The sequence below is a fragment of the Coptis chinensis genome, chromosome 8 (genome assembly GCF_015680905.1).
Source record: "Coptis chinensis isolate HL-2020 chromosome 8, ASM1568090v1, whole genome shotgun sequence".
Classification (NCBI taxonomy): Eukaryota; Viridiplantae; Streptophyta; class Magnoliopsida; order Ranunculales; family Ranunculaceae; genus Coptis; species Coptis chinensis.
Genome location: NC_141463.1, coordinates 74,269,147 through 74,341,235, shown reverse-complemented (window position 1 = coordinate 74,341,235; position 72,089 = coordinate 74,269,147). Strand labels below are relative to the sequence as shown.

The 72,089-nt window shown below is 38.1% G+C and overlaps 4 protein-coding genes and 1 pseudogene across 4 annotated transcripts in view; 1 reads left to right on the top strand and 4 right to left on the bottom strand.

Annotated features, from left to right (window-relative positions):
- LOC147482975 (secoisolariciresinol dehydrogenase-like) overlaps positions 1 to 10,006 on the bottom strand; it is an 11,142-nt gene extending 1,136 nt beyond the window's left edge. The window contains exons 1-2 of the mRNA XM_086577010.1: positions 9,886 to 10,006; positions 9,737 to 9,775 (exon numbers count right to left, since the gene is read on the bottom strand). Of these exons, the coding sequence (XP_086433136.1) occupies positions 9,737 to 9,775; positions 9,886 to 9,923 (77 nt within the window). The 5' untranslated portion in view covers positions 9,924 to 10,006. The remainder of the gene's footprint in view (positions 1 to 9,736; positions 9,776 to 9,885) is intronic.
- Positions 10,007 to 26,211: 16,205 nt separating this feature from the next.
- On the top strand, positions 26,212 to 27,047 carry LOC147482974 (putative germin-like protein 9-2). The gene has a single exon (XM_086581080.1). It carries the CDS (start codon positions 26,277 to 26,279, stop codon positions 26,895 to 26,897), a length of 621 nt encoding a protein of 206 aa, XP_086437206.1. The 5' UTR covers positions 26,212 to 26,276; the 3' UTR covers positions 26,898 to 27,047.
- A 3,636-nt stretch (positions 27,048 to 30,683) lies between these two features.
- Positions 30,684 to 32,121, bottom strand: LOC147482973 (germin-like protein 9-3). Its single transcript, XM_086577779.1, has one exon. It carries the CDS (start codon positions 31,484 to 31,486, stop codon positions 30,857 to 30,859), a length of 630 nt encoding a protein of 209 aa, XP_086433905.1. The 5' UTR covers positions 31,487 to 32,121; the 3' UTR covers positions 30,684 to 30,856.
- Positions 30,684 to 36,799, bottom strand: LOC147482972 (GATA zinc finger protein). Its single transcript, XM_086577778.1, has 4 exons — positions 35,935 to 36,799; positions 33,588 to 33,756; positions 32,303 to 33,426; positions 30,684 to 31,440 (listed from the first exon to the last, which is right to left on the bottom strand). Exons 1-3 carry the CDS (start codon positions 36,676 to 36,678, stop codon positions 32,978 to 32,980), a joined length of 1,362 nt encoding a protein of 453 aa, XP_086433904.1. The 5' UTR covers positions 36,679 to 36,799; the 3' UTR covers positions 30,684 to 31,440; positions 32,303 to 32,977.
- Positions 36,800 to 44,585: 7,786 nt separating this feature from the next.
- LOC147482971 (phospholipase A1-IIdelta pseudogene) lies at positions 44,586 to 47,212 on the bottom strand (annotated as a pseudogene).
- Positions 47,213 to 72,089: the final 24,877 nt, after the last annotated feature.

The window sequence follows — 72,089 nt, the reverse complement described above, 5'->3', positions numbered from 1 at the left end:
AGAGGGCGGTTAGGAAGTATATATAGAAGGAGGAAAAGAAAAAGAAGAGAGGAAAAAAGAGAAAGAGAGGAGAGGAGTTTATAGGTTGTAATTTTGGATAACACATTTGGCGCCGTCTGTGGGGACCGAGAGAAAAGCATACGATCAAGTGAGTGCTAAGAAGAAGGTGTAAAGATGGCAACCATAGCGAAGAAAACAAGAGGGAGATCCAAAAAAGTGAGGACTGAGGGGGCTGATGATGAAACCATGAGTGTGGAAATGGAGGAGATGGAGGAGTTGGAAGAGGAAGTTCCCGAGGTTGCGGGGAAGCAACGCTATTCTGAGGAAGAGATAGGAAGGTTGAGAAATGAGAATGAGAGTCCGAGGAGAGAAAGGAATCCACGGGGGGGGAGGAGGAGATAAGGGAGCTAGAAAAATGAAGTGAAGTAGAAGGCCAACATGAGGAAGTGCGGCCATAAACCATCAGCGATCTGGGGAAGGCATTACCATGGAGATGGTCAAGCGATGATCGAAAGACAGAGAAATGAATCGGTGGCGGAGAGGGAAAGTCAAGTGGTGGTGAAGAAGGTGGTGGCTAGACTCAATCGAATCCACCGGCCGATGCAAATTGAACGCCGAGGTGCCAAGCGATTCGCGCGCAACCAAGATTCGAGAGATACGACGGAAAGGGGATCCTCGCGGACCACTTGCACCATTTCAGGCAACAGATGCCGTTGTGGCAAGAGATTAAATATGATGGGCTCCGTTGCATGATGTTTCCCGCCAATTTGAAGGGTGGAGCGTCAGACTGGTATTATAGGTTGGCATTGCGGAGTATAACCAAGTTCGAGGAGTTGGAGCAAGCATTTGTAGACCATTTTATCCATCAGAAACGAAGGGTAGTGGATATTGCGGATCTATTTAACGTCAAACAGAAGTCCGGCGAGACACTCAGGGAATTCTTGTGTAGATTCAAGGAGGAGACCCTAAGGGTAGAAAGTCTGGACGAGCACACCGCAGTCATTGCTTTCTAGCATGGACTGAAGCAGGGAACCAGAGTCCACGAGTCTGTATCCAAAATTGAGGTTACAATGTTGCATGTGTTGTATCCGAAAGTGGAGAAGTACATCCGCTATGAGGATATGTTGCAGAGAAATGCTAAGGAGCCGAGGAAGTCAGAGAAGTCAATACAAAGTGTAGAACAGGAAGACCGGAAAGGCAAAGGGAAGGCTGCGATAAGAGAAGGGGGAGCCTATAGATAGGCGGCCCGCAAATCGGAGAGAGGCAGAGATCAAGTTAGGAGGGAGATCCGCGAACGAAAACCATATATCAGCGACGTAGAGTCCACCGTTGAACAAACCACTGGACGAAATCTTGCCACTGATTAAAGGGATGCAGCATTATGAAGGTCCGCGAAGCATACCCAGGGAAATAGAAGATAAACCATTTTGTGCTTACCATCAGATCAGAAATCATACTACAAATGAGTGTTTCGCGCTGCGATGGTTGATAGAAAGAATGTTAGAGAAAGGATTGTTAAGGGAATTTATCAAGGAGATACACCCAGTGGACAGAGCACCAGTCGTGGCCAGAATATTAGGAACAATCAATGTCATATATAGTGGGGAGACAATGGGGAGGAATGCACACAGGGATAAGGTGCGGAGGACTGCCAGCTTACAGCAGATAAATGAGGTTTCGTGTGCTCCGCGACCAGTGCCAGGGAACGCCCTAGGCGATGGAAGGATAGAGTTCACCCCGAAGGATCTGGAAGCAGTAACCGCGCCTCACACGGATGCTTTGGTGATTACGGTAGCAGTGGGTAATTATATGGTGAAGAGGGTTTTGATAGATTGTGGGAGTTCAGTAGATTTGCTATTTAAAGGCGCAATGGAGGAAATGTGCATCGAACAGAGGCAGATAAAGCCCCCAAGAACCAATTTGTTCGGATTTAATGGAAGCAGAACCGAGCCCATGGGGGAATTATTATTACCAGTAACGGCGGGACCGGTGACGGTATTCACTCGTTTCATGATAGTGGACGCCGCTTCACAGTATAATGCAATTTTGGGGAGAAGATGGATCCACGAAATGAAAGCGATTCCATCCACATACTACCAGGTGATCCGCTTTCCGACTAATGGGGGAACGTATGAAATAAGAGGGGACCAGGTCGCCGCTCAAAATATTCACCAGGTGGTGGTTAAAGAATTGACCCCGCGACCGGAGAAAGGAAGCGAGGGGGGAAAGCGAGTCCCCAAAGATAGCAATTACTGACTGCGATGGCTAAGGGAGATGGGTCTGTGGGACAAAAGACCTTAGACGAGACTGCGACCGTGAATCTGGGTGAGGGGGAAGAGGAGAAACTGGTGTCTGTTGGGGCCGAGTGGCCAGAGAGTTGGAAGGCAAAGTTAGTTGAGTTGTTAACAGAGAACAGCAATGTTTTCCCGTGGTCGATTGAGGACTTGATTGGATTGGATCCCAATTTTGCGTGTCACAGGCTGCACATGAGAGAAGGGGCCAAACCCGTCCGACAAAAAATGAGAGGAATAAGACCGCAGTATGCAGAAGGGATAAGAGAGGAAGTGCAAAGATTGAAAGCCGCAAGAATCATCCGAGAGTGTCAGTTCACCGAATGGCTCTCAAACATCGTCGCGGTACCCAAGAAAAATGGGAAGGTACGAATGTGTGTTGATTTTACTGATGTCAACCAGCAGTGCCCGAAAGACTGTTATCCTATGCCGCGGATAGACGAACTGGTGGACCACACGGCCGAGTTCAAATTTTTCTCATTCATGGACGCCTCCATGGGGTACAACCAAGTGGTAATGTATGGCCCAGACCAGGTGAAGACCGCGTTCATTGTCGAGGGAGGAATGTATTGTTACACCAGAATGCCTTTCGGACTAAAAAATGCAGGGGCAACTTTTCAAAGGATAGGGGAGAAGATGTTTGAATGCAAAATCCGGAGGAGTATGGAAATATACATAGATGATATGGTAGAGAAGAGCATGACTGAGGAGGAGCATCTGGGGGGATTGAAAGAAACCTTCGCGATATTGCGAAAATATAGGCTGAGGTTGAACCCTGAGAAGTGCACATTTGGGGTGACTTCTGGAAAATTTTTGGGATATATTGTCACATACCGCGGAATAGAAGCTAATCCGGACCAGATCAGAGCGTTAGTGGAAATGCAATCGCCCCAAAATGTGAAGGAGGTTCAAATGCTTGCGGGAAGAATTGCGGCCCTCAACCGGTTCATTTCCAAGTCGTCAGACAAGTGTAGACCGTTGTACCGACTCTTGAGAAAAACATCTGACTTTCAGTGGACCGAGGCATGTGAACAAGCTTTCCAAGAGTTGAAGATTTATTTGGGAAAGGCTCCTATTTTGTCGCGACCGGGCAAGGGGAAAAGCTGTATTTGTACTTGGGGGTGTCAGAATATGCTATTAGTTCTGTGTTAATAAGGGTGGTGGACAAGGCAAAAAGGCCGGTGTATTTCCAGAGCAAAACAATGTTAGATGCAGAGACCAGATACAGCAAAGTTGAGAAATTTGCATTAGCCTTGGTGTTTTCTGCGTTAAAATTGAAGAAGCCTTGCCGCCGATGCTCATTCTGTGGTTGTGGTGACTAACTTGCCTCTCAAACAGGCATTAAAGGCGGACAAATCAGGGAGAATGCTGAAATGGGTCGTGCTGTTGAGTGCATATGACATTGAATTCCAAATCCGGACAGCGGAAAAAGCACAAGCTATGGCAGAATTTTTGGCAGAGTTCCCCGCCGAAGACCCAACTTGGGGGGACAATATGATCATGGAGCCGGAGGGAGAGACGAAGCAGGATGTGTTAGACCCATGGGACATGAGAAATGGATGGAGGGTATTCACAGATGGGTCCGCAACAGATACAAGAAATGGGATTGGAGTGGTGGTAGTCACCCCGGAGAATAATCGACTTGAATTATCGATGAAGTTGGGCTTCGCGGCTTCAAACAATGAATCAGAGTATGAAGTGGTGATAGCTGGGCTAGATTTGGCCACGGATCTCGGAGTGAAGGAGCTGACAGTATATTCCGATTCCAACTTGGTAATTTGTCAGATGAATGGAGAATTCACTGCCCGATGCCCCAGGATGGCAAAGTACCTGGAGGTATTACAGAGGAAAGCGAGTGAGTTTGGCAAAATCCGGTTCGCTCATTTAGGGCCGCGGTGAAACGGACATCTTGCCGACGATTGGCATATGTAGCCGCGGTGCTTCCTGGGTCCGAGGGCAGATCAATTGAGGTCAGGGTGTTAAGCAAACCAAGTACCTCCGGGATTGCCGAGGTAGGAATGACCATGAAGGAAGAGCCAGGGTGGATAGAGCCCATAAAAGATTTTTTATTGGGGAGAGAAATCGAGGATAGACGAGAGCGAAGGAGAATGGAGCAGGTATCGCAAAGATACATTTTAATGGAAGGAGACCTGTACAGACGGAATGTCAGCGGACCGTTGTTGAGATGTTTAGCTTCGCGTCAGGCGAAAGAGATCTTAGCAGAAGTTCATGAGGGGGACTGTGGGAGCCATTCGGCAGGAAGAACGACGGCGCATCGGGTGTTGTCCCAGGGGTATTTTTGGCCACACCTGAAGAGAGAAGCGACCGAATATGCTAAGAGGTGCGAGAAATGCCAGAGATTTGCACCACTGATACACGCACCCGCTGAAACTTTGCACAAGGTATATAGTCCTTGGCCGTTCGCGATGTGGGAACTGGATATTGTAGGACCGCAACCAATGGCCAGTGGAAAACGAAGGTATATGCTAGCAGCGACTGATTATTTTACCAAGTGGGTAGAGGGTGTGGCACTCCAACAGATCAAGGAGGAACAAGTGAAGAAATTCCTATGGGAAAATATAATATGCCGGTTCGGGTTGCCACACACCATAATTGCCGATAATGGGACACAGTTTACGGGGGGGAAGGTGTGAGAATTCCTTCAGGCGTTCAAGGTAAAACAAGGATTCGCGGCTCCTTATAACCCAGAAGGGAATGGGCAAGCAGAATCCTCCAACAAGACAATCATGGATAATCTGAAAAAAAAAAAAAAAACCGGAGGAAAAAAAAAGGGTTCATGGGCGGACGAAGTTAAATCATGTCTTTGTGGGCATATCGAACTTACACCGCTTAACGCCCACTCGGGAGTCGCCATTTTCCATGGCATATGGGGTAGAAGCAGTGATTCCAGTAGAGATGGTGGCAGCCACAACCCAGACAAGAGTGGTGGAGGAGGGGATCAATGATATGGTACTGACCGCGGATCTGAATCTCAGGGAGGAGAGGAGAGACACAGCCCGCATCCGATTGGAGGAATATCATAGAAGATTGCAAAGACAATATGCCAAGAGAGTGAGGCCTCGACAGTTTCAGGTGGGGGATCGCATTTTGAGGAGAGTGACACCGTCGACTAGAAAGGAGGTGGACGAAAAGTTAGGGCCTAATTGGGAGGGACCCTATACCGTGGCAGAAAAGGGGAGTGCAGGAACATATCGGCTGCAGACACTTCAGGGAAAGGATATCGCGAGGCCTTGGAACATCAGAATGTTAAAAAGTTTCTTTGAGTGACAACATGTAATGTGTGGGAATCAACGGCCAAGGTAGCGGCCTCTAGTAATGTAGCGACATTTTATTATAATGTTTAGAGTATAAAATTTATCAATGAATAGAGTATCATGTTGCCTATTTGTTTGCTGCGTTGTTAATTGCAAAGGTGTAGAGAAATTGCCCATGGATGAGGAGGTCCCACTTTAACTGGGGGGGCAAACTGAGTTGCCTTAAATGCGGTTCATGGTCGGACAGAGATAGCGGGGCGGAGCCGCCCTTCGGGGGACTTGAGGTCCAAATCTGACTTGGGGGCAAATTGAGTTGCCCTTAATCGGGAGCCCATCTGAGATAGCGGGGGGGGGTGGAGCCCTTCGCGGACAAAGAGGTCCAAATCTGACTTGGGGAAAATTGAGTTGCCCTTAATCAGGAGCCCATCTGAGATAGCCGGGGGGGGGTGGAGCCCTTCGCGGACAAAGAGGTCCAAATCTGACTTGGGGGCAAATTGAGCTGCCCTTAATCAGGAGCCCATCAGAGAGTGGGGGGGGGGGAGCCCTTTGCGGACAACAAGATTCGTATCCAACATGGGGGCAAACTGAGTTGCCCCCGAGGATCTTTATATAACGAGAGGTTAAGTTAGGGCAATTGAAGCGAGTGGTGAAAACAGTCGTATAGTATGGTTCAAACACAGTGCCATGAAATAAAAGGAAGAAAATACCGCGAGCGGGATAGTTAAAATGAAAGCATAAGTGTGAGCCCGTTGGGATCACCCAGAAATACGGGACATAAAGTACATACAAAATGAGTGAGAACAAAATATGAATAGGATGAGTGAACACAAAGAAACAATCTCTAATTTAATGTTCAGCAGCAGTGTCTGGTAAAGTGGGATTCCCAGCTATGCCTTTATGAGGAGAACCTTCAGATATTACCACCACAGCGTCCTCGGCCGCGGATCCAGTGTTGAGATCACCCCCAGGGGGCGGCGAAGAGGCCATTGAAGGACCAACCTCTGGAACAGGGGTTGAAGAGGGCGAGGGGAGGAGTCTCCCAGCAGCAGTGAGATCATCGAGCTGGTGCTGCAATTCTCTGGCTATCTTCTTTTCAGCCAAAACACGGAAACGATCGGACGTAACCTTCAGCGATTGCTCCGGTTTAAGCAGGCGCCGCCTCTGGCTGTCTTCGCCTCCATCTTGGACCGCAGCCTCGCGAGGCGATTGATTGAAGGCCTCCTCCTCCTCCTGGCTCGAAGCTTATGGGATTTAAGAGCGGCGAGGCGAGCATTATCGCGATCTTTCTCCAGACGCTCATATCGTATTTTCCAGCCCTCGGGCCCATGTATTTCCTGCTTCACAGCCTCCAGAGTTTCCAGGGTACTGGTGAGACCATGGATGACGTAGCCTACATCCAAGCTCAGCTGTACACAAAGGAGACGTTAAGTATCTTATCCACCAAACAAAATATATATATCAAGATAATAGGGGACTAAGGCATACCTTCTCCCAGCCTGTATAGATGGCAACGCGGTGGGCAGGGAAGGTCCCAGAGTCGCCATAGGCTTGGTCACGAGGTAGATGGGGGCTGAAGAACAGAGTGGTAGCGACTGCAGCGTTATCCAGAGCTGAGTCGCGGGTGGTGACTGCCCGATCCCTAGCTTTGAATTCAGGGCGCCAAACCTCAGGAGCGACAGGGGCAACTTCCTTGCACGGACGCAGTGGAAAGTCGAGGGCGCGGGCAATCTTGGTACGGGGAGCAGCAGGGGCAGATGAGGTTCCCGCCGTTCTGCTTCTCTTGGCTGGCGGGCTCTTGGCGGCGGAATCAGATTCGCCCTCTTCTTCGTCACTGTCCCACAATTTCAACTTGGTGGCGTCCATAGCTGGGGCGGTGGGGGAAGTAGGACCAGCAGCTTAAAAATCGTCCTCCCAATCAGCGATGGAGGAGTAAGGGGCCGGGGCACGGGGGTGCTAGTTGGAAAGGTTCTGGAGGGGCGTTGAGGTTGATGAGCGGCCGCAGCCCGTTTTGCAGCAGCCTTGGAATGAGAAATCTTCTTGGTATATCCCCTCTTCTTGAATTTGGGGGGGGAAGCTTTGGGCAACCTTTCTTTGGGAGGAGGTAGACGGTAGAATGGGCCTTGGTACTTGCCGAAGTCTTTGAGAGACGGGTCCAGAAGAAGAGGAGTGCCTTTCTCCGGATCGATACTTAGAACTTCACACTGATCACTTCCCAGGTCGCGAAGACTCTGGAAGATGGCGGAATTGACACCGAAATATAGCTGGGAGTGTGAGTCTGGTCTCCAACCTGTGCCCATGCAAAGAACATTGGGGTGAGCGATGGGAATACATAAAAAGAAAACATAGGCGGGCGGTCCATACTTACCGCTCGAGAGAAAATGTAAATGTCTCAGAGATACTTCAGGGGGAAGGTCAGCGGACAGGAAGCTCCCAGACACATACAGCGGATAGTGGTGCCACACTTTGTCGGAAGAGGTGATGTTGAGAACAAAGGACTTCTTTCGCGGACGACTACAGAAGGATTGGTAGCCTATACTACCGAATTTGGTACTCTTCTTTAGGTAATAGTGGGAGATCATGTCGCGGAGTTGGATGGTTGGGGAGTGGGTTTTGTTATAGAAATTGGCGGCGTACATAACACGCCAGAAGTTTCCAATACCTTGACACGGTGGGATATTGAAATGGTTGCAAACCTCTACGTCTAATAGGGACAGAGGAAACCGAAGACCGGCCACGATTTGCCCTACGGTAGCGACAAGAGCGCCTGGCCGAGGTTTGACCAAGTGTGGGAAGTGGGTAATCCCGGGCACATGCTCCAAAATCACATCGTCTGGGATACCATAAGCCGCCTTAACCGCAGCCAAGTTGGGTCGGCGATAGTGTGAAGGGGGCGGAGGGAGTTTGAACGATCTCCCAGACGTGAAAGGGATAGCGATTGGGGAGTCTGAATCTGAGGCCGCGGACTCAGATCTCACAACAACAGGGCTACTGGATCTGGAGGAAGGAGAACTAGATCTAACGGATTTGGCGGCGGAGGTGATTGCCGACTCAGAAGCCGACATGATGCAAATTACACTAGTCGTAGAAGGGAAAAGATGAAAGGACTAAGCTACGCAAGTGGAAGAATCCACAAAGCACTAGAGAACAACCAAACCAATGGTATAATAAAAGTTCAAGAGATAAAGGAAAGAAGAAACGAACCTGATTTACGAGGCAGCAGCGAGCAAAGAGAGTAGTAAGAATCGAATCAGGAGCAAAGGCAGTGGAGATTCACCGAGAGGAAGAAGAAAGATAGGAAAGCCAGCGATCCCAAAATGAAAAATAGAGAGAGATGAAGGTGAAAGGTTTAAGTGAGAAGAAACAAAAGGGAGTGAGAGAGAAAAGGAAGGGTTTGAGAGAGAAAAGGAATTGTTTGAACGAGTTTCGAAGCGGCAGGGGTAAAGCAGTAATTTCTAGAATACAAAAACCGAAGAATCAGAAAGAGGGGCCAACAAGGGGTGACACGTGGAGGGGCTAAGAACGAGGCGACAGGTTCCGCACGCTATCATAATTGCTAGAGGCGTGCGAGGCACGCGAGGGGTATAGAGTTATCAAATCAAAGTCAGGAGAACACGTGGCCCTAAAGAAAGGACCCAACACTGGCTAACCGGACCCCTTCATCTGGCTTGGTGATGGGCTCTAGGACAGGTACCAGAGATCCGTGGCTTCAGTTGGCAGAAAGTATCTCGGACCCCGAACTATGGGTCCGAGGACCGAGAGGGGGCATCTGTATCAGCCTAATATATGACTACTAAGACGACTGGTGTGTCCTGGGTTGGGGCAACATAACGGTATAGTCCGCGAATAATGTGAAGGCCGCGGACTCTGGAAGTACGAGAAGATCAGTGGAGGTACTATGATTTGAGGGAGATGTTAGATAGGGGAAAGAAAGAGTCTGGAGCATCAGAGCGAACCACACATCTCTCGAGGAGACAGTGTGGGTTCGGTTCCGGGGCGTGGGGCACGCGTAAGGAGATCATGGAAACGTAAGAACGGTCGAGAAGAGATGGGAGCGATTAAAAGAAAGAGGGCGGTTAGGAAGTATATATAGAAGGAGGAAAAGAAAAAGAAGAGAGGAAAAAAGAGAAAGAGAGGAGAGGAGTTTATAGGTTGTAATTTTGGATAACACACCTAGAACCACCAGTTATTAGTGCTACCTTACCTTCTAACCTGCAAAACAAGAATTCCTGGCTTTATTAGTTCTTTTAATTTAATCTTGATTTTGCGAAAAAACTGAAAGGCTCTATAAGTTAAAATCCATACACATTTATACACCTCACCTTTTCGCTAAGGGTACCTGCTTAGAAATACATGCCATCTTCACCTCAATATAGCAAGTGAAGGGGGTCTGGGCTTTGGAGCTAGCAGCGGCTCAAATGGTCTTGCATTTGTCGAGATTAGATATTGGAATATATAACAAAAGGCAAAGGGTAACAGGTGCTATGAAAATGAAAAACATATACATTATTTCTTACATAGAGTGACTCTAGATGAATTTAACTCGTGTTGTCCGTTTTTGTGATTGAGATATTAAACTTTTAAAACAGGTATGTCCCAGGAGAGCTTTTTCACAACTAACACGTGCAGTTCATTCCAAAATTTTAAACAGGAACGCACCAAATATGTGCCATCATTTTAGGGACGCAGTTCACAGGAACGCTTAGCTTTTGTTCCAAACCTGTTCAGGAACAGATTTAACACATTCCAGAATCCATATAAGAAAAAATGGTGTATCGTCCTTTTAGAATAAACACAAATTATTAGAAGTATACACGAAGTCTCAATTGCTGCAATTATTTGTATTTACTATTATTGTTTGCACCTAGTCAAGTACAGTACAGTTGAGCCTCTTCTGTATTTTGTGTCTCCCTCTTAGATCAGCAAGTGTATAACATTTGTTGAGAGGATAATGTAGAAGGCATATCTACTATTTATACACTAAAGCAGTCTCTCCTATGTGATACTCTAATATGAGAGTTAGTTTTTTCTCTCTCCTAGCACTCTAATATGGAAGATAGTCTTTTTTAATAGCCTACAATCCCACATACATGAACCTTTTTAGAGAATTTGATTGTACTTCTAATTATTATATTTGGAGAGTTTGAGTGTATTTCCAATTCTTATATATTTGATCAAATAAAAAAAAATTGTTAAAAAATAGATAGTTTGTTAGAGGTTTTCTCTCTCACACTCTAATATGAGAGTTAGTTTTCTCTCTCTCCTATGTGGCACTCTCATATGAAAGATAGTCTTTTCTAATAGCCTACAATCCCACGTACATGAAACTTTTTTGGAGAATTTAAGTGTATTTCTAATTCTTATATTTGAAGAGTTTGAGTGTATTTCCAATTCTTATATATTTGATCAAATAAAAAAAATTGCTAAAAAATAGGTGATTTGTTAGATGTTTTCTCTCTCCTATGTGGCACTCTAATATAAGAGTTAGTTTTTTTTTTCTCTCCTATATGGCACTCTAATATGAACGATAGTCTTTTCTAATAACCTACAATCTCACGTATATGGAACCTCTTTGGAGAGTTTGAGTGTATTTCTAATTCTTATATTTGGAGAGTTTGAGTGTATTTCCAATTCTTATATATTTGATCAAATAAAAAAAATTGCTACAAAAAGTTGATTTGTAAAAAGTAATTTCCTATTACGAATCAAACACTTTTAGTGTTCCAATTCTTATATATATATTTGATCAAATAAAAAAAATGCTAAAAAATAAGTGATTTGCATTGTATAAACTAATTCTCTATTACAAACCATACAATTTTAGTGTCTATGATAAATCACTGACTTATTTCGAATATATATATCCTTAATACGGCCTCAAAACATAGTTAAAAACAATTATACAAAAAATAACATCACAAAATATATAATAGAAAATGAAAAAATAAAAATAACGGCAAAGCAATAATGACAAATATTTTAAAAAATATATAATACTGAATGAAACTAACGTCAAAAAACAATTAATGGGGAATTGAAAACTGGATGCAAATGCATCAAACTAACCTCAAATAATATTTAACGGGAAATCGGAAACTGGATGCAAATGCAAGCATTAAACTAATCTTAAAAAGTAATTAATATGAAATTGGAACATGGATACAACTGTATTAAACTAACCTCAAAGAATAATTAACGGGAAATCAAAACTTGGATGCAAATACATCAAATTAACATAAAAAAAAATAATTGACAGAAAATCGGAAACTAGATGCAAATGCATTGAGCTAACCCTCAAAGATTAAATTAACGGAAAATCGGAAACTGGATGCAACTGCATTGAACTAGCCTCAAAGAAAAATTAATTATAAATTGGAAACATGATGCAAATACGTGGAACTAATCTTAAAAAATAATTAACGAAAAATCGGAAATCGGATGCAACTGCACTAAACTAATATCAAAAAATAAACTGGATGCAAATGCATTAAACTAACCTCAAGAAATAATTAACGGGAAATCGGAAACTGGATGCAAATTCATTGAACTAACCTCAAACAATAATTAACGGAAAATCAAAAACTATATGCAAATGCAGCTTTATCAAATAATAAACGAGAAATCGGAAACTGGATGCAAATGTATTAAACTAATCTCATAGAATAATTAACGGGAAATCAGAAACTAGATGCAAATACATTGAATTGACCTCAAATAACAATTAACAGGAAATTGGAAATTGGATGCAAATGTATTGAACTAATCGAAAAGAATAATTAATGAAAAATCAGAAACTAGATGCAACTATATTGAACTGATCTCAAAAAATAAATAACGGGAATTGGAAATTGGATGCAACTGCATTGAACTAACCTCAAAATATAAATAATGGAAAATCAGAAACTGGATGCAAATATATTTAACTAATCTCAAAACAAAGTTGGGTTATATGTTGTGGGAATGTCTCGATATCTTATCTATTTCCGTATGATTGGGAACTCCTTGCTATTCAAGTAGCTTTAATATATATGAACTTCACCTTATTAGGCAATCTCACAAAACTTCAATCAAACTTCTATTATTAAACAACAAAATGAAGTTGAAGGATTTTATCAAATGTGAGTTTTTTTTTTTTAATGGAGAGTGGGGTTTTCACATTATAAAAAATTTGGTTGAGTGATCAATATAATATTAATATATAATAGTTCTACATATTTGCAAATATTTTTCAGAATAATTAATATAACAACACCCGTTCATAGATAATCTTTGAAGATTCCACATAGTGAGTCATGCATAATTTAAAGAATAATTAATGGGAAATCGGAAACTGAATAATCTTCGATGATCCCACATAATAAATCAAACATAATTTACTTTTTATGTCATGTTTGCAAGGACACTACAAATGGATCAGTAGAAGTTGGTATTACACACCACATTGGATAATTAAAAGGAAATCGGAAACTAGATTCAAGTACATAACTGAGCTTAAAGAGTAATTAAAGGGAAATCAAAAATTTTATGCAAATGCAAAAAAAGTAATTAATTGGAAATCGGAAACTGGGTGCAATTGCATTAAACTAACGTCAGATAATAACTAACGTGAAATTAGAAATTGGATGCAAATCCTTGAAAAATATTTAACGGGAAATTGGAAACGGTATGCAAATACATCAAACAAACCTCAGATAATAATTAATGGGAAACCGGAAACAGGATACAAATGCATTTAACTAAACTCAAAAAATAATTAACAGAAAATTAAAAACTGAATGCAACTGCATTGAACTAACCTCATAGAATAATTGGTGGGAAATCGAAAAATAAATGCAAATACATTTAATTAATTTCAAAGAATAATTAACAGGAAATTAGAAACCGGATATAATTGCATCGAACTAGCCTTAAAGCATAGCATAAATAATCAGAAACTAGATGCAGATGTATTGAACTAACCTTAAAGAGTTATTAATAGGAAATCGGAAACTAGATCCAAATGCAATGAACTAATCTCAAAGATTAATTAACGAAACATTGAGAAATGGATGAAACTGCACTGAACTAACCTAAATGAATAATTAACTGGAAATTATAAATTTGATGTAACTGCATTGAACAAACCTCAAAAAATAATTAACGGGAAATTTAAAACTTGATGTAAATGCATTTAACTAACCTCAAAGAGCAATTAACATAAAATTAGAAATTGGATGCAACTGCATTGGACTAACTTCAAAGAATAATTAACAGAAAACCAAAAACTGGATGCAACTGCATTAAACTAAAATAAGAGATTAACTAACGGGAAATCAGAAATTAGATGCAAATGCATTGAAATAACCTAAAAAAATAGTTAACTGGAAATTGGAAGACGGATGTAACTGCATCGCACTGACCTCAAAACATAAATGTCAACTTTTTTAACCTTCTCACATGAGTAATTACGAGTAATTAGGAACCCAAAACGAAAGTGAGTTTATAAAAATAGACTCTTACATGTATGCAAACTGTATAGAAATTGTAAACTATCGAACTAACCTAGAAAAACAATTAACGAGAAATCAGAAACTGGATGCAGATGTATTGAACTAACCTCAAAGAGTAATTAACGGGAGATTGGAACCTGGATGCAAATGCAATGAGCCAATCTCAAATACTAATTAACAAAACATCATACAACTGTACTGAATTAATCTTAATGAATAACTAACGGAAAATCATAAAATGGATGCAATTGCACTAAACTAACCTCAAATAATAATTAACGGGAAATCAGAAATTTGATGCAACTGCATTGAACTAACCTCAAAGAATAACTAATGAGAATTTAGAAACTGGATGCAACGTACTACATTAAACTAACCTCAAATAATAATTAATGGAAAATCAGAAACTTGATGCAAATGCATTGAACTAATAACCCTAAAACATATTTGTATTATATGTAGGGAGAATAAATGTCTCAACAAATATAGTTTTACATTTTAAGTAGTGTTTATCATAATTCTTTTATTGTGATTGGGAATGTCTTACTATTCAAGTAGCTTCAATATTATCTTCGCCACATTAGGCATTCTCACAAAACTTCAATCAAACTTCTATTATTATACCTAACAATAAAAAGAAGTCGATGAGTTTTATCAAGGTTTGATGTTTCCTTTTTATAGAGAGTGGCGCAAGAAATTTAAATGAGTAATTAATATAATTTTCATATCTCATAGCTATGCATAGTTGCTAATATTTTTTAGAATAATTTAATATAACGGCACCCGTTCGTAGGACACGTTCATGTGATAAATCTTTTCAAGTGGAGTAGTGTATTCTTTGAGGATATAGAAACAATCAATCTGTTTTAGTGATTTGTACACATTAGTACATAAGCTGAGCAGTGATGATTTACGGCTAAATTATCATAAATCTAATTAAACTATTATACAAGCTAGATCAAGTTTAAGATAATTCTATTTGAAAATTACCAATTAATATCCTAAACCACAAAGTGAATAGGCTATCTCAATTTGATCCCTTAGTTTCCAAGTACTTATGCACCATAATCGCTGCTCATTAGCGTATTTCGGTTTATTTTCAATAAAAATATATTCTGATTCGAAAATTTGTGTGAGACATTTTGTAAAGCCTTTTCAACACACAAAATATTTAATAGATCCAGGGACGTATGCCCGGGTCCAAAATCTAGTATATATATATATATAGTATAAAAAATTTGGGGTGCGAGCAATAGTGAATTTTCTATCATGGTGGCATTTTGGTAATTTTATCATTTTCTGATTTTTTTTTTTATATATTTTTGTTATTTTCTAGGGGCAATATGGTTATTACACTATTTTAAAATTGTTTTTAAAATCGAATTTTAAAATTGGCGGGCCATTATGTTTATGAAAAGTTGGACAAACACATGCTATAATGGTAGATGCACAATCTAAAATAAACTTTTTTATTTTGTCAGTTGGTGGGACCTTTATGTTGGGAGAGCGTTGTGGAAACAACGTGTTATGTAAGATTTTGATTCTCAATAGAGTTAGGGGTCTGCCTAAAATGATAGTTGAGCTAAAAGCATAGTTCATGATTCCAAACGAAACTTCGGAATTCCGTCCGGAATTTCGATTTTTCAAAAAAACGAGAATTCCGAATATATAGTCGAAATATCCAAAATCATCCGAAATTCCGAATGTAATAGGGGTCGAAATTTAATGAATTTCAGATTTTGGATTTGTCGAAATTTCAAAAATTCCGAAATTTCAAACTATGGCTAAAAGTCACAAATGCTATTCCAATCCATATATCCCAATGAAATCTTGAATATGGTAGCCATATATAAAACATTTACACCTACAAATAGTAGTGTTAAAAAAAAAAACCCCCCCATTGACCCATTATCTGGTAGGGCACCCGATCATCACCTGCCACCCAAACCTGCACCGACTCGAAAATAGACTTGCTCCTGCCTTGCCACCGTTTCTAAGTGGTCTGGCTATGGGTGTAAATTATATGCTCAATCCCGACTCATCGAGCCGCCCAACCCACACCGTTCCAAAAGTCGTTGACCCACACCGTCCCAATACTCTAATTTAACTCTAATATTTGTATGTTTTGTTTATATTTCTTTTAACTTTTGTAGGAATTTGAGTAGGGGTGACTTCAGATCGGATAAAGGTTTTTGAAAAAAATTCCAATTTTTTTCGGATGGTAATATCCTTTTCAAATCTGATCCAATTATTTTTCGAATGACAATTTCTTTTCCAAATTCGAAAAGTTCGGAAAATCGGAAAATTTTCAGAAATTTCATAATCGGCAAAATTCAAAAGTAAATCGGAAATTTGAATTATGTAATCGGATTCTCTTTTAGGATAACCATTTTTTTTTATCCAGTTAATACATTCATTTAGTAATCATTTTGAAATGTATTAATTCAGTAAACAACTTAGACCTTTTAACATGTTCATTCAGCAAACATTTTCTTCATGTTAATGCATTAATTCACTAAATAACAAGATTGGAGAAAAAAAGACATGCACTAGAATGACAATATTGATTTCTTGAAGTTGTGAAAGAGACAATGTTCTACTTCTCTAGGGTTTTTATTTAGTTTGTAAACTAAAACTATATGTAGTTTTGATTTAGTAACTATATATGAAATAGACGACTATATGTTAAAAATTTATAAATTAATTGGAAATCGGATCATATCAGATTTTGAAAACACATCCAATTCCGATCTAATTATTTTTTGAAAAAATCAGATATTGGAATTTTGGATATCGGAATACAAATATTATTACCAAATTCGAAAAAAAATATCGGATCGGTGTTCAGAAAAATCGGGTTTTCGGGGAAAAAAAATGGCACCCCTAAATTTGGAAGATATGAACACAAACGTATGAGTTCAACATCAATTTCGAATGTTCAAGTTTGAACATTGAGCAAATATCAAGAGTTCAAATTCAACTTTCGAATTTTGGAGAAGATGAACCATTCACTCTTGTATTAATTTCGAATTATTTTAGTTTATATTTTATTGTTTTGTACCATAGATCCTTTTATCTTAATTTTATCATATTATGGAAGATAATCAATTTACAAATAGTAGAGAAAAAGGTTTCAAATTTTCAGTTATGGTTTTGGATTCAAGTTCTAGTTTTTCAATTTTGTTTATTTTTCATTGATTGGTTTCATTTTTTTCTCTATGTTGTGAATTGGAAAAGTTATTAATTGGAAAGATTACTTGTAGAATTAGTTTTTTTTTTTTTTTTTTTTTGGGTGTAAAATTGGGTTTAAATGTCAATTTCCACCCGACTCAGATGACCCGCCCAAGACCTGCCTCGTAAGCTAACCCAACAGGCCGAGTGATGGTACTAAGACATAGCACTTCAACCCGCCTCGCCCCGTCAGGGACTACTAGATTTGTATCCCCTAGACCTGACCTGTTACTGTTTGACCCGCCCCGTATTACACCCCTACATACAATAACTTAAGATGTACGAAACAAAAATAGCAATATCTTATATATAATGGGAAAACTTGCCGTCGTTTATTAGTTCTCGTATTTTCGGTTTTAACCCAATCTTTTGGTCTAAAAGGGTACCCAAAAGTTTCACCCATGAAATTTTCTACACTTCACGTTCGAAGGGTAAATCGGATAATTTAGTAATTTACATCATTTCCCAAGACTATAAAACTCAACGTCTTCAGAAAAAACAAACAGAGACACCGTTTTGCGATTTCCCAATTAAGAAAAAAGAAAACCGTTTGTTCGTCTTCTCCATTCCTGATATTCCCAATTAAGTTCGAAAGTTCAAATGCAACCAACGAATCATGCTATTGGGAGTGGCTATTTTTTCCCTTTCCATTTTTCTCTTTCTGCACAAGAGACTTCCAACCGGTAAGAGTTTCTGTTGGATTAAGTCGCACACCTTTATTTTCTAATTTGAGGTCAATTTGTTCTATGATAGACAGAATGACACCTTCAGTTTGCCTCTTTATATCATTGGAATTTTCACAACTTTATATACATTTGGGAATGGGAACGTATGTATATTAGCACTTGAACTTTCTATTTTCTGCAACTCTGATGTATTTGTTATTGCCTATTTCGTATGCGGTTTTTTTTTCTTGATTACAGGTCGACGACTTTGAGGATTTTAACGCATTTCCAGGACTATAAAACTCAACGTCCTCATAAAACAGAAACACCATTCGCAGTTTCCCAATAAAAAAAAAGAAGTAAGTCGTTCGTTTGTCTTCTCCGTTCCTGATATTCCCAAAACCGTAACCTCCAAAACGGAGTTTTGCCTTTGCATTTGACACCTAGAGAGTATGAATTTCAATTTTATTTGTTTTGTTCTTCTTCGTCCTTTTTTTTTAGATCATTATATGTTTTTTTGAGCAGAGATACGGGGATTGTGTTGCAAACCCCAAGCTTCTTTTCTCTAGTGTAAGGGTTCTATTGTTGTTGGTCTCTAGCGTAAGGGTTCTGTTGTTGTTGGGATGACAAGCAGGTTATCTAGACTCAATCATTTTGCTAACTCAATTTCATGCGTGTGTGTGTGCAAGTAGTTGTCGTCTAACATTGTTGATTAAGTTGTAACATAACATGCATCAATATTGATCTTTGGATTTATAGTTTGGAATTTTGGATTGAGATTTTTTTTTTATTTTTGGTTAAAGCAACATCCAAATTGTTGGGCCTACTGTCATTACATGTCACCATGAAGAAGTCCTTAAGGTTGGGCTCAGTCCATCATTGGTAGGAAGTGAAAGTTTTCAATAAATTTCTCTATGTCATCTATCTTTTCTGCTCCACTGTTGCGAACTACACACTTACGGGTGATGTCAGGTACTGCTGAGAATGTATTCCGTAAAGTTTTTTATGTAAAAAATTTCTGAAATTAATTCGTTCATCTTAAACGTTACAAGAAGTCACCTTGGTTTTAGCAACACACCTTGATTTGTAACTTACACCATTGAGATGCTAAGACTATTGAACGTTGTAATTTCTTATGATTCAATAAAAAATGTTTTATTAAAAGTCAAATTGTAATACCGAATAAGCACCCTATCGACGATTTCAAAGTAATGTTTTTTTCGGGTGTCACTTTTCTGTATTCATGGGATCGAAAGACTTGCACTCAAGCCTCGTAGGCTTTTCTATTCTTAAGTAGCATGTAATTTTGTGAAATTACTTAACAATCTCAGTATTTGCAGGTATGCCAGACTTTGCCGAAGTATATAATTTCATTGGAAGTGTCTTTCATCCAGACACAAAAGGTCATTTCCAGAAACTCGAGGAGATGGATCCTATCAACTTAAGAACGGTGAGTGTATCTGTAATTTTCTTCCCAATAAAACTTATGATAAGTCATTGAAGATTGAAAGATTGGATTGCTCTGGTTATCCAGATCAAGGGTGGTTGGTATTTTAACTAATTTTTTTCTTCTTCTCTTTATAGATTTTAGTTGTGCTGCTCTCTAAACTCTTTGTTGCCGTGGTTGGTATTCTTCACTGATGGGGAGAAGAAGGCAAAGAAAATATGTTTGGATGTGTTTGGACAGGTCACAAACTTATTTTACATTTTAATCTATTCTTTTACTACAAGTTCTGTGTAAATTAATAATCTAACTTGATTAATTTCTTTGTAATTATATTATGTTTGTCTTCGGTCCTCAATCATTTTGCAAGGAGGTACTATTGGGGATGCAGATAATGAGTGATCAAGCTCCAAGTTAGTCAACTACTAGGTTAGTTGCTACCTTATTCCATTCTTTGGTTCTTCATTTTTTTTTTCTTACGTTTACTGCCATGTAGAATATACTATCAGTTGTTGTCAAAACTGTGTTAGCAAAGGAGAAGAAAGTTCCACTTTACATTCTTCTATGCTCACTAAGCCAATAATTTTATATATTGCATTTTAGTGTGATGCGTACATGGTCTTCTCCGTCATAGTTTAGGGGTGAGTTTGTTGATATGGAATAAGCTTTTTAGCGCATATGGTCAACCAAAAGAAGGAAAATATTGTTTGAATGATTGTACCATTCATTGTAGTAAATTATCTGTCTCTTTGTTCTTGGGACAACAACACAGATAGCGAGTTAAACTGCCAATTGTTCTTTGTTCTTGGACGCACCCATCGCATCAATAATTGAATAGAATATTTTTCACCTTCTTGAAGGTGAAAACTTTCTTGATCATGTTTTCACCCATGGCCAACTATACGTGGCATTGTTGAGGTGCGTCTCAAGAAATAACATAAAACTTTTAGTGAAAAATGGAACCTTAACTAAACATAGTGGAACTTACACTAGAAGTATAGTATATCGGGATGCGTTGCTTTCAGACGTTGATGATGTTATGGATGATTTACATTGAACTTTTTTTCATGTCATTAATTATGATATCATTCAATGAATCGTTGTTTGTTTGTTTGTTTTTTGTTTTTTCCCCCTCTTCCTGATTTTCGCCTATGCAATAAAATGTTGTGTATAACTGCATTACCTTTATAATGTGATTATTTTTTATGATTAGTTGTCTATCGCCGTTCAAATAAACAATATTGTTAGTTCGGGATACCCACCCACAATTAATCGTTGCAATTTGGGATACCTCTTCCACAACCCTCCTCACTTCCTAAAACCAAAAAAAATAAATAAATAAATAATGGAATACCCGCAAAGTTGACCATTCCCTAGCACTTAAACTTTTTCTGTCATAAACAAGTTCTGTTAAGCTTGTCTTTTGTTTGTACAATACACGAGTGCCTTTTGTTTTTAGACTCTTACTGTAAACAAAGCAAATGGCCCGACAATAAGATTAGCAACTGTTAAAGGGGAGGGTATCCACAACTGGCCAAAAAATATTTTAACTCCGCCAATGCATTCTACGCTCGTGCATTGCTGGTCCCAAGCCCAAATAAAGGAGGAGGGAAAATAAAAATATTTTGATGTTCTATGCTCATAGTTATGCTTAGTCCTAATAACTATAGTTGGGACTTTTAACATAGCATGTCAGGCACTTGAACTTTTCTTAGGAAGTGCTGACTATCCAGCAGTTACTTACTTTCGTTTCAAACTTTTTCCATTTCAGGAATTGCATGCATTTGATGCTTGAGCAATTTAATTATAATTGAATTTGTTTTCAGTTCCTGCGCCCCACAAATTTCCGTTTTAAACGTAGATTTCCGTTTTATTGCTATGTGTACTGACTACTCATTCTTTTTTTTTTTTTTTCCTTTTGGGGTTAATGTGCACTACTTATAATTTATGCTTTAATATGAAACGAGAAAATAGTTAACAATGAGAATTCAAACACATTTTGCGTTTTATTACTTAACTGAGTTTCTTTCGTGCTCTAAGATGTGGAGAGCTATTTAACCATTATATTATTTGTTTTGTTCAGGCAGTGCTTGATTCTCCTGGGCAAAGCAGGGACTACGGTTTAGTTGCATTTTCTTCTGCTAAAGCATGGTGTTCTTAACCTCCTACATATATACTCTATACATGAGTATCCCTTTATGTTGCTGTTGTCCAGCATAAAAACAGATAGTAAGGCCTCTTTACATGCTATCCTTTTCTTTTTAAGCAATAACAAATGGATTTGGTGCATGTGAGCCTTCCTAATGTATCCACTGAATAGGTTATTTTTTATGCTGTTGACAATGCATTCCAATAGCCGTCAAATTCTCATGACACGTACATTGTGCGCTTTTAAGCCGTAACTTTTGCTGATAATGAATATTAGAGTTGATTGTATTCAACATGAATGAATGTGACAATCATTCACCATGGTACAAGAGAATTTATGAAACCCTCTAATCGAATTTGATTTTTCAAAAGTGCCCTTTGATTATTTTTTTATGTGCACCCAATATTTGGTCTATAAGATTAGTAATTACGAATTTAACTTTGTACAAGATTGTTTTTTTAGAGTTGATCTATGTAGTTTTCCTACGATATGTGGACTGACCTCTTTTGGAATCCAACTGAGTATAGTTCTATTGGCCCATCATCTTACCAGCTTTCATGTTATTCTCCACGTGCTAACCTCTTTCTTCTTAACTTTGCAGTTTGTTCAAAATAAACAGGTCAGCACGCCTAACTTTTTTATAATTAACAATGGATTGTGACTCTGAAGAGACCAATAGAGTCAAAGGTGTCGCAGAGTATGGGATATGGATTGTGCTTTGGTGAACAAAATGCAAAGGAACGCAGTCTCTCGGGGATCAGTTTTTCCCCATTCGCGGACGCTTTCATACATATCTCTGTGTACCCATGGCAGTTGCAATAGTCTAACACCATCTCAACTATCTGAGTAGCAGGAACTACAAGGTCACGGTATGATGTGATTAAAAATAACTGCAACTTCACCCTGAATGGCAGTTCTAGATTTAAGTGATAAAGATCCAAGATACTTGACAAACGAGTGTTCCAATTTTTGACATGCTGGAAGGGACACAAATGTTTCCACTATGTAATGGCTCATGTACAGAATGTGCACACGTCCCCACTTGCAAGAAAAGGTAGTACGAGATATTAAGGAGGCAACCCAGATTAAGTAAACTATAACCGTTATCGAGTTCTTAGAAAAGACAAGCTGCAATATCTTCATGCTGCTCTATCTGAGCCTCTTAGACTCCACCCTCCAAGTACCCGAAGTGTTTTGTTCATGTTTGACCAGATGGTGGCGCATATTGGTTTGTCATAGGACAACTCGATTATGGCAACAAGGGGAGCTTACTCATTGTTGACGTCCACTGATTTCAACAGATGTTTAGAATGGTTTTGATTCGTTTCAGTTTAGAAGTTACTGGGTTGAAGCAATGCGTACAGCCATGCATGTGATCAACCTATTGCCGTCAAAGCCTCTGAATAGTGATTATCCAGAGAGAGTATGGTCAGGCAGAGATGTTGATTATGGATACTTGAGGGTATTTGAGTGTAGGGCATTTGTTCATATTCCCAAGGATGAGAGATCCAAGCTTGATGACAAAGCCAAGCAGTGCATTTTTCTAGGTTATGGGGATGAGAAGTTTGGCTACAAACTCTATGATCCGATTAACAAGAAGATAATCCAAAGTTGAGATGTTGTGTTCTTGGAAGACCAAACCATAACAGATTTTGAGGAGGGTGAGAAGCTATAAGCTTTCACTAATGATCCTGTTGATACAGAACCAGAAGTTCCTACTGTGGAACGTGCATAAGGTATTGAGAATGCAGAAAACCATGGGTTTGAAGCTCATGATGATGATCATATTGCTCATGATGGGATAGAACATATTGATATAGAAGATGCAGATGAAGCGCATGAACCACCACCGAGCAAGCAGAAGTGCATCCTCCTGAGCCACAAGAAGATGGGGTAAGGAGGTCTGACAAAGAGAGACTAGCTTCAACCAGGTATCCACCACATACGTATGTTTTACTATCTGATGGTGGAGAACCTATGTACTATCAAGAGGCTCTTGAAGGTACAAACAAAGTGAAGTGGTTGAAGGCCATACATAATTAGATGGATTCTTTGCATAAGAATCACACTTATGACTTAGTTGAGAAACCAAAAGGAAGAAAAATTCTCAAGAATAAGTGGATCTACAAATTCAAGCATTAGGAGAATAATCCACAACCAAGGCACAAAGCTCGCCTTGTTGTAAAGGGATTCGGTCAAAGGAAAGGTATTGACTTTGATGAAATTTTCTTTCCTGTAGTTAAGATAACTTCTATGAGGGTGGTATTGGGTCTGACCGCAAGTATGAACCTAGAGGTTGAGCAACTAGATGTCAAAACAGCTTTTCTTCATGGAGACCTTGGAGAAGATGTCTACATGGACCAGCCAGAGGAGTTTGAAGTCAAAGGCAAGGAGCACCTAGTATGCAAGCTGATAAAGAGTTTGTATAGGTTGAAACAGGCACCGAAACAGTGGTACATAAAGTTTGATTCCTTTATGGTGAAGCAAGGATACAAGAAGTCTGCTTCCGATCATTGTATGTTTGTTCAAAAATTTCCAGATGGGGATTTTATAGTGCTTTTGTTGTATGTGGATGATATGTTGATAGTTGGCCCGAACATCAACAAAATATCCAAGCTGAAGAGAAAAAACTTGAGTAAGTCCTTTGAGATGAAGGATTTGGGTCAAGCAAAGTAAATACTTGGGATGCGGATCACTTGTGACAAAAAGAGTAGGAAGTTGTGGCTTTCTCAAGAAAGTTACATTGAGAAGGTGTTCAAGAGATTTAACATGGATCAAGCGAAGCCAGTCAGTTGTCCGCTTGGTGGCCAATTCCATATGACCAAAGAGATGTGTCCAAAGGGTGAGCATGAGCAGAGTCAGATGGAAAAGATTCTTTATGCATCCACAGTGGGCAGCTTGATGTATGCAATGGTGTGTATAAGATCGGATATTGTTTTCGTCGTTGGTGTTGTAAGCCGATTTCTGTCAAATCTAGGTAAAGAGTATTGGGAAGGTGTTAAGTGGATATTTAGATATCTCAAGGGCACTTCCAAATCGTGTTTGTGTTTTGGTGGAAGTAAGCCCTTTACTTGAAGGCTACACTTATGCAGACATGGCAGGTAATGTTGACTCAAAATTCATCTCTGGTTATCTGGTCACTTTTGCAGGGGGAGCAGTTTCTTGGCAATCTAAGTTGCAAAAGTGTGTTGCGCTTGCCCTCTTCATTACAGAAGCCGAGTATATTGCAACCACTGAGTGTTGCAAAGAGATGGTATGGATGAAGAGGTTCTTCGATGAACTAGGGCTAAAGCAGAAACAGTTTCTAGTTCTATGTGACAGTCAGAGCATCATCCATTTGAGCAAGAATCTGAGTTTTCATTCTAGATCCAAGCACATGCATGTGCGTTATCATTGGATTAGAGAAGTTCTAGAAGACAAGCATTTGTGTATTGAGAAAATCCATACCGACAAGAACGGGTCGGATATGATGACAAAAGTCTTACCGAAAGGTAAGTTTGATGTTTGCTTTGCTACCGCCAGAATGGTAGCAGACTCCTTCTGTTGATTTAGAAATTGCATGGAGGTAGACCCCCTCACTGTTCGGGAGGGGGAGATTGTTAGAGTTATCCCTTACATGAGGAAGAAGGAGAGAATCTGGTGGTGTTTGCGTGAAGAAGTCTGAGCGAGCGAAAGCTCGGAAATAGTCTTACCCAAGGGAGCCTTTGAGAGAAAAAGAAGATAGTTTCTTTTCTATCTTTTTTAGCATCTTCAAATCAGTAAGTTGAGGGCGCGCGCGCTCAGATTTGGCCTTGCCAAGAGCGCGCCCGCGCCCATACCTATACTCGCGAAACAGGTTGTTGAGTGGGCGCGCGCTCGACATTGGCCTTGCAGAGAGCGTGCCCGCGCCCATGTCTAATTTCGCAGTTTCTATTTTTGCTACAGTTACCGCAAGATTACTATAAAAACAGAAACAAGGTTTTGGAAAACCTAAGTCAGAGAAAAACCCAATTTTGAGAGCAATCAAGATTGAGAGAAAACTCTTGCATCCAGAAAAGTTTGTAAGGAGAGAGGAGTGATCTAGTAAGGTGAGAGACTGAAAAGAGTGATTGTAATCTTCCTTCCCACTTTATAAAATGATTAGCTCTTGTGGAAATAGAGCATCATTGGCTGAACCACGGTACATCTTTATATATATTGTGGTATGTTTGTTCTTCTCTTTACATTATTATTTGTTGTTGATAGTTGTTTAGAGAGTTGGGCATGCTAAGTTGGTTGTAGTGAATATTTAGATTGTTGTCTGGAGATTGTTGTTGGTCCTAGAACAAGTTATCTGTGTAGTGGAGATCGATTGGAATTGTTATTCCCCAACAGAAACCGGCATGCATGATTCTAGTCCTCCCTCGGGTTTCAAGTTCTCAAAATCCTGATTTTAGTTACTTTATCATAAGAAGAAAAAGGAAAAGGAAAACATATTTGATTGGAAGTTACATGTCACATAGTTTTTAGCAGTATGAGCTGTTTAAATGCTATTTCTTGTTCACTTCATATGGCGCCAAGATACAAGGAACCAGAAACCAGCCTTGCAAACTTCGACCTCATCCTTACTACATTGTTTTAACGGAAATGCAGAAATGCACCCAAACAACGCTCAGGACTGCCCAAGATTATAAGTACATGACCAACCATAGCACAATAGCAAACTACTACCTGTTCCAGATACTCATCTTCATCTTGATCTTACATCCTACAAACAATGGCCTTGAAATTTCTCGAACTTACCTTGTTTTCTCTACTAGTAGCATTGGTTTCCATAGCAAATGCAAGTGATCCAGATATTGTTATCGACTTTCTCGTCCCAGCAAACTCTACTGGCGTTAATGGTACATTCTTCACATATAGCGGCATGCGTGGAATATTTGATGGTGAGGATCCAGCAACCTTCAAGGTGACAAAAGCTACCTTCCTTGAGTTTCCAGCTCTGCTGGGTCAGAGTGTTTCTCTTGCTGTGCTTCAATTCCCAGCAGGTAGCACCAATCCTCCTCATAGTCACCCCCGCTCTGCTGAGCTCCTGTTTGTCATTGATGGCAGCCTAGAGGTGGGATTGATCGACACCACTAACAAGCTTTACAACCAAACACTCCAAGAAGGAGACATGTTTGTGTTTCCAAAGGGGCTTGTGCACTATCAGTACAATGCCAATACCCAGGAAGCAGCTACAGCCGTCTCTGCCTTTGGCAGTGCTAACGCCGGAGCTGTATCAGTCCCTGCTTCTGTGTTTACTACTGGGATTGATGATAGCATCCTTGCAAAGGCGTTCAAAACCGATGTCACCACTATCCAGAAGCTCAAGGCTGGTCTTGCACCGAAAGCTTGAACTCTTCCTTCTTTAGAGTCATGCTTTTCTAACGTTATCTTGATTCAAATTGTTGAGGAATGTATCGCAATTTATTTTCCTGATTGACTATGGTGATGCAATAAGTTTGGTTTTTTCATTAATGGTGATGCAATAATTTGGTTAGTCATACATTGATTCTTTAAGGGTGACGAAGTCCCATTTATTCTTCAGCACCAGTGAACAAGATAACCGTAATTCTATTAATTGTAGAACTGCAAATGAACATGAATAAGTATTATAAAATTTTAATCCACACAAAAAGAAAAGAAAATGCCAACAACCATTGATCTATGATCACTATGATCCAACTGCTTAAATCAACTAATGACATGTTATGACGTACTTAAAAACCCACATTAGCCCGATCATTTTTCTAGTAATCAAGCTTTTACTGAACCTTCTTGTTCAATCACTAAATGAATGGAGATAATTATTAGTTGTTCTGCATGTCAGAGTCCAGAGCGGGCACGCGCTATATTTCAAGTACAATTAGAGCGCGCCCGCGCCTCGCATCCTGTTTAGAAATCCACTGTTTGTGTTTGTACGGACTCGCACCGTTTGTATTTGTTCCTATTTTAGGAACTTGTAATCTCTATATAAACCATTGTAATCTCATTAGAAATCAATCAAGTAAATATTCTCAAATCTCTCTCTCTCTCTAATTTATCATGGTATCAGACTAATTTCGATCCAAACCCTAACCCTAACCACTCTAAGCTTCCGCCTCCTCTCAATTCTCAATGGTCGACACTCAAACACCAATAATGACTCTCCTCCAGGTTTTCGCTCACATCTTCCAAGAAAATTTATACTTCCCGTGACGTGATTTTCCATGAAAATGTATTCCCCTATCAACATTTCTCTTCCCCACCATCACATCTGCCAGTTTATCCCTTACCTATCCCAGACAATGAAATTTTTGACGACATTCAATCCTCTCATGTAGTTCCAGTAAACGGAGCAAGCCCGTGGCCTGATCCAGCACAAATCGAGTGCGCCCGCACCCTCCCTCCTGTAACTCCAGTAGACAAAGCGCGCACGCGCCCTCCCTCTTGACAATCTTCCAACTCTGACAGCTCCGTCACCCGCAATTTTGGAACTCCCTCAGCCACCACACCCCAACCCTCCTGCCTCACCTCAATCTACTAGAGTGCGAAACCCCCCACCACTTCTTATCAAAGATTATCACTGTCCTACTCTCACCAAGGCACCTACAGTCCCTTGTTCGGCCAACCTCATCCAATCAGACTCTAAGGTAACACGGTCTTCCACTCCATATCCTATGGTTTTCTATGTTTCTAACACTAATTTTTCTACTTGTCATAAAGCTATTTTGTCTAAAGTGTCTTCTTCAGTTGTTTCTACATCTTTTTCTCAAGCTGTCAAAATTCAGAATGGAGAGCTGCTATGATTGCTGAAATTGCAGCTTTGGAACATAATAATACATGGACTCTTGTTCCGTTATCTTCTCATCATAAGTCTATTGGTTGTAAATGGATTTTCAAAATTAAATATCATTTAGATTGTTCTATTGAACGTTACAAAGCTTGTCTTGTTGCCAAGGGTTACAATCAGATTGAAGACCAAGACTATCATGACACTTTTGCACCCGTTGCTAAATTAGTCACTGTTCGATTACTTCTCTCCATTGCTGCTATCAGACATTGGTCCCTTCATCAGCTGGATGTCTACAATACCTTTCTCCAAGGCGATTTGGATGAAATTGTCTATATGACCTTACCTCCTGGATTCGTCAAACAGGTGGAGCACAGGATCTATCGCCTCAATAAGTCTTTATATGGACTCAAGCAGGCTTCTCAGCAATGGTTTGCCAAACTATCTACCACTTTTATCACTGCCAGCTTCACTCAGTATAAGTCTGATTATTCTCTATTCACTAATATTTGTGGTTCTAATTCTACATTTGTTCTTGTTTATGTGGACGACACTCTGATCACAGGCAACAATCCATCTCTCATTCAGAACTTGAAGCATTTTTTAGAAGCAAAATTCTATATCAAGGATTTGGGATGTCTAAAATATTTCTTGGGTACTGAGGTGGCTCGTTCCAAAAAAAGATTATTTTTTACACAGCGCAAATGTCTTTTGGACATTCTGTCTGATTGTAGTACCACTAGTGGTCGTATTTCTGAGTTCCCTATGGAACAAAACATCAACCTCCATACCGATGATGGCACATTACTTCAAAATCCTACTATCTATCATCGCTTGATTGAGCGTCTCTTATATCTCACAGTTACACGTCCAGATATCACTTATTCTGTTAATTATCTCAACCATTTCATGCAGTCCCCACGGACTCCACATCTAGATGTTGCTCATTGTATACTCTGCTACTTTAAAAGTTTGATCAACAAAGGGATTCTCTTATCCACTAATAGTTATTTACACATCTATGGTTTCTGTGACTCTGATTGGGCTGGCAGCCCTGTCACTTGTCGTTCTACTAGTGGTTATTGCACTTTTCTTGGTTCTAGCCCTATATCCTGGAAAACAAATAAACAGAGTATTGTATCTCGTTCTTCTACTGAAGTCGAATATCATTCCATGGCTACCCTTGTGTGTGAACTTCAATAGTTGAAGTATCTTGTGCATGATTTAGGCATCTCTCATCCTTCTTCAATGAACATGTTCTGCAACAATCAGGCCGCCCTCCATCCCTCTCAAAATCCAATTTTTCATGAACGAACGAAGCATATCGAATTGGACTGTCATTTCTTATGCGACAAGATACAGGCCAAGTTACTATCTCCTATGTTCGTTCCATCCTCATATCAAGTGGTTGATGCCTTCACTAAACCTCTCAGCAAGGACACCTTTCTGAGATTAATTCGCAAGTTGGGAGTTCTTAACATTCACTCTCCAACTTGAGGGGGAGTATTAGAAGTTGTTCTACATGTTAGAGTGCAGAGCGCGCACGTACTCTATTCAAGTACAATTAGAGCACGCCCGCGCCTCGCATCCTGTTTAGAAATCCACCGTTTGTGTTTGTACAGACTCGCACCGTTTGTGTTTGTTCCTATTTTAGAAACTTGTAATCTCTATATAAACCATTGTAATTTCATTAGAAATCAATCAATTAAATATTTAATTCAAATCAATTAAATATTACCAAAATACCAAGGTCGACAAACTTGATGATATACATCCCAACTTTTCTATCAGAAACCCTCCCCACACAGTACGGTGTTAGAAAATTAGACCTGCATAGTTTTTTATCTAAGTGATGTTCTCGAGACTATAACTACACAATTCTCAGTAACATATTTGATGAATTCTATTCTAACCAAATAAGAAGCTTTAGTTCCATTACAGATTGGTAACTAGATTTCTAACTATCGTTTCATTTTATTTTTATTGGCAAAACGAAAAATATCGTTACTAAGTATGCCATAAGGACAATCATATGATACAAAGCGCCAAAAGTACAAAGAATTTTTTATAAGCTTATTATTGCATGGAATGGATCGGAGGACTAAAAAGATTGAAAGATGAATTCTACGAGTTACTAATCATGATTACTACTAACATTAAAAAGGAGAAAATAGAGATGAATGCATTTGTTATCATCTATGAGTACTTCCGTTTGATGAAAACAAAAAGAAGTCCATTAGTTCTAATGATTTATTACCGAGAAAAATCTACTCAATACTAAGATACTGAAATCCGTAGTTATGTGAAGTTATTAATCGAGTAGTAGTAATATGAAGTCGTGATGCTTCAACCAGTTGATAAACTGAGGTGTAATAGGACAAAATAAGTTTATTCTCCAGCGAAAAGAACCACAATTACACCAGTCTCTTCGATGACAAAGTATTTGCAACAAAGAAGAGTATTATTGCTGGAAAGACTCTCAAATGGCAAACAATAGGATTTAGGATTTGACATAGTAAATGTAACTAATAAGCAGCATCAGTTTAGACCTTGGGTGTAAGACCAGCTTTGATCTTCTGAATGGTGGTAACATCAGTCTTGAAAGCCTTTGCAAGGATTACATCGCCAATGCCAGTAGTAAACACAGATCCTGGAATAGACACAGTTCCAGCATTTGCACTTCCAAATGCGGAAACTGCAAGGGCACTTTCATCAGAGTACAGGTTATTTTGGAAGTGAACAACCCCCTTGGGGAACACAAACATGTCCCCTGCTTGCATCTTCTGAGTATATAGCTTGTTCTTTGTATCAACAAACCCCACTTCGAGAAAACCGTAAAGCAGAAATAGGAGTTCAGCTGAACGAGGATGGATATGAGGGGGGTTGATGGAACTCCCAGGAAATCGTAGCACAGCATAGGAAACACTCTGCCCATTAAGAGCAGGGAACTCATTCATACTTGCTTTCAGGACTGTAAAATTCTTCACAGATGGTGCCTCAACGAGAGATCGCATGGCTGTGTAAGTGAAGAAGTTTCCATCAACGGAAGTAACATTTTGAGGAAGTATGATGTCGGAGATAATGTCTGGGTCCCCTGCTGTAGCCATGTTGACCATGGCAAAGGCAACTGCTAGTAACAAAAACATACCATACTCAAAAGTCCTGAAAACCATGTTACTAACAGAATCTACCAAAAAGCATATGCTAATAATATGATCTGCTGTAAGCCCATAACTATCTTATTTATGCCGAGGAAGATATGAAAAGCCAGCTAAGAAGTCCTGATTGAGATTACAAGGGGTATCTTCTGGGTATCTCCTTAGTGCCTCCTTTTTTTAGAAGCATAGTTGTCTAAATTGTCATCTGTCTAACAGAAACGATTGGAGCTAAGTAGAAGCCAGAAAAGATACTATTGTTCCTTCCAATGTTTTCGATAATTATGTAACTAGATATTGATTCATAAAAGGAACTTCAGAATTTGAATAGCAGCTTCTTCTTCAAATAAAACTCAACTTTCACTGATTCCTCTATTTGAGTGATCAGCATGTCTCAAGTTCAAACCAAACTCAAAGATTTCTGGACGCAAATGGTTACGATTTTTAAACAAGGATGAGGGAGTTAGTGTGACTTTATACTAATTTACTTACATAATTTCTTTAAGATTAAAACTACAAAAGGAAACCTATAATTAGATTCTTCTTTCAAGGTAAAAACATTTTATGACCAAAAAATCCGAAAAACACTATTTTTTGTTGTTATACTCTCGACTATATATGATCAGCAGGCTGACAGCTACTTTGAGCCTCGTGGGATATGAAGGAACACCCCACGATACAATTAATATTTTTCTTTTCTCATTAGAGAGGATAAATCCTTAAAACACTTGAATCGTATATTTTCTGCAAGTATAGAAAAGTCATAACTAACTCACTTTGTATTCTTCATTTTCACATTGCAGCATAGTGGAATGTTAGGATCCAGGGACATACCTCAGTGGCTCAGTCTTGGGAAAATCGTGTAAAACTTTGCGCTGGGCTCTGCATCATTTCTTTATATTTCTTCTCTACCTTTTTCATGACTTAATAACACTGTCGGTGTCAAACATAGCTTGGCCAGTTGGCCTTCAATCAGACTAATGAATGGATCTTAACCTCCTAGTCTCCTAGGAATACAACTTGGATTGATGGTGAAACTAGATGGTGACAGAACTCAGAAGAGTAGTTGGACACATGAAGTAGAGTTTATCCCCACACATCTAAACTACATCCCAACATGAAAAAGGTACAGATGAAAAGATCCATGTCATAGTAATCTCCTGAATCCTGATGCAGCTGCTTGCCTGCTTGAAACCAACTCACTTTCCCTCTAAGTCTCTAACACGAGATACAGAATGTACTCCGCATGGCATTACGCCATTACAACTTTTTTACATTGTGCACGGCAAAATCATCCATAAGAAATTGCATCTACAGATTTCTGTGAAATACTAAACAATACACTTGTAGTTAAGGTGTCCTCGGGTAAGTTGTCAAAATAGACAGCCAATATATGCATGTCCACTAGACTGAACATACTCATTGCACATCGAGGAGATACACTGCTATGAAAATCATACATGAAATCAGTTCTGTGAACAACTTTATGTGGATTCAAACCTCTGAAGCTCAAGCACTCCCATCCACTATAATTTTCTTCATGTGATCAATGAGCTCTTGCATTTGCTCTCTTGAATGCAGGGGAATTGGATAGACACAGGAACAATCTAGACTTCCATTTCTTATAGTGTCGAAAACAGCAACTGATGGGCCCACCCCATGAACCGAAGAGCATCCTACATAGTCTTCCAGTCCGATTTCTTGCTGCAAGCCACTGGTATCATCGATCACGGGGTCCTCAAAGACAACAATAAAGGAAGTTCTTGATGACGAGCTGGGGGTTAAACCCGGATTCTCTATGGCCTTACACATGAGATAGTTGAGGTCACCCATATCTGAGAAATGCTTATAGGAGCTCATTGCATTTTTGAAGGCTGCGTAGCACCTACTTGCGAGCTCCCACAATTCTGCTTCTTCGCCTATATCATGTGTATTGAGGACGGCAGAGTGGTAAAATCCTGAAACAAGTATCTGTACTTTATTTATGCTCCAAATAGAATGAATCATACATTTTGGAGGATGAGGATTACGGAACTATTTGGCAATGTTATTTCGAAAACACATGTTGGAAGTACAAAAATTAAGTTGATGTGAACTTGGTAAGTGAAGAGTGTTGTACCAAGATTATGGCTTTGAAGAGGTGGATCTAGCTCTTTGCGACAATCAGCAAGTGTAACAACTGCATACTTCTCCCTTTGGTCATCAGGAAGGTCTTTAGATGAATAAGCAGCCAATAATCCTGCTGCTGCTAATGCTGCACACAATTTGATACCTCTTGCCTCACAACCCTGCAATCCACAGAAATCAATTGATATGATAAGTCAGAACTTGAAGTGGAAATTTAGAACAATGGCAGATTAGATTAAAGTCGTTAAACTCGTCCTCATTTAGCAGACATTATCTTTATGAATTAGCTGCTCTTCTAAATATTCAGAATTTAAAAAGAAGATTACGTCACTATTTTCTTATAAAACAAACTATTTCCTATGTTACATAGACATGCCATATTATAAAAATAATCTGTGTCAAACACATATTGTATGTGATATCCGTAAATAGACATTCCGAGATACCATAAAGGAACTATGTTCATAGTTCAATAATCAAGTTTACCAATCAATCATGACATCTCCTTGTTTAGTTACTCAATTTATTGATTTTTCTCTTTTTTATTTTCTATTTTTATCCTTTGTAATATTCTTGGGGTGGGAGGATAGGCATACTCCCTCATCTGTACTCCACTTCCAGAAGTTGAGCTAACCCATGAATTAAAGGCTGGTTTTTGTCGAGAATAGAGATGAGGAGATGATCTCCTCACAAAAGTCAGCCCCTTATTCATGGATTAGGAAAACTTCTAGAAGCGGGGTACACCGAGACATCTCCACAAAGATCAGTTTTAACATTGTCTAACATTCTAACTTGCCAAAATTGCATTCAAGTTTAGGATTTATCTTGGTCCACATTTTTTCAAATTTGCCATAAAATGGTAGTGAGTGAAATAGTGTTTTATACTTTCTAAGTTTCAAAGTGCCATAATTGCTAATCCAAATGTTGTCTTCAATGAAATAGGTATCAACTGAAATGACTCAACTATTTCCAAAATGAGACCTCAGCATCTCAGACAAGGATAGCTGCACAAGGCATGCTCAGGAAATCGGGAGTCAGGACACTGCAAGATGTTGTAAAGGGACATAGACCCATATGGGGAAGGCACTAGATGTTGTCTAGTGGTGAACTTGATACGTGGTGTTCTAGGCACAAGCAACTGCTACTTCAAACCAAAGCAGGTTTGTTTCAGTGCAAAACAAAATTTGGGAGAAAAATACCAATGGCCAAGTTGATACAGTGGCCAATTATCCATCCTTAGTTTGGCCTCATCCGTCAAAGAGAAGCTACTTTTAACGGGGTTTGGGATCCACCTCAACTCATAATGTAGTCAATAATATGACACAATAAAAAGCAAGCAAAAAAGAAAAGTTTTAGTATGACAAGAATTTATTGGTTTTATTGGTTTTTTTTAAACTAAAAGTCATAAGTATATAAACACAAACTGAATTTTGTTGAAACTTCATGCAGATGACAACCGTGATAAAAATTGGGAAAAAAAGGTTAAATTTCTGAAGGCTCTACTCACTAATGCATACAGGTTGGTAAAAAGGAACATGCAATCACTTCCTTGTGTTGCATGACAGATACAGACTAACAGACGGCATAGAGGAAATTTATTGAAGGCATAAGCAATTACCAAAAATGGATTCAGGAAGTGGGGCATGCCAATATGCATGTTAAAGGTAGTCCATGAGTCATAATTTGTTTATTGAAGGCCTACGAATGCAACCAGGTTAGAATATGTTAAACCAAGAGAAACTCTAAAGTTTTTACATGCAAGCTAGAGTGTTTCGGAGGGTCTCTGACACACATGCCCAAGGGACATGAGAGTGTGGCATGCCACACATTCTTTCGGATCGGTAAAAGATAGTTTCACTAGGAACTTAAAAGAAAAAAGTGTATGAATACCATACATGGAACCAATCTCCATTAACTCATATTTTCACACGAGGGAACTCTGACACGAATGAATACACGAAACGTAACATATATCACAATCAAATTACACTTTTACAACATGAACATAAAAACAAGAGTAGCGTAGACGTGAGGAATAGTAACATGTATAATTATGACACAAATTTATTCCGGTAGTACGGTTTAGAGACTCAAAACTTGAAATTCTCTGCACTTTGGACTGCATTTAGCAAAACACAATATCTTTGATATAGAAGGTTCGTGAATAAAATGTACACAATCTTTGTTCGCCAATAAAATTCCGTGAGAGATTACCAAAAATGAACTCTACACTAACACACAATTAAAATGCACGAACATACTAAAACTCTATAACAAAAAACTGTTGCTAATATATACATTGAATATTTGAGTACTAACAAAACAATAAAACTACTTACAACAACAACTCTTTGAGTCTCAACTGAATTCAACCGCAACCGAACGAATCCAGTAGTCCGAGCCGACTCAACATCTTTAAACTCCAAATTAGAAAATCTAAACGAGTTCAGTGAATACCCAAGTAAATCAACCCCACGTGCCCAAAACGGTTTATTAGCTTTCCCACTCGGAATAAGCTCCTCAATTCCCAAATTAACCTCATCACCACTCCCTAACTCTCCTCCATTTTTCTCACCAATCAAATTCAACAACTCAGTAAGTATAACAACAGCCGAAGTTCGATCACATATCGAAGTATGTAACCGAAATGACAATACCCATTTCTTCATTTCCTCAATAGTGTAAAGTGTACAACAAAAAGTATCTGAATCGGTTTCCACTGAGTCAACTCGGTTTAACCAGAGTTGGTTTTGACTCAGTTCGTGTTCAAGAACTCGTTCGAAAGTGGGGTTTGTTTGAATGAGTTGTGAAGTTGAGGGGAAGTCGTGAAATTGGATTTGAATGTGTGGAGTGGGAGGTATAGTGAAGGTGAGTGGGTTTGAGTGAGTGAGTTTGGATCGGAGGATAGGATGGGAATATTGGAGTTTGTGAAGGGCAGTTTGGAGAGTTTGGAGGTTTAGTGGTTTAATGAGGAGGAGACTCAGAACTGTTATACCTGTGCCTATTTGTACAGATCGGCACCAACTGTACTCAGTTCCACCAACGGGTCGACTCACTGAGTCAGTGTGGTTTTTATTGGCCATTTTTTTTTTTGGCTAAGGTGGAGAGAAAGGGCTCGAGTTCAACTGTTGAAGTCTATCTTTACCAAAAAAAAAAAAAAAAAAACTGTTGAAGTGGGTTGCATTTTAGATAGGTGGCAGAATCGAAATTACTGAAATATCCTCTGTCGATGTCATAAGTCCAGGAAGGGGGATATTGGACACACCCATAAAAACACTCCCATACCCCATAACTGACCATAAGTTTTTTTACCCCATTAACTGTCTAAATCCAATAATATCTCCCAAATTAATTTAGGATATTTCCAATAAGAGTAGGGGCAAAAGGATTTAAAAAATAAAAAATAAGAAAAAATAACGACCACCTCAATTTGGTATCCCCTTTGTTTTTTAAGTAAAAATTTATTTTCGTATTCTTCTTCATCTCTCGTTGTATCTTAAAAAAAAAAAAAAACACACACACACACACACACTTACGAGCCTTGTAAACACAGATTTAGTCCCATGCTTATTAAACTTGAACTTGCTTTTAAGTTACGAAGTCATCTCCTTTAGTGTTTCTAACATTTGTCTTGTAGCAACTCAGAGCAACTCTGTAATAAATTCAGAATTGGGTCTGTTGAGACTTAATTGGTTGTCTGTTTAGCTTTCAACACCATAGTTGTTTGATGAAATGCCGCATTGAGGGGGAAAGTCGTGTTGCTGATTTCGTGTGTGCAAGGTTGTGAAGATTGCCTATGGAAGTGCATGCCTTCTGTTTTGGATGTGGTTAGGCTAGAAGAATGGAAATTCAAATTTGGCGTGGTGATGTTAATCTTGTTTGGTTGTTTGACAGGTTTGAAGCAGAAGTTGCAGAGGTGTAGGGCAGTAGGCATGGTGGAACACTGAACGATTTAGGCTAACCCGCCATCCTTACAGCGCTAGAGACGTAGTCTCTCTTAGAGGAAACCTGGAGTAAGGCTATGGATCCAATGAGTTGGCTAAGAAATTGTGGAGGACACTTAAGACCCACCAAGCCAATGGAACAGCATCAAGAACATTTGGTGCTCTCAACCCAGTTCAAGTCACCATGATGGCTAAGCATTTGGACACCATTTATGTCTCAGACTGGCAATGTTCATCAACTCATACGTCCACTAACGAGCCAGGACCTGATCTTGCAGATTATCCTTATGACACTGTCCAAACACTATAATATATTGCCAAGTTGGAACTAAAATTTGACATTCCTGTTATTTAGACAATCCATTTTTAAAATTTCAAATTTCCTCGTAGTCTATCATCTATGTGTGGAATTTTGAAAACAGGCATCAAACTGTGACTGTGTAGCATATCGCTTATGGTATTATTTTCATTTTTTTTCACAATGGAACAAAGTGTGTATGCACTCTTGTGAACACAAGAGCTTGGCCATCTAGCGTTAAAGATAGTTAGGAATTTCAGTTACTTGGTAATAGGATGCATGTCTAGTTGGCAAGGTATAATTCTAAAAAAAGCTCTCTTTTTGTTTCTGTATTCAGTCATAAAGCCTATCATTCATTCATTTGCAAAAAAAAAAAAAATATTCTTTCGTATTGACTCCCTGTTGGGATGATGGGCCTAATGGGCCTTTGGTAGCCATATGTCGAAATGAGCCAAAATTTTGTATTCTTCTGAAATTTCAGCTACACTATAAAAACAAAGTTAGGGTTTTAACCAAAGGGTGATGAGAGATTTGTGAGTTTTTCTAAAAGGGGACTTTGGGTGTTCTATTGTACAAGGTGAGTGTGTAACACTATTTGATTATCTCAATTTGAAACTTCTCATTTGGTTGTGGATTAGGCGTAATCCAAACACTTAAATCTTTGTGTCTCTACTACTTGGTTGGTTATTTCTTACATAGTTGATACTTTGTTTGCTTTGGTTGGTTGTGATTCACCACTCCTCTCAAGTTGTTGTTGTTGTTATCGTCATTTGTAATTGTTATTGCTTCCATTGCACAACAAATTGGCATCGGAGCCAAGGTTCTACTTTGGGTTTGTACTTGTGGTTATTGGAGGAGTCCAAGTGTTTGAAGAAATTCTCAAGTGAGTTTCTTAGTTGATTATTGTGGTTGTTGGTATTTGGGTTCTCTTTTGACTATCAAGTGTGTGTTGAAATCCCTAAGAGGGTGTTTCTTTGGTTATTGTGGATTGTTTGGGGTGTGTGAGAGTTTGAGAATAGTATGTCGACAGAGTCCACCATTACTCCTACGACTTCTATATCTAAGGAGAAATCTCATATGACTTTGAATATCAATCATGCGAGAATTGATGTAGAGAAATTCGATGGATCTAACAATTTTAGTATGTGGAGTTGTGAAGCTATAGATGCACTATGCCAACAAAACTTAGATAATGTGTTAGATGAAAAACCATCAGATATAGAGGAGAGTATTTGGGTTAAGAAAAATAGACAAGCTTGTGGTATCATAAGATCGTGTTTGGCTAGGGATGTGAAGTACCTTGTTCTCAATGAGGCTTCGGCCAAGGAAATCTGGAGAATCCTTGAAGAGAAGTATTTGGATAAGACAATGGAAGGTCGTGTCTTTATGAAAGAAAAGTTATATGAAATGAGAAAGAAACAAGGTGTTTCATTGGCCTAGCATATAAATGAGTTCAATAAGTTACTTATCAACTTGTTGAATATTGAAGGAGAAACGAATGATGAGGACAAAGCTTTCCATTTGTTGAGATCTATTCCTAAAGAGGATTACGGGCATATAAAAAACATCATTATGTTTGGAAAGAAATCTTTGAATTTTTGTGAGGTGTAGACTGCGTTGACATGTTGGGATATGATGAACAATAATAAAAGGGAGTCAAAGGAGTCAACGAGTTCTACTTTTATGGTAAGAGGGAGGTCTAAGGACCACCCGAATTCTGGTGGAGGAAGAGGGAAATCTCGTTCTAAGCCGAGAGGGCAAACTCTAGCCAAAGATGAGTGTTTTTTGTCATGAGGTTGGGTATTGGAAAAAGGAGTGCAAGAAGTTGAAACAGAAGATGAAAGATACCGAGCATAAACAAGCCAATACATGTCAACATTGCTCAAGGAGGTAATGATTCGAATGGTTCCAATTTTTCTTTTGCCGTTACATCTAGTATTTGTTTCATTGACTCTAGTGAATGGATTTTGGATACGGGTGCTACCTATCATGTTTGTCCCATACGGGAGTGGTTTTCAAGCTTCAAGGAGCTTGATAGTGGAGATATGTTGATGGGGAATGATCAACCTTGTCACACTTTGGGGATAGGTAATATTCGTCTCAAGATGCATGATGGAATGGTTTGGGAATTAGAGGATGTTAGATATGTTCCCGCATTAAAGAAGAATCTTATCTCTGTTGGTATTTTGGATGTTAAGGGCTACAAGGTAGCTATTGCAAATGGTGTTATGAAGTTAGTCTCGGGAGCAATGGTATTCATGAAACACATACGGCGGAATAACTTATACTATTTGAAGGGAATAGTAATACAATTACTGGGGAAGTAGCTGTTACTGAGCATTCAGAGGCAGTTGCTAAGGAGGCCACCAGATTATGACATATGCGTCTTGCACATGCAGGTGAGAAGTCTTTGCAAGCATTAGTGAGGCAGGGACTGTTGAAAGGTGCTAAGACTTGTAAGTTAGATTTTTGTGAACATTATGTTATGGGCAAATAGACAAGGGTGAAGTTTGGCACCGCTATCCATCGTACGCGTGGAACCTTTGATTATGTTCATTCGGATGTTTGGGGTCCTTCCAGGAATGCATCTCTTAGAGGGAACAAGCATTATTATGTGACCTTTGTTGATGATTATTCTAGGTGATTGTGGGTATATATCATGAGAAACAGGGATGAAGTCCTAGATATCTTCGTGAAGTGGAAGAAATTGATTGAAACTCTGACTAGCATAAAGATCAAAAGACTTCGTACTGATAATGGTGGTGAATACATGAGTGATCCGTTCTTGCAAGTATGTCAGGATGAGGGAATAGAGAGACACTTCATAGTGAAAGGTACGCCACAACAGAATGGGGTAGCTGAGCACATGAACCGTACTCTAATGGAGAAGGTGCAGTGCATGTTGTCCAATGCTGGATTGGGTAAAGTGTTTTAGGCTGAGGCTTTGACTTATGCATGCTACCTTGTTAACAGGTTGCCTTTGTTTACAATTGGAGGTAAAACTCCTATGGAGGTTTGGTTTGGTAAACCTGCTCAAGATTATGATTCCTTTTGTGTGTTTGGGTGTCCTGCTTACTTTCATATCAAAGAGAGCAAGTTGGATCCTAGAGTAAAGAAAGCTATCTTTGTGGGTCTGAAAGGTGGAGTTAAAGGCTATACGTTATGGGATCCGCAATATAAGAAGTTTGTCTTGAGCAGAGATGTGACATTTGATAAGGCTTTAATGTTGAAGTCTGCTGACTCTCAGGAGGTGGAGAGTATGGCCAAAGAGGTATTGCAGAAGGTGGAAATTGATGTGTCTTCACCTAGTCCAGATGGTTCTGTATCTAGTAGATTGGCAACCATGGATAGTTAGTCAGTTGATGTTCCAGTTGAAGACATGGAAGTAGTGAATACAGGTGATGGAACAGATGATGATACAGTGAATGTGACTCTATTAAAGGAGCAAATTAATGTTGGTCCTTTGGCTCCGGTTCATGAGCCTATTGCAACTGGTAAATCTAAAAGGAATGTTCCCCCATTGTATTGGCTAAACGATTATGTTACCTATGCACTTTTCATTATTGAAAGTCTTGACGAAGACGATCCTTCCTTATATTATGGAGCAATCCAATGCTCGCAGTCAGAAAGGTGGAAGACAACTATGGATGAGGAGATGCAATCTCTTCATAAGAATGATACTTGGGTGCTTGTAAAGTTACTTAAGGGTAAGAAGGCGATTGGCGGGAAATGAGTGTTTGCATTGAAAGAAGGATCTCTAAGTGATGAGTTACGTTACAAGGCAAGATGGGTAGCTAAAGGTTATGCTCAAAGGGAGGGGATTAATTATAATGAGGTGTTTTCTCCGGTTATGAAGCACTCCGCCATACGTATCCTTTTGGCCTTGGCAGCTCAGTATGATTTGGAGCTAGCCCAGCTCGATGTAAAAACTACTTTTTTACATGGTGATTTAGAAGAAGAGATCTATATGACTTAGCCGAGTGGATTTAAAGTTGCAGGAAATAAGGATTTGGTGTGTAAACTGAAAAAATCGCTATATGGTTTGAAATAGGCAGTGGTACAAGCGGTTTGATCAGTTTATGCTAGGGCTTAAGTACACAAGAAGTCATTATGATCATTGTGTCTACTATCGCAAACTACATGATGGTTATTTCATCTACTTGCTCTTGTATGTTGATGATATGCTTATAGCCTCAAGAAGCAAGACTGAGATTGAATTGATGAGTTGAAACAGCTTTTGTCCTCAGAGTTTGAGATGAAGGATTTGGGTGAAGCTAAGAAGATTCTTGGCATGGAGATTCAAAGAGATAGAGCAGAGGGCAGAGTTTGGTTGTCTCAAAAGACATATTTGAATAAGGTAATACAAAAGTTTGGTATTGATGGGAACACTAAGTCTGTGAGTATTCCTCTTAAACTTAGTGATACTATGTCTCCGAGTTTGGATGAGGATGTGAGTACATGACTCATGTTCCATATGCTAGTGTTGTTGGTAGTTTGATGTATGCGATGGTATGGTATGAACTAGGCCGGACATTTCACAAGTTGTTAGTGTTGTTAGTAGGTATATGCACAATCCTGGGAATAAACATTGGCAAGCTGTGAAATAGATTCAACAGTACATTCTTGGTACTGTAGATGTTGGTTTGAAGTTTGAGATGGATACTAGTCAGCTCTGTGTGGGTTATGTGGACTCTGACTATGCAGGTGATTTGGATAAGCATCGGTCCACTACTGGATATGTATTTACTTTAGCTAGTGCTCCGGTGAGTTGGATGTCTACTTTACAGTCTACGGTTGTATTGTCTACGACAGAGGCAGAATATATGGCAGTGACTGAGACTATGAAAGAAGCTATTTGGTTGCAGGGTTTGTTGGATGATTTGGGAATTGTGCAGGTTCGGCTTAAGATTCATTGTGATAGCATGAGTGTTATATATTTGGCCAAGAACCAAGTTCATCATGCCCGAAGAAACACATTGATGTACTGTGCGGTTTCACTTTGTCAGAGAGATTTTGGAAAAGGGTGATATCTTACTTACTACGATAAATACCAAGGATGACCCCACTGATATGTTAACCAAAGTGGTTTCTGGAGTCTAGTTCCACCATTGCTTGGACTTGATTCGTATCCTTCATTTGAGATGATTTGGCTCTTATGAGCATATGTGAACTACGATTGGCTTAATCCTGTTTAGAGGGTACGTAGGCAACCATTATGTGGTGTAGTCGTTGTTGGTCCTTCAGGACATTTGCTTGGTTCTTCGAGACATTTGTTTGTTTTGGTTTGGTGTAGTGGATTGGTCGGCTCAAATTTGAGAAATTCTCGCTGAGGTGGAGAATTGTTGGGATGATGGGACTAATGGGCCTTTGGTAGCCATATGCCGAAATGAGCCAAAATTTCATATCCCTCCGAAACTTCAGCTACACTCTAAAAACAAATTTAAGGTTTTAACCAAAGGGTGATGAGAAATTTGTGAGTTCTTCTAAAAGGGGACTTTAGGTGTTCTATTGAATAGGGTGAGTGTAACACTATTTGATTCTCTCAATTGGAAACTTCTCATTTGGTTATGGATTAGGCGTAAGCCAAACCACTTAAATATTTGTGTCTCTACTACTTGGTTGGTTATTTCTTGTATAGTTGATACTTTGTTTGTTTTAGTTGGTTGTGATTTACCACTCCTCTCAAGTTGCAGGGCCGACTCTGAGGGGTAGGCAACATAGGCCACCGCCTAGGGCCCCCATTTGATTGCTAATATTTAGGGCCTCCAGCTGCTACACAAGTGCACACCCACTAACCCACGTCCATATATATATATATATATATATATATTTTTTTTTTTTTTTTTTTTTTTTTTAGTTCGGCTGTTTGGCTAGTCCATTTAGTCAAAACTCAAAAGCCCAACTGTGTTTGTTTAATATGCAATGTAATTGTAGGTCACTATGTTCCGCAAGACGACAACTTGCTGCACTAATAGTAGAGTATAATGAAATGCCCAACATAGCACCCATCAAGTTGAAGGCCATTGTTGTAATCCTCTTACCCTTACTTTATCTCATCCAAGTTCTTGTACCATTGCCTTCGTTCTTCCTACATATTTCTAATTCTTTCAATCATTTTGTGTCGCTGGTTCTCTATGTAAATTGGTAATTCACTTTTAGACTTAGACATTAGCATAACCTCGGGTGATTATTTATGGTCTCATGGAGCAGTACTATCAGATGAAACATTAGCTTTGGAGAAGACAATTTGTAACAACTCAACATACTAGAAGCAACAAGTCCATGTACATTACCTTTACTTGTCAATTATTATGAAGGTATGTTCCACTTCCACTTTTCTCTTATACTTCACTTCTTGTCCCTTTAGAAGTTGAAGGGAACGTTCAAATGTTCCATAGACATGATTATGAAATGCATTACTTCGCTCACGCCCCCACTGCAATGCAGTATACTAGTAATAATTTTAAAAAAATACGCACATGTGTGTGCGTGTTTTTTTTTCCCTAAGACAGAGGGACCATTTTTAGGAGCCGGCCCTGTTGTTGTTGTTGTTATCGCTATTTGTAGTTGTTATCGCTTCCGTTGCACAACACTCTCTCTATCAATTTACATCATTTGCAAACAAGGTTGAACACTTGTTCTTCACTCAACAATACCATGACAGGAAGCAAAGACAGGCTAGGATGAGCATGAGCAGGGAAGAAATAGCAAGAACTCCAAGCCAATCATTGCTGATGGGGATACTGGTTTAGGTGGTGCAAGAACAACGGTTAAGCTTTGCAAGCTCTTCGTAGAAAGGGGAGCTGCTGGAGTCCATATTGAAGACCTTGTTCCCTACTTCTGGACAATCGAATACGATAGCACTTACAGCCGTTACAGGGATGGTTGATGATACATTTTCAACAACATCAAATGCGCTTAGTACTGACAAACTTGCACCGAGGATGTGTCCTGTGAAGACTATGCTTATGGTTTCATCTTTGTACTTGTTTACCAATTCTTTGATTTTGGTGAGGAGTTGTGTTCTTGCACTGAGTTTGGTGAAAGGAGAATTGGCATTATTTGAAGTATAGACGGTAAGCCATCCTTTCATGACCTTCATTGTAGTGTCATCATCATCAGTATCATTGCTGCTGCTTTTATCCTTGTTTCCTCTGTTGTTGCACAGGTGGCGTTTTTTTTTTCTAAGGTTAGGAATAATTATAGTGTTTAAAAGTTACAAGAAATTGGTCCCAAGGCCCAATTTTGGGGAAAATGAAGTCTAGAGAACACGATTTTTGTGAGTAACTCACAAGGACAAATTTTGGGGAAAAGTAAGTCATGAACCCACTATTTCAAAATTAGTAACCCTCAAGGACAAAATAAGTTGGCCCCGCCTTTTTACATTTTTTTTAAATGCTAGTTATACCCTTCTGTGAAAATAATCCTCAAGGACAAATGGCCCGGATTAAAATAAATATTTTCTAATTTTACCCTTTCTGTCATTTTACTATGAACAATGAGTGTTCATACCTTCTGCTGATGTATGAACAATGATTGTTCATATCCAAATAGGTGAATGTACCTTATACAATATATTGATGTATGAACATTGAATGTTCATACCCAAAGGACCAAGGACTATGAACATCGAATGTTCATACCCAATCAATGTTCCTTGGGAATGTTCATACCCAATCAATGTTCATACCAAGGACTATGAACATTGAATGTTCATACCCAATCAATGTTCATACCCAAGGACTATGAACAATCAATGTTCATACCTATCAATTGAAAAAAAAAATTAAAAGTAGTCATGAACAATGATTGTTCATGTTTGATGTATGAATACTTTTGATGTATGAACAGTGATTTTTCCTACTCCCAAATAGGTATGAACAATCTATGTTCATAACTGGATCATTGTTCATAGCTCCAATAGGTATGAACACTCATTGTTCACTCATAATGTTTGTTTAATTGGGGTATGAACAATGAGTGTTCACGCCTCACGCCTGCTAAAAGGTATGAACAATGATTGTTCATACTAAATACACCAGTCATTTCGTCTGGGCCGGGCCGTTAATTATTTCGCATCAGGGGTATACTTGATATTTCATCTACCCGATCCGTTTTTTATTTCCCGTCAAGGGTATACTCGACATTCATCTACCCGGTCCTTGTGAGTTACGAAAAAAAAAAAAAAAAAAAAAGTGTCCTTGAGAGTTATGTTTTCGGCAGTTTTGTCCTTGAGAGTCACTCCCTGTAAAAGTTAAGACCAGAAATTTCGACACGTCACCACATCTAAGTGTTGTGTGAACTCAGTACGAACTGAATGGTGTGAACGTCGTATTCCGAAACAAATGTAGATTGTATACAACAAATTTGATCCCCCTCCCAATGAGCAGATTTGGATCTGTTGTAGGCTATTTGTGGTTCTACGGACTGTGGACTGATAAACTCTCCGTGCCTGCTATTCTAGACCATGCTTACAACATTTTGGTGAAAGTTGGAGCCTAAAGAGCATTACTCCGATATCTATGCGGGTGTACGATGCTGGTCTGAAACATGATCTTACAGACCAACTCACGGGGCATTGGTGAATAAAAAAATAGCATCACACTTTTAACACTTAAAGTGACACAATTACACTTCTCACGATTCTTCTCGAAGATCTAGCACCATTCATGAAAACAAAAAATACCAATTTCTCAACATAATTGATACTAGAAATATCAGATTTTTCAAGGGTGGTGTTTGTTTTCATAGTTTAAAGGACCGTACTCTTCTCAATAACTCGGAGAATAATTAGTCCAGAACAAAGAAAACTTTGATGGAGTTGCTATTTAGAACTCTGAATAATTTTGTGTAGAAGGTTCGGGTGCAAGTGTAACAAGTTCGCCCACTATTACTCATTTTTAGATTTGATGTATATAGTTTACCTACAACTTTGCTAATTCTAGGTCAATTTATCAAAACTTCAGTCATATTCCAACAGATATAATCGTACTGAGAAAAACATTATATCTTTGTTGTGCACTCTGATCATTGATCTTCAACAAGGATTCCACTGATACAAGTTTTGGCTGCAAAACATCAACCCATTCAAGAGGTCAAATGGTTCCACGCCATGCAACATATATTTCACGTCTCCCAGAAGCTTTAATTACTAAATTCATCAGATGTTACAGCAATGTATCCCATCCAATTAGATTCATGATCCCAAGCCTCCGTGGAGAAGGAATGGATGATGAAGTCGCTGGGTACCTCGACCCCGGAAGTAGCATAAAGGAACGAAGCAACATAGTAATTCGAAGCACTTTGAAGTGCAACTCTGTTGAAGAGTGACTTCTTTCCATATCGACTACTGCCACAGTACTTGGAATGTTGGTGAGATAAAAGATGACGTTATTGGAGGAGGAGAAGAAAAAAAACCCGATCTTTTTCTAATCACGTAGAGGGCAATGTTTTGAAAACTGAACCGGTAATCGAACCGATATTTTGTTAAAATGGTTCAACCATGGTTCAACTCGGTCGGACCGATTTATGTTTATTTAGCAAATTTTTTAATAATTACAATAATAAAATGAATAAATACATGTTTTAATTCAATATTAATTGGTATTATATATCAAAATAAATTTTTTATACAAGAAATACATAGTAGTAAATTGGTTTGGAGTTTGGATTATCTTGTTTAGGTGTTAGGTTCAAGTGTTCAACTCCCCACATTATCAATTTTTCAAAAAAAGAAAAAAAAAATTATATAAGGATGATCCGGTTTAGAATTGAGGGTTCAACTATAAACTCAAGTTTTAACTGAACTGAACAGAAAATTTACCGGTTCCGGTCGGACCCCAGTTCAACCACCAGTCCGGTCCGGTTTTCTAAACACTGGTAGAGGGTTTAGTATGGTCCACGAGTTATATATTCAATACTTGTTTTAGTCAATAAATATTGTTTTAGTCAATAAACATCTTGGATACGCCTAATAAAAAGAAGGGCTTTTTAGACTTTGGTCCTAACCATACTTGGTTTATTAGGGTTTGGTCCAGAAAAGGTTGAATATTAGGGTTTAGTCCTAGTTTTGATTTTTTATTGAGTTTGGTCAATCGGCTTGTATTTTCGAAATGGCAATAATATACCGCGTGTAATATCGTGTGCTTCTATTTAATCAAATTAATTCGACACGTGTCGACATCTGACTTCGACTTTTAATGTGGCCGTCAGATCTGAAATTTGCGCATCTCGAGAATACAAATGAGATTTTTTGTTTTGGATGTGAAATACAGACAGGTGAAATAAGGAGGGAAATGATCACTCACTCTCTCACTCTCTCTCTCGACTTCTCTCACAGAAACCCTAGCTCTCATGTGTGAAAACACCAAGTTTAACACTGGCATACAAACCCAAACAGCCAAACCAGCCCCTCTTCTTCTCTAACCACGAAATATGAAGAACCTCCATTGGAGTTGTTGATCGTGTTTTTTTTTAATGATTTTCATCTAGTGTACCTGTTGATCGTCGTTGTTTTATGGTTTTGAAGCTGTTGTGAGGTCATAATCGTTGATTTAAGGTCATCATCATCTGTTGTCGTCATAAAATTGAAGGTTGTTGCTTAAAGGTTAGTTTTTTATGTTAATTAATCTTAGTAAAAATATAATTTTTATATAAAGTTGTATGATAAACATGAAAGTGTTAGCTTGATCTGTTGGAAAAATGGTGGCTTTTCGTGATGCTTCTTATAATCGTTATTGTTAATTTTTCAAGAAAGCGTGAATTAAAATGGTGGTTTGTTGTATTGCATGGTGCATGGCTTAGTCTATTGCCGCATACACTTTAGAAAACATGGACTAAAACCTAATTTTTAACTATTCAGGTTGGACTATGATTATATTAGGAAGTAATTACAAGTACTTAACTCTATATGTGGACATGCTATGATTTGGGGTCTTTTCTTACATTTTGTCCGAGAGTCCGATCCTTTGTTAGGAAGTAATAACATTTGGAATATGTTGTAAATGTTTGAAATTAGGAAGTAATAACATTTGGGATGGATATATTGTAAATGTTTGAAATTATATGCATTTGAATGATCTATATTTGCAAGTTTATATTTGTCTTGCATTAAATTGATTGAATGTAATTGTGAGAAGGGTCCCCTTGTTTGAATTGTTTCTTATTAACTGATTTATCCTATATGTTGTTTGTTTGTATGTTTGTGGACAGAGGAAGAATGGCCAATCCTTTGCTAGGTGTAAAGGAATTTGTGATACATTATGGTGGTAAGTGGGGGAGAACTATTCCTGGGAAGATAAAAGCTAGTCAATACAAGGGTGGTAAGAGAGAGTGTGTGAAATATGATGGGGATGAGATATTTCTGCTAGATTTGCGAAAGGATTTGCAGAAATTGGTTGGTGAAGGAGTTAAGTTTGAGATTGCAAGTTTGATTGAAGGGAAGTTATGTAGCATAACAGAAGACAAACATCTTATGGATATGTGGGGTAAGCTTACACTTAAACAATACCACCTATTTGTCCTCCCACCTCCACCAACTGCTCATAACTCTCCCCCACCACTTGACTTCAACATCGCTTATAACTCTCCCCACCACTTGACTCCAGCATCACTGCTCATAACTCTCCCTCACCTCTTGACTCCACCCCAACACAACTGCCCACAACACCCAAGAAACCTTTACAAGTCACTGAAAGTGTTAGAAGATCACCTAGATTCAGTCCAGTTCCCATTGAAGTTCCCACTCAAAAACCTAATCCAGTTCCCACTCAAAAACCTAAACCAGTTCCCACTCAAAAACCTAAACCAGTTCCCACTCAAAAACCTAATCCAGTTCCCACTCAAAAACCTAAACCGGTTCCCACTCAAAACAAAACCAATGGCACCTATAAGAAAGTCCAACAGCTTAACATAACGAAAACTAAACCACTTGTAGGTCCCAATGGAGAGCCATTGGTCTTTGACATTTCTGATGATGAAGAAATTAGTGAGCCACAAGCAAGAGAGGAGGTGACTGAGAATGTGGTTGAGGGGCACAATGGTGTTCAGCCATCTGGGAATGATGTGCACTTGTCTCAATTAGATCCCGCATTGATGATGGTTTTCGTACTTTCGAGAATATTAATGAGTTTCTGGAAGAATTGAATGAACCTGATGGTACTCATGTTGAAGTTATTGATGTGTTAGAGGAATTGAATCCTAATGGTAGTCATGGTGAAGTTGTTGATATGTTAGAGGATTTGAATCATAATGGTACTCATGCTGAAAGTGTTGATGTGTTAGAGGATTTGAATCATGATAAAAGGGATCTTGAAGAGCCTTTGTATCGGTATGGTCAATATTTTGGGCGGTTTTTGGTACTTTTGGATGTAGGGTATGATAGCAATCAAGAAGATAGTGATGAAGAGTATTGTCCTACGGTAGTGATTACTCCGAGAATGAGTTAGATAATGATATTGATCCAATGATGGTTGATGAAGAAGTTCACAATTTAGAAGAAGAATTACAAGGCATCGTTTTGGGAAATTGGTCCATGGGAACAACAAATGTTTTCGAGATTGAGGACATGGCTAAGGTTTCGACCGTTGCTGAAGCTTCTAAAAGGTTTGGCTCGTGTGAGTTGAAGCCTAAAATGACATGGGCAACTGTAGAGGATTGTAGAGAGTTCTTCCAGACAATGGCAATTAAGCACAAGTTTAGTACACAACAAGTGAGAAATGACAGAGAGAGATACATTTTGGCATGCAAAGATCCTAGTTGTGAGTGGACTATAACTGCTACTCTTACCAGAAAAGACATGCACACTTTTGTTCTTAGAAACTATAATGATGAACATACATGTGAAGCTAGTGTGAAGAACAAGTTTACACAGGCTAGAGCACCATGGGTGGCTCAAGCACTTGAAAATAAGATGAGAGAGCATCCAGATTATAGACCTAAGGATATACAAGCAGAGATGTTTTTTCAGTATGGAGTTAGCATATCATATTGGATTAGTTGGAATGCTAGGACATTGATGCTTGAAGTGATCAATGGCAATTATGAGGAGGGTTATAGACTAGTCCCAGAGATGTGTAGGCAGATTATAAAGTCAAACCCTGGTAGCCTTGCCAAACATTTTGTGAATGAAAAGAATCATAGTTTCATTGGTGTTGTTGTTGCGTACAAGTCATCACTTGATGGATGGTTGAATGGGTGTAGACCAATTGTTGGTATGGATGGCTGTTTTTCAAAGGCAAGTATGGTGGGTGTTGTTTAACCGCTATTGGATTTTGGATGCCATGAATGGGATTGTCCCTCTTTGTTTTTTTCATATGCAAGGGGAGAATGGGGATACATGGAGGCAGTTCTTATGTGAGATGAAGCCATTTCTTGACATGCATAAAGACAAGCTTACCTTCATCGCTGATGCAAAAAAAGGATTAATAAGTCTTTGTTGATGAGTACTTTCGATTCAAATCACGGGTAATGCCTAATAGGTGATGTTGTTTTTTTTGTATATGTATATGCTGTTTTTGTATATGTATATGTTGTATATGCATAATAAGCCATTTTGTTTGTATATGTTGTTTATTTCAGTCATAATGATAATATGTATATGTTGGTTTTTTCTTCCGTGTATTGCTTGGACATATGTATAAGAACTTCAAAAAGAATTTTGGCGGTGAATTATGGGAGAATCTAGCTTAAAAAAGCTAAGGCATATAAACAACAAGAACCGATAAAGATATTGGGTGTTATCAACAAAACAAACAGTAAAGCTTTGGATTGGTTAGACGAGCCAAGGAGTTGTTGGGCTAGGGCACACTTTATTTGGACATCAAAGTGTGATGAGTTAACCAATAATTTGTGAAAGCTTCAATTCCCCGGATATCGCGCGATCGAGATAAACCATTGGTTCATTTTATGGATAAGTACAACCTAAATTTGCTGCAAATGGTCTATGATAGAAGGGAATTGGCATTGTCATTGATGCCTGGTGAAGTTGTACCAAATGTGTTGTTCATGATAAAAAAGAGAGAGTTGAGATACAATTGGTATGAGATAAAGGGTGTATCAGATGTTGAATACTTAGCAATCAACACCAAGATGGGACTAAGTACAATGTTGATATTGGCAAACTTCAATGCTCTTGCATTGAGTGGCAAATGTCGAGTACCTTGTGTACATCTTTGTTGCAGATCCTTAGACCAAGGAGGCCCCGATGGGCAAGGTAATTAAGTAATGGGGTTCCCCTTAAGTGATTTACTTCATTGCATATTGTTTTAATTTGTTTTGTTTTTGTTATTAATTAAGTCCATTTTTTTACTGGTATTGCAGTCCATATTTTAGTGTGGAGGCATTGAGCAACTTATGCAAATTATCTTTATCCACTTGATAATATTGAGGAAGGAAATAGTAAGTCTATACTAGTAGGGAACTTTCATAACTCCCTATAACTTATTAGTTACTTATACTGAGGAAAGTCCACTTGCTTACTTATATAGTAAGTCCACTTGATAACTTATTGCTTACTCTATCTGGGAAAGCCCATCAGAATTGGTTCTACCTCCCGAACACACTAGAAGGGGGCTGGAAGGCCAAAAAAACAGAGAATTAGGAGTGAAGATGAACCACTTAAGACTCATAGAAAAATAAAGTGTGGAACACACGGTCACAATACCTTGAATTGTGACGAAGAAAGAAAGAAAGGAGTTCATGGCAAGAGAGGGAAGGGTAAAGGCCAAGGTAACTTTTCATTGTTAACAAATGAGTATTTAAAGTTAGTAATGGTAGTTAACTAATGAGTAATGATTTAGTTGAAGGTGGACAAGACCATCTTGAACCAAAGATCGAACAACAACCATCCGAACAACAACCACCAAAGCAACATGTTCCACCTGAAGAAGCCAATAGGAGAGGGAGGAAGAAAGAGTGCTCCACTACAACTCCACTACAACAAGAACAACAAGTGGAACATGAAGCACCACAAGTAGTGAAGGAAGGAGGAGTTAGAGCAAGGAGCACAAGGCCAGAGGAGGAAGGAAGAACACCACGAGCCAGAAGTTGAACTTGAAGCAGCTCTGACTAGAAGGAGGGTTAGAGCAAGGAGCACAAGGCCAAGAGGAGGAAGAGCACCAGCCAGGAGAAGTTGAACCTAAAGCAGCAGCAAAGACTGAAGGAGGAGTTAGAGCAAGGAGCACAAGGCCAAGAGGAGGAAGAGCACCGGCCAGAGAAGTTCAACAGGAAGCAACAACAAAGAAAGCACCACCACCACAAGATGAAGAATCCGGAGGAGGAAGTAGAAGGCCAAGAGGACCAACACCGGCAATGTGAGTGAGGACAAGGGGTTTATATAGGCTGATGTTTGGAGATGACAATGTACCAACACCTTCAACACCTCCAATGAATTTAAGTCGAGAGTCGTAGTAGAGCCACTTAGTCAGACATAGTGAAAGCAAATCCAAGACTGAATGTTGTTGTGAAAACAAACTCTTTATCATTTCAGTTTTTAGTTTTAGTTACATTTTGGTACTTATGCTATTGGTCTGGTGTACTTTTGGATTTGTAATGCTATTTTGGGATTAGATGTACTTTTGGATTTGTAATGCTATTTTGGGATTAGATGTACTTTTTGATTTATAATGCTATATTTTGGTATGAAATTTGTCAGTTTAATGTCCTCTGCTATGTTTTGTTTGAAATTTCTCAATGTTATGTTATTTAGAGTACCAACAACAATAATAGATCGATAAGTAGATTAACAAACATTAAGCAACAAACAAAAGACTGGGACATGGACTCAAATATCTCTAGAAGAACAACAACATTGGAAGAACAACATAAAAAAACATTAAAACACTAGAAAAACATTAAAAACATCTGCAACAAAATGTACATGTGACACCACAAAGGTAATGCAAACGTCCGCAACAAAATGTAGACAAACCGACATAGTATCCTACTACCGGACATGCTTCCTTCAAAATACAAAATGACAAAATGTAACAACAACACTCATGCCCACAAACATCACAATTAATGACAAGTGTGACCTCCTTCAATGGGATAGGAAGATTCGGTTATCGCAGTGGAGTTAGTTGAACCTTATTGAAACATCCAACCCAATCATCAGTGAGAGCCATAACTTCAAGTACTTTGCGATTTATCTTGGACTTGTGCAAATCCATAATGCCTCTACAGTTTTCCATATTGCATCTCTTTTTTAGGTATGGACACTTTACGAAGTGTGGTGGTCTTCTTGGTAACATAGCCGACATATCCGTGAAAACCAAGATTATATACAAGTTAGACTTTGATACATAAATAAGGCCATCTTTTAGGACTTGGTCCCCTTGTTACTTGAAAAATTAGAGCTTAGTCCTACTTGTCACCCATTAGAATTTTGAATTTTGAAGGTGAAGAGGTAGAAAAAAGTGTACGTGGTAACAAAAGTCTTGTGAGGCTCCCCATATTTCCTTCCGAGTGAGATTTGCAAAGGATGAAATGGTATTTGGTTTCTCTTATAGAGAGGACCACCAACGGATCTATTGTTTTGGCCGTTGATTTATTTGTTAGCTAGATTTGTGACGTGGCAAGTCAATTTTGATTGAGATTCCAACGGCAACTTTAGTTATTCGCATTGATATTACGCGAGGGTATTATTATTGCCATTTCAAAATACAAGCCGATTGACCACAGTCCAACTCAGTTTGTGGTCAAAACCAAAACTAGGACTAAACCCTAATATTCAACCTTTTCTGGACCAAACCCTAATAAACCAAGTATGGTTAGGACCAAATTCTAAATATCCCTAAAAAGAATGATAATTTATGAAGTTAAATGTGTCTAAATTATTTTATTTATTTATTTTAAAATTGGGATACCTAAGTATTTTTATGGGTGTGTCCAAGATCACTATGAAATAGGGTTGTCAACGGGTCGGACCTGAATAGGACACACCTAGGTCCAGGCCCACCAAATGATATTTGATATTTTGAGTCCAAGTCCGGCCTAAGTCCTATTGGACCTGAATAGGACACACCTAGGTCCAGGCCCGGCCCAAATGATATTTGATATTTTGAGTCCAAGTCCGGCCTAAGTCCTATTGGGCAAGTTCGGATTTGGGCCAGGCCTAGGTCCGGTAGCAATACATGAGAACTGTTATTTTTGTCTAAAATTTGTAAGTGGTAAGAATCGAATCCACAACTCTTGTGTGGCAAACACAATACTAACCAATATGGCTTCCAATTTTTTATATCAACTTTCAGTAAATATAATAGATATATTAATAATATTAAATATAAAACACATAAACTATTATAGATTTCGGGCCGGGCCATTATCGGATCGGACATAGGTATGTCCAGACCTTGCTAAATTTAAAGTCTAAGTCCTTATCTTATCGGTTCGGATTCAATCGGACTTCGGGCTTGTCCCAGCCCATTGACATCCCTACTGTGAAATGCCATCTATTATTCAAGGGTAATAATATTCCCACCCCACACTGATAAATTCCCTACAATAAATATGTACTACCCAATATACCCTTCTTCCATCAATTTCCTATAGCTCCTCTTCTCCCTTTTTGTGTCCAAGTTTCACTTAACTATAAACAATTAAACATTAATCTTTCAACTTGAGTTACAGAGCAAGAACCACTTCAAAGTCGACTATCTTAATTGTACCAAACTTTTTAGCAAGATAATTAATTTGATTACATATTTTCGTTGGGTGATGGACATGAATCGACTTTTAACGTTCTCGTCATGAAATGAGAACACGTACTACTTCAAGTCAACATTTCAATTGCAATAAAGATTTAAGTCAACTGAATTAGTTGGTAAAACCTTTGGGTGATAATACCGAGGTCTGGGGCTCGAACCTCGTCAGCATTAAAGAGTTATTGATCTCATTTAAAATAGGCTTGCTAAAAAAAAATACTTGCAGAGCAACATTTCCATATGAAGGGACATCTTCATTCCTCACTACTGAAATACTAAAACTTGGTTAAAAAAAAAAAAAAAAAACAACAACAACAACAATAACAACAAAAAAAAAAACACTAAAACCTCATAAATTGAAATTTGGATAAACATCTAATATGATCTCAAACTTTGTACTCCCCTTTTGAAAATATGCAAAGTTATTCAACTCAATTTAATCATAAAAATCTTGTCATTGCTAGCAATAAACTTAGTTTAACGTACACCTTTTTTCGGAGTTCAAATTCTTTTGGTTTTCTTTATATATATATATATATATATATATATATATATATATATATATATATATATATATATATATTTTTATGTATTTTCTCTGAAGAGCGTGATTTGTATTCTTGTTAGCATGATTCCTACGATATGTACAATTACGCTATATCACATGAATAAAGTAGTGTAGCAGAAACAAAATATCGTACCTTGGTCACAGCTTTCAATTCGAAGTTCCAAGCTTTGATCTACCGGAGAAGATGATGTTCTTGGCACACTCAAGATCTTCTTCTTCTCAACTTAGCTAGAGTCAAGTTCCAACCACGAACTGGAAGGAACCTTTGTTCACGAACCAAGAACCAAGAACTGACAATGGCTAGCAATGGAGGTTACTACCTATGGAATCTCCATGAAAAACTAGCTTTTAGAAAACGTTGGAGGCCACCATTAAAGGGAGCGAGAGATTTGCTCGTTTTTAGGATGATCAATATATGGGGGGGGGCGGGTTCTTTTTATAGAGCTCTCCCACCTCCTCAAATTCGGCTAGGATAAAGTCCCATACTTATCCAAAATCGGCTAAGGATAGAGTCCTATACTCATCCCAATACCTGGTGGTTATCTTTATCTCGGTGGTTTATCCTTATCTTGATGGGTATTTATCCATATCAGGTCTGACCCGGCCTTATTTCCAACATCTCCCACTCACCCACAATGGCGAAGAAGGTTTCTAAGAGAAGCGTTTAAGTAGAATGCTCATCCATTCGTGTGTCTCACACGACAAATGGTTCGTGTGATCCTAGCACACGTATTATGATATCTGTGAAGTAGCAAGTCGCACTGAAAAACATGACACAGTGATCTACCATGAAAGTGATCTTAAAGAAGACGAATCCGAAAACCTAATATCCGGAGAGTGTGTGTATACCCCAAGATCTGTTTGTTTCATCACTTTGACAAATAACACTCATCCCTATGAATCCACACCATAAAGTCAAAAAACGTATCACATGATTCACAATTATCATCAATTGTCGGCGGTAGAATCAATGATTGTGTGATAAACCGCCAGTTCTTTTACCCTTTGCATGACGCCATTTATTGTCGCCGAGTTCTACCAACTTCCCAGTATGCATCCAGTCAGCCTTTTAGTAAGAGCTTGTAGGGAGCAAACCAAAGTTACGAGTAGTCCTCTTATTTTCTTGACAAGGTCAAAAGTTCAAGGAGGGTATCATTCGATATGTCTTAAACAAAAAACCTATCAATTGAGCTCACATAGCAATAATTTTTTAGGGATATTTATTTTCTTGCTCTCAGGTGGTCGGTCAACTATACACATGTTGTGTGAAAATATGTCATGGCAAGAGTATCTAATTTGTTTACTCAACAATAGATATCTGTATGTCCACTCATACCATGCAAGTGTTGTCATCCCTAATGACAATTCCAAGGATACTTTGCTCCCACTTGGCAACAACCGTTTGTAGGTTTAGACAGAATCTTCCCTATAAAGCCTTTTTCTTCTTATCCAATTATAAGAAGGGGCATAACTCGGCACTAGGTCCACCCTTCCTATAAGGTTTAGTGACTTGTCAAGCTAAACTCCCACTGTTTAAAATGGAAGTGACTGTTCATGTGAGTGAACCAGTCAACCCTATTGACATACATATGAGATAATAAACAGTATAATGAGAATGCAATCGATCTAGAAAGAATGCACGTTTATTCATTAAACCATCAAAGTGTTCTTAGCATAATCACATCCTCTTTAACCCAAGCATTTTTACATGTGGAAGGAAGAGTTCCTTTGGAATAGGTTTGGTCAATGGATCCGCAACCATTTGATCAGTGGATATATGTTGTAGAACCACTTTCTTCTTCAGTATCATTTGTCATATGTAGTGGTACTTTAACTCTATATACTTGGTTCTTCCATGGTACTTTGGATCTTTAGCGTATGTAAGAGCAGCCATGCTGTCAGTCCAGATGTGAACTGGTTCAGCAACTCTTGAGAACACTGACAAGTGTTTGATGAATCGTCGAGCCTGCGCCTCTCTGTGTGGGGCGAGCAACATGCAATATATACTCAACTTCCATAGTTGAAAGTGCTATGGAAGTTTGCTTCTTGCTGCTCCAGGATATATCACCTCCATTCATTATGTAGGTATATCCTGAAGTTGACTTCCTCTCATCAAGGTCTCCAGCCCAGTCGGCATCGGAGTACCCAATCAGCTTAAGATCTTTCCCTTGGTAGACAAGTGAGTAGTCCACGGTGCCTTTCAGATACCTAATTATATTCTTGACAGCCTTCCAGTGTGCATAGCAGATGTCTGGCTTTGTACACAACATTGCATACATAAGGCTTCCAATTGTGCTTGAGTATGGTACATTTTTCATAACCTGAGTTTCAGTAGGATACTTGGGAGACATTTCAGAACTCAAAGACTCTTCTAGACTTACTGGGAGATTCATTTGCTTGCAATCAGTCATGTTGAATCTTTCCAAAACCTTCTTGATGTATGTCTCCTGAGACAAAGACAACAAGCATTTGGGCCGATCCCTAGTTATTTTAACTCCTAAGACATAACTAGCTTCACCCATGTCCTTCATTTTGAAGTTTAATGACAACCACTCCTTAGTGGAATTTATCAATGCTTTGTTGTTACCTGCTAACAAAATGTCATCCACATATAGAGATAGAATCACAAAACTATTTTTAGATGTCTTGACATATACTCAATGGTCCTCATTTACCATTTCAAATTTGTCTTGAAGCATAGCTTCATGGAATCTCAAATTCCACTGTCTAGAGGTCTGTTTTAAACCATATATGGATCTGTTCAGTTTACACACTTTGTGTTCCTGACCCTTGATTGAAAAACCAGTGGGTTGATCCATATAGATTTCCTCTTGCAATTCTCCATTGAGAAAAGCAATTTTGACATCCATCTGGTAAAGCTCTAAATCTAAGTGGGCAACCATTGACAAGAGGAGACGTATGGAGGCAAATCTCACTACTGGTGAGAAGGTGTCCTCATAGTTTATTCCTTCTTTTTGGGTGTAACCTTTTGCAACAAGCCTAGCTTTGAATTTGTCTATGTTCCCTTCCATATTTTTCTTGATCTTGAGAACCCACCTGTTCCCAATAGATCTCCTGTTTGGAGGTAGATCAACTAAGTCCCATACTTTGTTTTTCTTCATCGACTCTAATTCTTCCTTCATAGCTTCCATCCACTTACTTGTATTGGACCCAGAAATAGCCTCCTTGAATGTTTTAGGTTCATCAGATATTTCTGTAAGTGCATTGGTCATATTTATCTCCCCTTCAATCTTAAACCGACGTTCGGGGATATGGCCTCTAACACTCTTACGAGGTTGGGATTGACCATTGCCATTGTCACTGGAATCAGGGTTGATGAAAGTTTCATCTTCGCCTTGTTCAACATCAGTTATAAGGTTGTGAACTTTGTAAAGTCGTAGATCCTTATCAACTTCACCCCTCATTGGGTATTGATCATCTAAGAATCTGACGTTATGTGCTTCTATTTCTGTGACATGCCCTTGAGTATCCTCCCCTAGGAAGATATACCCCTTTAGAAGTCTCACTGTATCTTATAAAGACACATTTCTTTCCATGAGCACTCAACTTCCCAAATTCTTGATTTTGAGAAGTGACAAAGGCTGCACACCCCCATGGTCTAAGGTAGTTCAAAACAGGTTGTCTACCAGTCCATAGTTCATAGGGTGTTTTGTCAACAGATTTTGAAGGAACTAGGTTAAGTATGTGCGCAACCGTTAACAATGCATCACCCCAAAATGAGATGGGCAAGTTAGCCTGAGCCATCATAGACCTAACCATGTCCAGCATGGTTCTATTCCTTCTCTCAGAGACACCATTATGTTGAGGGGTATAAGGAATAGTTAGCTGTCTAGCTATACCCTTATTTTCACAGAGTTCCTTAAACTCATGACTCATCAGAAAGATACTCATGTCCGTGGTCAGTTCTTAAAGCCTTTATTGTCCTATCAAGTTGATTCTCAACAAGGTTCTTGTACTTTTTAAAACAGTCCAAGGCGTTTGATTTGTGAGACATCAAGTACACGGTCCCATAACGTGTATAGTCATCTGTGAAGGTAATGAAATACAAAGCCCCATTCCTTGCTGTTACATTCATTGGTCCACAGATGTCTGAGTGAATAAGTTGTAAAGGATAAGTTGCCCTTTGGGCTTTCCCAAAAGGTTTCTTGGTGGCCTTTCCAGCAAGACAACTTTCACAGGTTTCCATTTTAACATAGGTTAAGCTACCTAACAACCCTCCCCTTGCTAAGTGGTCTATCATATTGTGTCCAATATGTCCTAGTCTAGCATGCCACAATTGGCAACCAACCATTTTAGACATAAAAACTTTAGTTTGTGCTAAGTGTAATGTCATAAAAGAATCCATTAAATAAGCATGACCTATCAAACTGTTATTCAAAAATATCTCAAGTGAGTTCTGGAAAAAATTAAACACATAGGATTCTTGAAATAATTTCAAAACTAATAAAATATTTCTCCTAATTGAGGGTACAAAGAGTACTTCTGCAATAAGGATGGATCTCCCACTCGCAAAATCCAACCTACAAGTGCATGTGCCCAAAACATCAGCTACACTTTGGTTTCCCATGTGGACTCTCCGAGTTCCTTGTGGAAGTTTCCGGAAATCTTCAAACATGGACCTATCCCGGCTTATGTAGTCTGCCGCTGCTGAATCTACAATCCAATATTGTGAGGAATCAGACAGCATGACAGTACTTAAAATAAAACTTACCTCAGGAGAAGGAGATGCCCTAGCATAGTGTCCCATTTGATGACAATGGAAGCATTCAACACTAGTCATGTCTATCGACTTCCTAGGTTTCTTTTGATGTGGGTCAGGCTTGGCCTTTTCCTTGCATTTCCCTTTTTCACTTTTCTTGTTCTAAGGAGCCTTCCTCTTTTTGGAGTTGACAACATTTGCTTCAGTTTGAACAACAGGCTTTTCATTGAGAAGCCTTTGTTCCTCAAGCTCACATTTCATTTGCACCTATGCAAAGTTTGTGATACTATCGTCATGCATCAAGATAAGATGAAATTGTTCCCAAGTTTTAGGTAAAGACCTAATGATAGCTTGAATTTGTTGTTCATTTGACAGGACCTGTCCTGCTTGGGCTAACTCAGCAACCATGTTCCTCATCACCGTGCAATGTTGTGTCATAGAGGTATGAGGCAGCTTGATAAATTTGTCAAAGCTCATTTGTAGCCTCCTCAGCTGTGCAGTAGTCGTACCCCCAAGGTCCGCCTTTACTACTTCTCATAGCTCTTTAGCCGATCCAAGGCCATCATACTGCATCATGAAGTCATTCCTCATGGTGCCAAGTATGGCAATTCGGGCAACATTGTCTCTACTTGTATACTCATTGTACTTCCTAAGTGCAACAATATAAGCAGCTTGTGTTAATCCTTTGACGATAGGTTCTGCTTTTGTCTCAGTTATTATGTCAATGACCTTCTTATCTGCCAGAATTAGCCTAACTTTCCTAGACCAAAGTTCGTAATTCTTATCGTTTAATAAGTCATTTTCAGGTAGCATGGTAAACGGGGATTTTCCATCGGGTGCCATTCTATCAAGTTTGAATTCCAAAAAAAATAAGATACTACGAAGAAGAATCATCTCTTAAAATAAATCTAAGTAATCCACATTTTTACATATGAGATGATCATGATAATCTACTAGCATGATTCTAGCCATTAAATAAAATCAATGCATTTGACTATCAATAACATAGAATATGCAAAAAATCTACTACTTAAATTTCCATTTAATAAAATTGTATCGACAAAAAGGAGTTTTCTATCTTTCAAAAACAATGTGGAACTAAAAAGAGCCAGTCAACCATGAACATATAGAAACGTCCTGGGTGCCTAGGGGGGTCATCCTCATCCTCATAGTCACTATCAGCTATTTGAAAAATACTAGCCACTTCCTCTTTTTCCCTATGAGGTGGGAAAATAAACCATGATGACACATCATATGGATTTGGTTCCTTAGCATCGTCCCATAACCGATGTAGGAGAGATTTAAGTGGTCGAGCCTCATTCCTATCTTGAATAGGACTGAGACTCTTTGGTGTATATTCTGGTGATGGTGGCTCTGTCTTTATCCTATCAGATTTCAAGACAGTACGCTTCAAAGCTCTCCTATATTGCTTTGCAGTTATGCGTTTCTTGGAAGCCAGTCTCCCAAGATCTGGTTCAGTTTTCCTACAAGTCTCGGGTCTATGCGACTTAGGCATTGTGCCTTAGTTTTCATATGACCATTGATAGAAAACAAATAATTTTATTTACATGCAATAGTAAAAATCCATATTTAAATAATTACTGCATGGTAAAAATAAACATCCTAATGTCAATTTTTAATTGTGAAAAAATACATGTGAAAAATCCTAAAATTTCTAGAGAAATAATCTCAGAAAATAAATTTCTATGTAAAAATTTCTAAGGAAAAAAAAACTAGAAAAAAATTTTAATTAAAAATAGCCAAATTATTTCCCATAAATAAATTATTTTGCAAAATAAAAATTTAAGCAATTTCTAATTAATTTTAAACAACCTGATTATTTTAAAATTAATTAAAAGATTTTGAAAAAAAATGCAGTTTTCAAAAAAAAATTAGTAGATCACAAGATCAAAACTACAAATAAAAGCATGCAAACCATGGAAAACCTAGCTCGATGCCAATGTAGGGATTTTACTGATATCTCATGCATGATTCCTACGATATGTACAATTATGCTATATCACATGCATAAAGTAGTGCAGCGGAAACAGAAGATCGTACCTTGGTCACAGCTTTCAATTCGAAGTTCCAAGCTTTGATCTACTAGAGAAGATGATGTTCTTGACACACTCAAGATCTTCTTCTTCTCAACTTAGCTAGAGTCAAGTTCCAACCACGAACGGGAAGCAACCTTTGTTCATGAACCAAGAACTGACAATGGCTAGCAATAGAGGTTACCACCTATGGAATCTCCATGGAAAACTAGCTTCTTCTTTAGAAAACGTTGGAGGCCACCATTAAAGGGAGAGAGAGATTTGCTCATTTTTGGGATGATCAATATGTGATGGGGGGATTTATAGAGCTCTCCCACCTCCTCAAATTTGGCTAGGATAGAGTCTCATACTTATCCAAAATCGGCTAAGGATAGAGTCCTATACTCATCCCAATACCTGGTGGTTATCTTTATCCCGGTGGTTTATCCTTATCTTGGTGGGCGTTTATCCATATCAAGTCTGACCTAGCCTTATTTCCAACAAGTTTGAACCGGAAATCATCAATGATGGAAAACAAGAGTGATGGGAAGAAAAATAGAGAAATAAAAAGAAACAATTGAGTTGAGGTTCTTTGCAGTGGTGGGTGGTGAAGTAGGTAAAATGGGTAGTACAAACTTTTAGCAGTAAACTAATCAAATTCGATGGTGAGAATAGTAACACCCTTATTCAATTACCTAACAATTAAATTAATCTAAATCTATTATTGCACAGTGGGCGAAAATGCTCATAAGGGATATTAGGAGGCCAAGTCAACAGTATTTTTAAGTGGGTATACAAAGTTAATTAAAAGTCAGGACAGTATTTTAATTAATTGTGAGTCAGTCCCTACTACAAATTATATCTGACGTCTACAAATTATATCTGACGTTGGATTTTCTCGAGATTCTCTAGATGTTATCGAGATACATATAATAAGAACAAAACAATTACATGCCCAATCTTTAAACCAATTCGCGATAACTACGAATCATTCAAACATAAAATTTGAATCGAAAAAAAAATAAAAAAAAAAAAAAAACAAAAAAAAAAAAAAAAACAAAAAACAAAAAAAAAAAAACAAAACTTCGAATTCAACTAGAAATCCTTAAAACCCAAAATACCTTCGACTATTATTAACCAAAAAAAAAAAAAACACCCAAAGCCAAAACCCACGAGTTCTCAACCTCAAAAAAAATGAAGAGCTATCTCATTGACAAAGGAAGATGAAGTAATTTGCCAGTCCATTGATTCGTAAGTTTTTTTAGTAATCTATTTTTTAACACCTGTTTTTGGGTTTGAAATGTCTATTCAATCGAAGCTATATAAAAACGCAATTCTTCTTCTTCTTAACAGAAAAAGGAAACCCCCCAATCACAATGAAGAAGAAGGCAGTAAAGCTGTTCTAGGTAGTTCGATAAGTAAGCAATTTTTCCCCATAACCTTCAGTTTCATGATAAGGTTATCTTACTGCAAAGATGAATTCAATGCCAAGAAATACCATTCATGATTGTTGTGTATATTTTTTTTTTCCAAAAACTCACATTCTAAAAAGAATGAAGGTAAATGACTTAATTTTTTCATGAATGGCAATTTGTTCTTTAAATATTAAAAAAAAAAAGATAAAAGCCATTTCCCATGTAATACACCTTCAATAGTTTGAACTGTACCTCATTATTTTAAGTTTTTTCACATAAATGGTAAATATTAAATAGTTGAATTAATTGATCGTCGCCACAATCAATTGAGATAAATATATAATTGAACAGGAGAGAAAGGGTATTTGAATTTTTGGGGTCCATATCAATTTGATTAGAAAGATGGTGTTTTTTCTAATAGATTTAAGAGACAAACTTTAAGGATGAAGCATCTTGATTGATGGTGACCATTGTTCACATATGAGGAGATAGTAGGTATATATATGTCTCAATATCTTGGAACTACTCGCCAGTAGTGACTATCATACATTTTTGAAGATATGAAAAAACCAATCAATATGTCATGACCAATTTTTTTGATGAATCTATTTAGGTTTGTCTATAATTAATTTGTATCTTTTTTTTTATTTGTCAGCTTAGATTTTGGAACGGTGGATTTAATGGAGCAGACTTGAAGAAGATTATGGCAAATGATAAGCTACTTGAGAGTTGAGATTGCACTGGCTGACCCAAAACGCTCCAAAAGGTGAGTAAAAATTTTCAACTTTTGCGTTCTTAGAGTAGTTGTTTGTTAGAGTATTCTAATGTTGGTGTGTCTATTGTATTGGGTGATGAAAAATTTTCAACATGTTAGCCAATCGGCAGTCAGCTGCTTGCTCCAAGGAACACCAAATGAGAAATATATTTGAATTGAACGTAGAATGGATTAACATGATTGTGTCGAATACTATCAAAACAAAAAACCCAAACCCACGCCTATTTTTTTATATAGTTCCCGTTACAAAGACGAAACTAATAACCGAAAAATAAAAACACCCAAAATCCCACGAGTTCTCAACCTAAAAAAAATGAAGGGATCTCAATGACTTGACGGAGAAGGAAGCTATATCGCATCTATATCGATCTCCCTCTCTCATAGGTGATTGGTGATATCATAAGATCACGGGGTTTACTGTTGGCAGCTGTTATAGGAGGTTATGGTGCTGCTAGCAGCAAGCAAAATCAGAGGACTCCCTATAGAGGATTCAACTGTTACAAAGTCATAACCTCCAAATAAGTTTTCTCCAATTTGTCCAAATTGTTGCCTAAACATTTTGTGAGCGTGATCTATGGAGGAGAGCACTACATAGAGAAGTTCAACACCAACCAATAAGAACAAGAAGGTAGGCTATGGCTTACAAAACCAGGAGGTATTAATAGGAAGCGGCAGCAACAGTCGTGATTAAAGCCTTGAATGGAGACACCCAGTGGGTTTACATTTTGATAGCTATATCTTTTGTTTCATAGTAGCACACCAAATTGATAGCTATATCATCAACGAAAAATATTTACACATTTTGCAGGTCATTGATTCGTAAGTTTCTTTTCGTATTTATTTTTTAACACCTGGCATGTTTGCATATCTCTACTTCCTCTTCGTTCATGTATTTTTTTGACAATGAGTTTCATCTTGTTTTTATATTTGAATCTATTATAGAGAGAGACACATGTTCATGAGAGAGAAAAAGTTGTAAACCTTAACACCATGGAAGATATGAAGTTCTATGCGATTTTTGTTCTCGGTATGCATTGTTCTTATTTCTCGATCTGTTCTGATTATTCGTTTAGTTGTCTTTTATTGTTTTATTTTGATCTGAAGAAAATTGGTATTTATTAATCCAATTTGTGTTTTTCTTCAACATATTTGTGGACCTATTAAATTAATTTTATTTTTAGAATTAACTATGGGCCAGGTTAAATTTTGTGATTTTTTTGGCAGGTGCGTTTGTAAACTTTGGTACAACATTCTCACTGACTCATCTTTCCTCAAAATCCAACTTGCCTAGCACTCCAAAATCAGTCCTTAAATTTTTATTTTCACCCAAACACAATTTTTATATTTTGAAGTGAATGAAAAACCATTTAAGAAAAAACCCATCAAGCCATTTAAACAGGGGTAGACCTAGGAGAGGGCTACACCAGGCTTTAGCCCGGGGTCCGTTTAGTTAAAAAAAATAAGTAGTATGCATCGCTCTAAACTTGAAAGCCCATTAGCCTAAGGAAAATAAAAGAACCGAATGTGAATAACCAATCTTTCTCCCTACAACTACAACCCCTCTATCTCTCTACAACTCTAGCTCTCTCGAATCTAATTTGTTGTTTATTCAAAGGTGAATAAGTGAATAAACCATCTCTTGATTAAATTCTTCTACTATTCGTTGCTCATCAGTCACCTCTTTGAAATTATATTTTGTTTGTTATTTATGAATTTGTAGAATAGTATCCAATGATTTTTCGATTACTAGAGCTTCTGTTTAAAAAATTGTTGATCGAAGCCCGTTTCAAACTGTTAGCACTAGTATTTTAGCTAACTCGTACCGATAAAAGAAGAAGAAGAAAGTGTTTGAATGTTTGATCTAACTTGTTTTGTTCAATCATTTGTAATGTCTAATTAAGGAAATGTTGTTCATTCCTTTCATATAATAAAATTAATAACGTGTTGTTCACTTGTTTGGTGGTCAATTGATTGTGGAAGTGTGTCAGAATAATAGAATTTGGTGTACAGGATTGGCACGAGTCGTTCTTGTCAACAACAAGATTGCATAACCTTTGAGCATCGGTATCGCGTTGATATATTTAACAATGCCATATATTTTCAATTAATGGAGTTTGAAAAGTAGATTCACCTAGGAAACAATAGATCTTTTTACTCTTAGCTTTGCTTTCAAATCATTTAGGATTGATGATATTTGCAGTCTCGTTGAGAGATTTTATTTTTGAGATTTCACTGATCAAGAGATACTTATATTGAGAACTTAGCTGGAGCAATATTATGAGATTGATGTTTGTCATAATACAGTTTTCCATAATATGTCCACGGTGTTTGAGTTGTGTTGAAGATTAGTTGAAACTGAAAAGTCGAAGGTCTACCACTTGATTGATAGATTGATTCATTTTGTGCTTACTCTTCATTCCCATATCTACAACAACTATAGAAAGGGCGTTCTCAACCATGAAACTTATCAAAACACAACTTTGAAACAAGATGGAGAATGAGTTTCTTGCAGATTCAATGGTCATCTACATTGAAAGAGATTTTGCTAACGATGTTGATCTGAATTTGGTAATAGATGATTTTGACGCCTGCAAGACTCATAAAATATCGTTTAAGTAGTTTTGCTTTTTAAATAGATTTGTAGTCGAACTTGATCAGATATTTTGATGAATTAGTATATATATTTGTCTACTTGTGAATTCTGACGTTTTTTTTAGCCAGGGGAGAGTTGAAGTGTTGGGTCCGCCCCTACATTTAAAGTTTTCGATTATGACTTCATTAGCAACTCATTTCATTTGCTTCCTGGGATTTTGGGTTGTTGCAATGGGTTTATCTGTTTACCTGGAATTAATTTACTTAATACTCTACTTCTATGCAATCCTATTTATACATTCAACCCGCTTGCTGAAGAATACGCAAAGCTTCCGCTTGTGATGATCCACATTTAGCGGAATTTGAACCAGTTGGTAAGCATATAGATGTATGTTTGTTGGGTTTTGGGTTTGAAGACTCTAAGTTGGAGTTTAAGATGGTGATTGTTACGTTCTTAGTGATTTCCCATGAATGTAGTTAATACTTAATATTAGCATACTAATGTAGCATATCATCTAATCATTAATTGCTTATGGACAGGTTCAAAGGTCTATGAACATAAGCGTAGTTAAGATTGGATGCGGTCGGACATAATGTAATTACTATAGCAAGGGGTGAAGGTGATATTATTCCTATTGGTCTTATGATGAAGAGAATTGGATTTTGAAAGGTGGGATATGAATGGGCATCCTAGAGTAGGCAGTGTTTAGAAGGAAAGCAAGCAGTTGCTCATGATTATGACAGAAAGATTGGGCCACTGTTATTGTTATGTCCTTATTTAGTACAGTTCATAGTTTCTCTTCTTTAAGTGATTGTTGATCCTTACATAATTTTTCCGCACTTTGATATTCAGTAGAATCTATAGTTTCTTATCATTGTTACTATTGTTACCAATAATGTTTTTAATAAGATGTTGTCAATATTGTTCTTTTGATTGAAATTTTGCGTTTGGATATATATGGATGAGTAGAATAAATCTTTTCTTTATTCTGATAGAGTGTTATATGATGGCTTGATCTTTTGACTTCCAATCGTAAAATAGTAGAATTATTCGTACTTTAAGTTGTTTTAGCATAAGTGAAACTGGATGTGTATATTGTTTGTCTAATTATAAGATTTTACTGATTTTGTCTATCTTTTTTTAGGCATGCCCCTCATAAGCAATTTCTCCTTGGTCAAGGCTAGCTCCACGTTTAGCTGCAACATAGACATAAAATTTACTGCCCTGTATCCGTGAGTTATCTTCCATATTAGCTTTGTTTAACAGTCTAATATTTTTATTGTTGCTATCTCATTTGCTATAATATAGCATTACACTCTGCATCATAGTTGTTTATAGTGCCAAACCCTTTTAAAATGGATACCTAGCTATCAACTCAAATTTGTTTCTTTTTTAATATAATAATGGTGCCTCCTCTACCTGGATTACCAAACTATATTTATATTGACTTTCAATAATTTTGACTATGGGGTGGCTGAAGAATGCAAATTTCTAGCTTTCTACAACAATATCAAACAGGCGACATCATTGCAGCTCTTTCAATGTGTTGCTTATTGCCAAGGTCAAAGTATTAGATGTAGAAAACCAACAAGGTTTTGAAATCATAGTACACCTAATATTCTGCCAAAGCCACTCCTGTATGAGGATTGAGGAGCGAGACACTATAGTGTAGCAGGTGAATCTGCCATTTTGGCTACCACAATAGTGTATTTCATCATCCTATTTTTATGGAAAGCATGTAGTCACTATTTGAGCCACACTAGATGCTTTTTGCCCAATAGCTACATAAACACATATTCGTATTCACATAATATATAGGATTCAATGAATCCCAAACTTGAAAGAAATTATTTTATTCTCAACTGACATATCGCTTGCTAAGTAGTAGAACAAATGGAGTTGTGTAAGTCCTTCTAATTATTATTAAAAAAGGTTGGGGACTTGGGGCTAATTCTGATTGATTTATCGTGCTAAGCAAATAAATAATTATTTCAAATTAGTCGGTTTGCTAAGTGTTTGTTTCAATGAATCCCAAACTTGAAAGAAATTGTTTTATTCTCAACTAACGCATCGCTTGCTAAGTAGTAGAACAGATGGAGTTGTGTAAGTCCTTCTAATTATTAAAAAAGGTTGGGGCTAACTCTGATTGCTTTATCGTGCACAAGGAAATAATTAATTATTTCAAATTAGTCGGTTTGCTAAGTGTTTGTTTCAATGTCTCACTATGTCGATTATCTGTGGAGAGGCAATCAAGGGAGGCTTTCTCCTTAAGTATGTTGCTGGAATGCTTTTGATCATATTAGTATTTATTTATTACTTTCTTATTTTTAATGTTCTTTTGATCCATATTTTGTTGGGTTTAATTTTAATGATTGAATCATTAGTTGAAGATATAAAAACTTGAAAAAGAATGTCATGCACATTACTCGCTAAGCATTTTATGAGTTACACAAATCTCAATTATATTATTGATTGCCTAACTAAAAGACTGGCCAACATGACATATAGTTTTCATGCTGTAAATGTGGAATGGAATGACTTTAAGTTGATAATTCTTCAAGTAGTAGGTTACCTGCCTGCTTTGAGCAGTATTTTAAACTTGGGATTTGTATGTGCATAATTTTTCTGGAAAAGCCTTCTATGCTTGAGGGTATTGCACTATAATTAGATATGAATCTGTAGAGATTTTGCGTCTGCGGGATTTGTCAGCTGGGCATTGGCATAGTTATTACCCATAAAAATTAGTATTAAGTGAAAGTACGTCACATAACCATGTGGCCCAGGTTGGGTAGTCCTTAGTTAGAACCAATATAGGGTATCGTTGTATCAAACACACAGAGCAACTATTATGCTATTCATGCGTGGTTTAGCTATAATGCTATTTATGAGATGGAAAAGTATACCATAAAGGTTGGGCATTAAGTTTTTTTCCTGTATGTAGTTGTTTATATATATGAGAAAGTTTGTTCAAGTGTTTTGTATTTTCTTTCCCAGTGTGGGGATTGAGAATTTATATATAGGCACCTCATTAGTCCTTGCCGGTTTAGGTTACTTCAATGTCACCTTATTATTATTTTTTGCCAAAACTCTGTTTGAGCCGCAAGGCGAGAAAGGGGATACATATTGTTGTATTTGTTGTTGAAGGACGTGTCATAGCTACCAGAAATTTTTAAGGTTGTAGTTTATATCCAAGAAATATATGAATAGGTTCGCTTCTACTTGGGCGTACGAAGAACACGGTCATCCTTGCTCTCGAAAACCTTCTATGCAAAGCATTCAAGATTATGTGTGAAGTGTGCAATTGATTTTTCTTTTTGTTATGTTTTCTCTTTATGATTTCATTCTTACTTCGGTATATTCATTTATGTTGTATTGTAGGTACTCTATTAATTGGTCACCAAGCATATCAAAAGAATTCATATGGGAGTTATTTCGACCATTAAAAGGATAGTTTTGGCAATAGTTTATGCTAATATGCCTTTCGCCAAATCAATTACAACTTTACAAGATAAATTTTTATTGATTTTATGAGTTCAATAGTTTGCCACATACTTGATTTCCCATCTTTGATACTTCATCATATGCTATTTCATTATTTGAATCGTTGCCTGCTATATATTATCCATGGTGTAAATTTATTTAGAAGTTTGCTGAATGTCTCTCCAAATGAGTAGATTGAGCTACAATGGTTGAATTTGAATTGATGAGTTGTAGGTATGTGATGGCTCCCAATTTTTGTATGCTATGTGCTTATAAACCACACATTTAAGTTGGCTATTGTAGTTAAGAGAAAGAAGCAATGCACCACTAGTAGCAGTGCACCATTGTACCATGTGATTTATTTTTCATAAATGATCATTGTAAGTTGTAAACCATGGTTTTTTTTTTTGCTAAAAGTAGTTTGATTTTGGTGTTAATACTCTCAGTAGGGCATCACAAGAGTTACACGAGGTGTGAACATATTTAACTATCGATTAGCAGTTATACCAATGCACTTGCAGAATGTGTAGTGGTTAAATTCCATACTAATAATATGCTTTTGCAGTCATCAAACAACTTGATTGTGACTTACCATTTTGATTTTTGAGTTTTCAATAGTGATTTGCGATGTCGTGCCTAGAGGTCATGTAGTGAACATACTTTATTCTTTGGCTATGCACAATATAACTATGTTGCTTAATAAACTTTGTTGGTATCAAGTTCAAGACCTCATATTGCACCAACATGAAGGGGCATCGATCACAACTTCCACTGTTGTGCTATTCAACATATTTAACAAGTTTATGGATAATGAGTTACCAATGCGGTCATGCGATCTGTCCATATAATTGCTATCATTGATCTAGAGGAATCAACAAACTATGGAATGTGGAATCATTAAAAATAATGCAAATGGTGTAAAGCATGAAGAAAATTAAAGGCTTAGATGGAAATTGATTATTGTGT

What these genes read in the sequence shown, in the direction of transcription:
- LOC147482974 (XM_086581080.1), top strand. Translation starts at nt 26,277, where the DNA reads ATGGCCTTGAAATTTCTCGAACTTACCTTGTTTTCTCTACTAGTAGCA.
- LOC147482973 (XM_086577779.1), bottom strand. Translation starts at nt 31,486, where the DNA reads ATGGTTTTCAGGACTTTTGAGTATGGTATGTTTTTGTTACTAGCAGTT.
- LOC147482972 (XM_086577778.1), bottom strand. Translation starts at nt 36,678, where the DNA reads ATGGCCAATAAAAACCACACTGACTCAGTGAGTCGACCCGTTGGTGGA. An exon ending in AGACTCAAAGAGTTGTTGTT is followed by an intron (nt 33,757 to 35,934) that starts GTAAGTAGTTTT and finishes TGTGGATTGCAG; the next exon opens with GGTTGTGAGGCAAGAGGTAT. An exon ending in TCTTCAAAGCCATAATCTTG is followed by an intron (nt 33,427 to 33,587) that starts GTACAACACTCT and finishes TACTTGTTTCAG; the next exon opens with GATTTTACCACTCTGCCGTC.